At 46.9% G+C, this 60,948-nt stretch overlaps 1 protein-coding gene across 1 annotated transcript; it reads left to right on the forward strand.

The window, feature by feature from the left end:
• The first annotated feature begins 3,041 nt into the window (after window positions 1-3,041).
• Window positions 3,042-37,090, forward strand: CAPN14 (calpain 14). Its single transcript, XM_045189304.3, has 21 exons — window positions 3,042-3,130; window positions 9,832-10,099; window positions 11,364-11,433; window positions 12,249-12,367; window positions 12,504-12,640; window positions 13,026-13,200; window positions 13,786-13,851; window positions 15,806-15,891; window positions 18,553-18,627; window positions 19,716-19,879; window positions 20,858-21,027; window positions 23,428-23,633; window positions 24,623-24,659; window positions 25,146-25,199; window positions 26,521-26,578; window positions 30,071-30,135; window positions 31,472-31,540; window positions 32,167-32,245; window positions 32,844-32,960; window positions 33,304-33,359; window positions 35,686-37,090. Exons 2-21 carry the CDS (start codon window positions 9,875-9,877, stop codon window positions 35,710-35,712), a joined length of 2,055 nt encoding a protein of 684 aa, XP_045045239.2. The 5' UTR covers window positions 3,042-3,130; window positions 9,832-9,874; the 3' UTR covers window positions 35,713-37,090.
• Window positions 37,091-60,948: the final 23,858 nt, after the last annotated feature.

The raw sequence follows: 60,948 nt of genomic DNA on the forward strand, positions 1-60,948 counted from the left end.
CTTTAGATGGTTTTGCATGAGTCAGCTCCCAGGAACTGGAGCTGCTATCTCTACTGGAGTCATCCCCCTATCATGTCTTCCTCATTATTGTATCCCAGAGATCGGTCACGGTTTACTGACCATCAGGGCTTCTTTTCTTTCCTTTTTTTAAAAATCTGGCCTGTTTTGTTTGGTTTGGTTTCTCTCCCTTCCTTCCTTCCTTCCTTCCTTCCTTCCTTCCTTCCTTCCTTCCTTCCTTCCTCCTTCTCTCCCTCCCCCTCTCTCTCTCTCTTTCTCTTTCTTTCCTTCCTTCTTTCTTTTTTCATTGCAGCTTCTTTCCTAACAGCAATCTTGCCATCACCTCTTGGAAGGAAATACAGAAACCACGCTGCTCTTTTTGGCAGTCACATTTTCCTGTCACGAGCATCATAATGGCAAAGTTTCTGCCGAGAAAGATAGGCCAGATCACAAGTCAAAATGAAAACAAATGAACAAATCAACAAGCCAAAACAGACATCAGTAGAGGTAAAACTATAAGACACTCAGGAAAATAACGTCAGGAAGAAAGTAAGGGTCAGGAAGAGTGGTTAGAAATACAGGTTGTAGTCGCATATTGATTTGGAAAGTTTAATAATGCCAGGAACACAATTAAGAACAGAGGCAGAAAACAAGAGATGTACACTATGAGACTTTGAAAGAAAAAAAGTCTAGGTAACATTTTTATCAGTTAGGGAACCAGACCAAGAGCTAAAAAAGAAACAAAAAACCAAACCATACTGCAGACCGTTTCTTGTTTTCTCTCTTTGAGCAGTCTTTATTTGAGGGAGTAGTCCATGACCATAATTGTGTGGTTTCTGGGCATATACCGTTAATAAATGAAGCTCTATCCTTCAAGGTCTATATTTTGTAATTGATTCAATGACCCTTGACTATTAAATTGTTATTAATCTTTTTATATATTAGGTGATCAGATTTTTTCCCAATGATCAGGGAGAAAACATGTTAAGAAAAAAGGTGAGTAAGCCAGATTAATGGACATTTCATGAACCTGCTACAGAAATGCCAAAATGTACTCCTCCTCTAACTGACATGAGTGTGCCTGTCGTGTGTGAGTGTGTCCCAGGTGTTGCCCCAGCACGACTCCAGTGCTCTCCAAACCTGCAGCCATGGACCAGTATTGGACTGGACAAGGTCAGGCAGAGAAGACAATAACCAGAAAGGAGGGTGATGGAGGGAGGCCCTGCTTCTACTTCCACTTAACTTCCTCCCACCAAGATGTACTGACCAATTCCAGGGATACATCTACAACCCAATTTAAGTATTTTATGAGCCCTTGAAGTCTGTCTCAATAGTGTGCTCTTTACTTGTTTGGTTTTCTGTGATCAAGCAATTGCCTTGCATCTAATACCACAAAAGGCTCCTTACCTAGGACCCCCTTTCCTATGACCTGAGGTCAGCCTTACCTCTGCCAGCTTCCCAGGAATCCTGATGGAATTCTCTGTGTCCAATGGCTCTGTGGCCAGGTCACCATTGCTGTTTTGGACACTTTCTGATGCTGCCTGCCTGCCTGAAGCTTGATCTTGGTGTATTTCTGCATCTTTCACATATACCCCCCACCCCAGGCCACCATGCCCTGATGCCTGTCCTGCCTCCCCTTCTGCCTGCCCTCCAGTGCTTCCCAAGCCCATCTCAGACAGAACATACCTCGTCAGTCTGAGTTCACTTGGGTTATGTTTTAGAAATAAATGTCCCTCAAATTCTAATTAGCTCTCTGATAACTTAGGAAACCACCCTCCTGTGGAAGAAAAAAAAAAAGGTCTTAGAATTTACTTTGGAAACCTAGAGATGACTTTTATTATGAGCTAGACCACAAAACCTCTTTTTATTATCTTGGTTTGGGGATAAAATTTTAATGCTTGAAAGTTACATCATATGTGGAACCACGAATTTTTTCTTTCATTCTGCTGAACTTGGTATTATCTTTTCTTCCATTCCCAAGTAAAATCCCTTCTCTGTACCTTGCTGGACCCTAGTTTTGAAATCATATAGTCAACTGAACAAAAATGAAGTCGGGGGAAAAACAAAGAATAGTAGAACCTGTCAATTGATTTTATGAAGCTTTGGTGGGGCCGTAGCCACCAGGACGGCAATCCCTGTCCATAGAGCTGCCAGAAGTAGCCCTTGCTGGAGCTTGCTATCTCACGATTTTCTTCTTGTATTCTTGTATTTGCAAACCATGGAATCAATGCATGCAGTGTTTAGAGCCCACCCATCAGTATGTCAGTGGTTTTTCCCACTCACAGTGGTATTGGACACAGCAGTTTTAGTTGCTTTTTTTTATTGTGAGTCTAATTAAATAACACAAAGGACCTGTGTGAACGTGGAGGAACACTTGTGAGCAGTTGCTATTAAATATACTCGACACCTAATTTATTCCTCAACTAGACTTTTTCACTTATTATTTTACTGCCTGAAACTTCAATAATTGGGGATTCAGTTGGGTGAGTATTTTATTTTAAAAACTACAAATACCTATGCTAAGGTTAAGGATGTGCGAGCAAGTTACACAGCCGCACATTTTTGAGAACTCATCCATCCAATTGCTTTCCAGTGCCCCGAGGAATGAGAATAGTGACAGGAGGAAAAGAAAGGGCATATTTAGAGAGTGCACCCAGGTTTGGGGGAAAGGGCAGCCTTATGTAGGGTGCTGGGACCCTGAAAAAATAATTACCAGAAAGGAAGGCATTCAACAGGGAAGTGGGTCTGGAAGCCAGAAACAAACTTGACCTTTAAATGTTTGCTCAAGGCAGGTCCCAAACAGAGTCATAGAATGTCATAACAGAGAGCTAAAGATGACTAACTCTCTTTCTTGTCAAAGCATTACTGGAACAAGCTCTGTTTGGCTGTCATTCTAAGAAAATGATTAGATTCGGGTGATACCATTACAAAGCTCTGGGGCTCCCCTCCCTTCCAGAGAACACACAGTGGGGAGGAGCCAAAACTCTGGAGGCGGGAACTCAGACTCTTGGACAAGCCCCTGTGCATGGAAAGGACCGTATATATGTATAAGAGTGGCCCGGGCAGCAGGGTTTTGACTGCATCAGGACTAGACCCTGTCCGGTTGAGTAAAGAAGCAAGATCTCCTGTGCAGGTACATTTCTTTACCTCCAAGGGTGGGTCCAATTTAGTCCAGAGCCCCTAGAATCCTCTGCAGAGTCCGGGTTCAGAAGGTGAGAGAAACGTAGTCGCTGCTTCTGATTTGAACTTTGCAGGTCAGAGTTCTTGTGGAAAGGGCCCTGGAATCTGGAGGTGCGAATTTGGTTCTCAGCTTCGCTATTGCTTACCAGTGTGACTGAAGGAAGAGACTCAGCCCTTTGGCCTCAGTCTTCTCATTAAATAAGGGGGTGTTTTGGCCTAAGTGATCCTGGAGGTCTGTCAGCTCTGATTTCTATTAAATGGTAATTTGGGGGAGTTACTGATACTGCTAGGCATGGCCATTTCCCAGGGCTCAGACCCTTCCAGAGGTCTTCTAAAGGGTCTGGAGGGGTCTTCAGAAGACCTATTTTGGAAGGGGTCTAGAGGTGGCCTGGGGCCTTGTAGGACTCTAAATATTCCAAAAGAAAGGCTGTTCTCTGGGGGTTAATGGGCAACAAGGCCAGTTTGACTTTCTCTGTGCAATCAGGTGTGAAGATGTCAAGATGACAAATTGAGAACGAAATAGTCCTTCACGTGATAGTTATCATTGTGGGGCTGGGCCCTCGCTTAGGTGAGAAATCTAGAAATCACACAGGTTCGAGCAGTTTGCTGGCCGCTGGGCATCTGAGATCACTCACCGAGGCTCTGGATGACTCCAGAAGAAAGCAGTCAGCTCAGCTTATAATCAGTCCTCTCCTATGGAGAGAGAGGAGATATTGTTTGTTTAGGTGGGATTGAGCCTGGTTATGGCTTAAACATTTTTGTTTCAGAAATGTCAGATATAGTCAGATACAGGAGCTGAAACTGTGATCCCAGCTTGAGCCAGTGAGGTAGACCTAGATCTGGGGGTTTGGGGAGATCTCCCAGACTCAACAAGGTGAGAGAGTATCTTTGACTCTCTAGTTCACTCTCAAAAAGTCTGGAAAGGATTCTTGGATTGGTTGGGAACTGACCACTAAACAGAGTGAGCACCTTGCACTCCCTCTAGAGTGAGAGCCCAGCCATGGCGCTGGGACTCCTTGAGAGCAAGTTCTAGTTCATCATGCACCCCTACCATCTAGGGCAACACCTGGCCCACATGAAGCACTCAATAGAGCCTTGTTTAAATGAAATGGATCTACCACTTTTCAAATTCTCTTTTAAATCTATCTCATGACCATCAAAACAATCAATAGAAAAGAATAGAATTGATTTAACAGTTAGTGGTATCACTGGTTTGTGATAAATCTCTCCACACCAAGGATAACCAATGAGCTGATTTGTAACACATGATTGGTTTCGCCTTTCTCTGAAAATTACACAAAAAGAACCACAGACTTTCTGTGTCTAGACTTTTTCACTCAGTACTATGCAAATCCCATCCATACTGCAGCGTGTTGTTCTGGTTTGTTTATTCTCAATGCCGTATAGTATTCTATTGTGTGAATGTACTCCAATATTTAATCCATGTTCATGGGCTTGCCAGCAGTTCTCAGTTTGGTGCTATTTTGAATAATACTATTATAAATATTCTTGTACATGTCTTTTGGCTCATAAATTTAAGCATTTCTATTGGGTAATACCCAGGAATGGAATTGTTGTCATAGAAGATATATACACTTAGCTTTAGTATTTACTGATAAACAGTTTTGCTAAAAATCGTTTTTGATTGACTTACTTTTTCTAAAGTTTTGCTTGGGTTTGTAACTGCAAAGGTTGATATCCTGGAGTAACATAAATCACAATCTAAGATGCAAGGTCATCCATTCCTCAAGTCCCAGACTGAGCTTTGGGGGTGGGGGGTCAGTGAGAGGGTGCACTTGTTACCTGGCACCCTTCTCCCTAGTTCATACACTTGAACAAAAGCAAGTGCTAAGTCGTAACTAATTAAGGAGTGTTCTTTCACGGCAGCTTTGTTCAGTCTCCCTACCTGTCACACAAGCTCAGATATCCTTAGAACAATACCTTTTCTGAGGTGCAAACATCTGTGTGTCAGTGAGATACCTTGGCTGTGAGAAGATAAAGTGGGTCCAGGGCTCTGGGGTGGAGGGGGAACTTCAGCTGAGCTTTGATGGATGGATGCAATTCAAACCAGAGACAGAAAGAAACGTCTTGTGTTTGTGTGTGGGTAAAAGCTATGTTGGGGTAGAGCTGCAGGCTGTTGTACAGAAAGGGGCCGGAGCACTGAGATCCTGACCCTTTGGGTTCAAGGCCATGAACTGTGGGATCAGAGTAGGTGGATGTGACATGGCTGGTCAGACAGGAAATTCAGGACCAGGAAGAAGAAAAGCTACCTTAGTCTGACGGGTAATGCAGCTCAACAGCTGACCCTTTAAGATGCAAATACTCCTGAAAAATAAGAGGAACGAATTTACATCTGTTTTAAGACTCTTTCTTATTCAAACATATTTTGAAATGTTCAGAAAGGAGAAAAATCAAAAGGGTTGGTCCTTTAAATGTATGGAAGGTGATAGAGAATTAAGGGTAGGAAATGACCTAATACTAGGGTGCTGGTGTCTCCTGGGTGGGCGCTGTAAGAACGGAAGCAGGCTTGAAGGGAACAGAGTGACCCCACTGAGGTTCTGCTTGAGGAGCTGGTAAGAAAGAAAAGAAGAGGATGTGCCAAAGAGATGCCCAGGGCTTACCCTGGTCCTGCGGAACTGGCCAAGAGCCCGCAGGCACTGCTCAGAGGTCTTAGCTGTGCAGGGGAGCAGTGACCCGAGTGACTACCAAGTTCCCTCTAGCCTGATATTAGGCTTATCCTCAAGGAGTGACATCAGGGTCTGACTTCCATGCAGGCCCAGGGAATGTTCCTAAGCCCAGGAACAGCTGTCTCCACTACATGGCAACTCAAGGTGCACACTGCATTCTGGGAGTGGTAGGCTGTCTGCACTTCTACAGAGGTTTGTGGCTGTACCGTGTGTCACGGAGTCAGATGGAAGACAGGGCAGTTGAGAGTGGGTAGGGAGCTCCACCAGACAAGTTTTCGTATCTCCACATAGGTGTGCAGCCAGCCCAGAGGATCCCCCAGCATCACCAGCTAAGGCAGGACGTTTCCTGCCTCTTCTCTTCCCAGTCTGCTCCCACGGTGCACACTCCCTTTGGAGACTCCCTCCTTGAAGACTGACTTTGATTTTACTCTGTTCCTTAGGGTCCTTTAACCTGGGTCCCCAGAACCTCTTCCCTGAGAAAGGAGCTCCCAAACAAGTCTGGATCAGAAGGGAGGCTGTTAAGAAGGCCTCTGAACGCAAGCCTTAACCTAAATCAGCTCTCGGGGATAGAATCAGAACTGGAGAACAGCCAAATGGTTGACAGTTCACAAAAAGTTTTCACATCTGTGTCGCATTTCAGCTTTACGTCAGGAGGAGTGGGGGTGGGGGACAGGCTTTATCATTTTTCACGTGTCACAAATGAAGAAACACCCGTCTGCTCATTTGCTCAGTCAGCCAGTCAGCAAACATTTATTACGCGTCTGTCTGTTCTTGTTCTCAATAGCTCATAGTCGGGCCACATTCTTTATTGTTTCCTGAAAGGCAAACGGCTGCTCTAAACACGAAGATGAGTTCTCTGGGTCTTCCGTTAAAAACTAAATCTAAATGTAGACAAATATTTAAATAGTGAAAACTTTCAAGACCCTTTTAAACCATTCACTGGGCAAAGTCATTTCCTCTTTTGTGTACAGGGCATGGTCTGTACTTAAAGATTGGGTGTTCCTGTTTGTAATTCGCAGCCACAAAACCACACGACAGATGTCCAGGACTGTCTGCCGTCATCACATCTAAAAAATTAGAGACTTTGGCAGAGAGAAAGGGCAGGCCACATCTTTAAGACTTTCAGACATGAAAGTAACCTGTGAATGTAAAGTATCTGCAAAAACAAACAATCAGTAAGTCAATTAGAGATAAAATTCTGCTACATTAAGATAAAGTCTTAGTGATGATGCGATTAACCACATTGCTATTTGGAGCTTTCTCCTGTGGCTAGCAGCGTGCAATGACAACCTACCCGAGTAGACAGTGCTTTAAGCAAACTTGTCTGTACAAGGCAGGCAATAAATATTTAGGCTTATAGGCAATAACTTCTGTTGCAAGGGCCCGACTCTGCTGTTGTATGTTGCAAAAGCAGCCATACATGAACAGTAACTATGGCTGCATTTCAATATAATATTATTTACAAAATCCAGTAGTGAGGCAGATTGGGCCCAGAGACCATAGTTTGTCAATCCCCGCTTTAGAGTTTTGTCAAGTCACTTCACGTAGTTATCTCTTTTGAGTCCTAAGAGTAGACATAGTATATGTGATCTCCATTTTATGGGTAAAGAAACCAGCTTAGAGAGGGTAAGGGGTCTGCCCACAGCCACATGGGTAAGAGGGGCCAGCCTGGCCAACTCCCGGGTCTTCTGATTGTAAATGTAGTGCTCCATGACCACCACACACTGGCTATGACACAGAAGAAGTACAGGCCCTACCCAAGATGAATCGGGCAGGGCCCACAGTTGGTCTTGCTCTTTCAGTCTGACTGTCAAGAATGTGGAATTGATCACTTCTTCGATCTCATGCTTTTTATCATACAGACAGAGCTATTGTGCTAGGAGCCCAGGTTTCTATTCCAATTTTACCTCGGACAACTTGGTGGTTTGTGGCAAGATGCCAGAGTTCTCTGGAAATCAATCATCCCTTGGAGGATGCTCCAGGTTCACAGCACTTGTGAGTGAGGACGTGGTTCTTATGTTTTTGTTTCCTTTCCAGAGCCTCTGCTCTACCCTTATTAGGTGGACTAAGAGCCAGGCTTCCAGCACAGACCCAGTGTCTAGCATGGAGCCTGTGTCTAGCACACAGCAGGCGCTCAGTAAATATCCGACTGAACTGAACGTCAGGGCAGGGACTCAAGGCATGGAACAGGCTCAGCTGTCTTGCCTGGCGATGCTTCTCAATGTTCTCCAGCTAGTTGGCACTCAGAGCCCTCCTCTGGATCAGGAGTCCCAGGTAGACCCCTCATATCTCACCATCACAAAGCTCTTCCTAGCACCTAACACTGTAGACAAGGCAAGCAAAGCCAATATGGCAAAAAGTGAAGATTGAGGCTCTGTCCCACATTTGCTGAGTGCAAATGAATTCTGACACCAAGAACTTGACCAAGGAGTCTTTGCACCCTCTGGGGACCCAGGAGAGAACTCTCAGGCACCGGCAGCATGACTTTCTGCTGCATGCTCCAGGGTCTCATGCCCCAGGTAGCTTTCCCTATTCATTTACGTAGTCTTCTTGTATGGGCCTGCTCCAACATGGCTCACGTATAGCAGTTAAAATGAATTTCCAAATATGACCAAGAGCCATCCAGCCCTCTGCAGAGAGCTGTGGCAGTCTGGGAGCGAGCTAATTTCACCTCCCAGCTTGTAGCCTACAGAAGCCTTGCTGGAACTGACAACTGCCCACATCTGGGTCTAGACCCTCCTTAGGGTGACTTGGGAATGCTTATAAAAAGAAGATAATACTTGTGTGTGCAGCCTCATTCTGAAATGTGATCTTGCAATGGACATTTTGTCCTTTGAGTTCCACAAGGCACCAAGGCCTGTTGTGAGGTACGATGCAATGTTTTCAGGCTCAGGGAAGAACCCAATTGCAGCCCAGTGCTGGGTAAGGAGGGCGTGAGCCTGGGTTGGGTTCTGAAGCCAAGGGATCTGCTATCACGTGTCACGTCACAGGCAGCAAATGACTGCTGCTCAGGCTTGAAGGGACAAAAAAGTAAAATTTTGCTCTTATGAGGCATCGCATGGGTTTACAAATGTAAATGAGGTGGAAGTAACTTGTTGAGAAAGAAATAGGGGTAAGCTGGAAGAAGCTTTGACTGATAATCTATATCAGGAAGAAAAACTCGGGGGGAAAATGCAGACCTGAGTAAGAGCTTTTGAATCCCTGTGACCAGGTTGGGGGAGTGCTGGGTCTTCCCCCAGGAAGTGTGTTTGTACCTGTGACGACTGAGAGCTGCTGGAGTCAGATGTCCTCACGTCAGAGAAGTCAGGGTGTGAGACACAGCATTCCGCCAGCATTAACCCCATGGGGATAAGCACCCAGTATGATGGAGGAGTTTTTAGTACATGACTCAGTGCAGAGCTCACATGGGGTCGGAGGATAGGGGCATTCTACAAGCTGGTCACTAGCAGTGCTGACAAGCTAAGTACAAAACGAAGGGTAAGCGTTCGGAACGTTTTATAGCAATTGACCAATAGGTTTACTTCTGTTGAATGTGATTTTTTTTTTAAAGAGGGCTTGTATTTTGTATATTATTGTTTAATTTCATTTTTCTATTCATTAAATTTCTGTAACAAATTGGAAATAAAAGCATACAGGTCCTTCACTAGTGATAAGTAGTAGAGTATTCTCTGGGGTAAATGGTGATTCAACAGTCAGGATGAAGGAAACTCAGTGAGGGCCGGGCACCCAAGGAAGGCTTCCTGGAGGAGGGGCTCCAGTGGGACTTTGGGGGCTAGGCAAGACCTTGACAGACAGAGAGGAGCCTCGAATCACCCCTACAACGTATAGGAGTACGTCTTGGTACAGACATGTTTGCAGGCAGCTTCTAGTGCATATACATCTTGTTTCTTTTTCGCAGGCTAATTTCTCTTTCTCACATCCTCTCTGCATGAACAGGAAGGAAGTAAACTGTTGCCTTCTGTTTCAGGAGCAACAGAGATCATCCAGGAAGATTGTATCCATTTCTCGCTATGTCTCTGTGGCCACCTTGGCGAGGCCGAGGCAAGCTAGGGGAGAAGGACCCGATGGGGGGCCCTTCACAGCTCCCCAAGCAGGACTACGAGGCCCTGCAGGAAAGGTGCCTGAGGAACGGCTGCCTCTTTGAAGACAGTAGCTTCCCAGCTACCCTGAGCTCCATCGGCAGTGGGCCCCTGCTGCAGAAGCTGCCGCCCCGCCTGCAGTGGAGGAGGCCACCGGTAAGGGGCTGGGAAGGGGGCTTCTGAACCACACACACTAAGTGTGCCGACCCAGACCTTCCTTCCGAGGGCCCAGGGCTTTCGGATATCCGGTCTTACTCCCATTGGTCCCCGTGAGAAGGAAACTGGGTGAATCCCCACATCCCCATTTTCTGGGAAGAACCAGGGGTGATCCTGGGAGGGGTCTAAGATGTAGCTCCTCCCCCAGGCCTGAAATACGTGCAAAGCAGCTGCAGCCAAAAATATGTTACGGTACTGTTGAGCTTCATCGGAGACGGCAAGCCTCCTGAGTCACAGCCAATGCCATCTGCCAGAGGGACACATTTTAACATTTCACACCCTACTCCCCCAAATCAGGCGCACACAACTTGCAAATTAAGTAACTGTTAATCACTTTACACAAGCACTCTTCACTGTATACATGCATCAACAATTCCTTTCAAAGGCAACTTCAGTGTGTTCAAAAGCAATTCATCTCCCCCAGACTTGATGTACATGCAAGATTCTGGAACACGGTACAATCAACCCTTGCTGCAAATGCCCCCCTTTTGTGTTCCCTAATCAGCTGTCATCATCAAAGCCAGACGTGTTAAGTCCCTACTATGTGTAAGACGCACACATAGTGTGCCTCCTGACCTGGAGGGCGGTCGCGATTTTACTTCTTCCAGGAAACCTTGGGAACAGCTGACAGTTTTCACATACCTGACCTGGAGTGAAATGTGCCTGTGAGAAGACTGAGGCATTTGGTGCAGGCCATGGAGCAGAGGAGAGCCCCCTTCCCTGTTCCCACCCCCACATCCCAGCCCACATCTCAGCACAGAGAGCCAGAGGCCATTACACTGGGATTAGGGGCAGGAAGGAGGAGCAGGGGGAGAATAAGAATGGGAAGATCTCTGAGAAAACTGAGAATGCCCCCTTTATAAGAGGTATTTCTACTTTTAACGGAAACCCCCAAACAGTCACTTTTTGGTACAAGTGCCATTTCTCAGTATCTACACAGAATTCTCCAGGACTTATATGAGCTTTAAGGAGGAATGAGAAATGGAATGGACAGAATCTGCTTGCCAGATTTGCTGGGACAGCCCTGGATCTACTTCTACTTTTGCATCTGCATCTACTTCTACATCTACATATATACACACACACACACACATATCTATTCTATGTCTATGTCCCCATAAGTCCACGAGTATGGGACCCGATGGTAACTGCAGCTCCAGTAGCTTCTTCTTGGTCAGAAGGACAATTCTGTCTGTCCCTGCAGGAACTGCACAGCAACCCTCACTTCTATTCTGCCAACGCCCGAAGGCTGGATCTGTGCCAGGGATTGGTAGGTAAGTTTGCACAGCCCCAAGACACACACCTGGCAGCTGTGAGCCTGGCTCAGCCCAAGAAGACAGGGGTGGGAAAGAGAGGAACTGAGAGATTCCAATGGGGGAAATGGCCACCTGAATTCTAGCCTTGTCCTTTGCTGGAAACAGGATAACAACTGGTCCTGTCGGGATGCATGGGAATGTCAAACCTTGCCTAATGATAATCTTCATCACCAGTTGACAGGTCTAAGTCTCATCTTGGGAAAATGTGCTCACTCTACTCTAGCCCCTGTAATGAGTCCTCCTTGGCCCGCCTGCCATTAGATGCCCCAGAATAGGAACCAAGAAGGCCTCTTCTCAACCCAACTTTCTTTTTAGAGTAACAGAAACAAGCCTTGGTCATGAGGGAAGGCACATGTGCAGTAATATCCATTTTACAGACAGGGAAGTGGAGTCCAGAGGGTCAAGACTTTCCCAGAACATAAATCAGTTACAGAGACAGGAATTAGAAGAGTTTGGTTGTGTTTGGGTCCAAGTTCCTGAGGATGGAGCATTTGGGGAGCTAAAAGCTGGTGCAGGAATATGGCTCAATTCTTATTTTCAAGTGTGGATTCCAGCCAATCTACCCCCTTGTACCACACTACTCAATCACCCTTTTCCTCCCCAGCATATAATTCCCTTCTCCTAACCTAGGCTACAAGCCCAGAAAGGATAGCAATTGGTACCAGGCATTTCTTGCATGCAATAAATCCTCAGTGAATCCATGCAGACACCTGGAGAATGTGTGTGTGTGCATGTGCCGTACATCCATGCAGATACTGTGCTGTCTGTCTTAGGTGACTGCTGGTTCTTGGCTGCTTTGCAAGCTCTGACTTTGCACCAGGACATCCTGAGCCAGGTTGTTCCCCTGAATCAGAGTTTCACCAAGAATTATGCTGGCATCTTCCAGTTCTGGGTGAGTGTCCTCCTAGTGCCCAGTCTGGGTTGGGGGTATAAGAAAGAAGGTTCTTGGAAGGGTCATGTCTTTGCCTCCTTGGCTGGCCACGTTCCACCATAATCTTCACTCACCGGTGGGCACTCTTTCCTTCCAGTTCTGGCACTTTGGGAAGTGGGTTCCTGTGGTGATAGATGACCTACTGCCTGTGGATGAAGCTGGCCAGCTGGTCTTCGTCTCTTCCACCTGCAAGAACTTGTTTTGGGGAGCTCTTCTGGAAAAAGCTTATGCGAAGTAGGACAACCATGAGAAATCTTTTCCCTTCCCTTCCCCCTGGCCCACCCTGTCTCTGTCTCTCCATCAATGTTGAGGGACGGCAAGAGGAGGCAGGTAAAGTTTATGAAGTGAGACACTGAGGCATGACTCAGTGAATATACAGTGGAGATGTCCAGAGACTTTTGTGTAGGGGTCATCCCATCTAAAGAAGTTTTCAGGAATTCTGCCTTCCCTAATGGATACAGTTGTTGACAGGGATAAGAACTCTGAGCACTGGGTTGGAAAGAAGGGGTAGCAGACACACGCCCAGGGAATAATCAAGCAAGGCTCCTTTAGATCATCCCAGGCTGCAGTATAAATTCCCCTTCCCTTCTCTTCCTGTGTTTACTTACTCCCTGGGCAGGCTTTGTGGCTCCTATGAAGACTTGCAGCGTGGACAGGTGTCTGATGCCTTTTTGGACTTCACTGGTGGGGTGACAATCACCATCAACCTGGCAGAAGCCCCTGGAAACCTCTGGGACATCCTAACCCGAGCCACCTATGGCAAAACCCTTATTGGCTGCCAGACCCACTTAGGGGTGAGACTGGGTTATGCACTGTCTGGATGTCCTTCTTCTCTGCTGCCATTCTATTCATCTACCAGTCACTGTTGTCACCTCAGTGTGAGCCCCGAGACTCCCACAAACCCCTGCACCTGTGGTCCTATGTTCAATGAGAGCAGATTCAGAGCAGAGAAGAAGGGCATGTGCAGAGAAGGGAGCTGACACTTAAGTGTCCACCACATGCAAGGTGTTCTACAGCACAGTTAGTCCTTGCTGTCTAATTTTTATAGCAACCAAGAATGGGGACCTGGAATAGGGAGCCCTGAGTTCAGCTGAGCCTCCTGTAATGACCACTGTGTCACCTTACGCAACCATTTAGTGGCTCTGAATCTGGGTTTGTCCTCTGCAGAATGGTTAGAATCACTGCAGAGTGGCACCCTGACTTCAAGGCTCAGATGAGACTCTGGGTGCTGAAGAGCTATGAAAACTGTAAGGTAACACAGTGCAGTGTGGGTCTCTCCCACCCTGTCCTCATAACCCCTGCTTCAGTCAACCAGGTCCCCATGACTCCTGGATAAGCTGTACCCAGCAGGATTGACAGGTGCTCTCTTGTCTGTACAGAGCAAGAGGGTGCTGGAGAACGGGCTGGTGGACGGCCATGCCTACACTGTCATGAGAGTCTGGAAGGTGGGTGCAACCTCCTCCCTCTGTCTCCTTTCAGCCTCTGCTTCTCTCCTAGGGCTTTTTACCAAAGCCTCGGGTGTTCTTGGTGAATGTTACTATCTGTGTCTAGTCTGGGAGTAAATTCTCTGGGGGTCTTCCAGGGCCTGCCAAAGCTGGTGGGACTCCCCAAACCTCTGGACCTATTTTCTGGGGTGAGGTGGGGGTCCAGCCTTTGCCACCATCATTGCATCATCCCAACCTCTCTTTCCATGGGGAAGCCCCAGCCAATTGGCCATCTATCCCCGCTGTGCCTCACAGTCTTCCTTGAGATTCACTTCCCCCTGGGCTGCCCATGATAGCCTCTATAGCTGGCTCTTCCCTCCCAAATTGCTGCTTCTTCCTCACTTGTGCCTTTTCAAGTCTCCCAGTTTCCTTCCATTGCTATTTACCTTTTGAGCTCTACTAAACATTGAGAGAAAGAGGAATCAGACAGGGACCCCGCCTACAGAGAGCTCCCAGTCAAGTATGGAGAAAAAACATACCTGAAAATGATAAGGAAGAAAGTAGAAACTGAGAGGAGAAGGCATAGGTCAAAGGCTCGAGGGGTTCAGAGGTTGGAGAGAAGACATTCACCTGGTTGGGTTGGCAGGAAGTCCAAAAAGGCTTTCTAGAGGCAGTGATGTTGAGCTGGTGGCTGAAAGGTGGTGGATTTGTATGAGGAGAAAAGGGCGTGTCTAGCTAAGGGAACAGCATGTGCAGAGTGTGGAGAAAAGAAGTCAGTAGGGTCAATCTTAAAGAACCTCTGACCTTTAGAAAGCCTCCCTTTCCCAACGTCCTCCAATTCCCTTTAATTCTGTTTCAAAGTTTTTGAACTCAACTCATACCTGAATTCTTCCTCCTCCCAGATACCCATGAATCATTTTTGTGTGGGTAACAAGAACTTTACATTTATTTTCACACTTATTTAGAAAAATTTATATTTGTTAACGTTTGTATGTTTATATTTTGTTTTATATTTGTTTAACAACATTTGACAACATTTAACACTTACTATGTGCCAAATACTGTCCTAACTGCTTTACAAACATTAACTCAGTCCTTACAACACCCCGTGAGTAGGCGTACAAGTGTCCTAGGGCTGCCGTGACAACAGAAATTTGTTTTGTCACAGCTCTAAAGCCCAGAGTCTGAAATCAAGGTGTTATCAGTGCCCTGGCTGGTGTGACTCAGTTGGTTGGAACATCGTCCCATAAACTGAAAGGTTGTGGGTTCAATCTCCGGTCAGGTCACATACCAAGGTTTCAAGTTCACTCCCTGGTCAGGGTGCATATGGGAGGCAACTGATCGATGTTTCTCTCTCATATCAGTGTTTCTTTCCCTGTCTCTCTCCCTTCCTTTCCCTCTCTCTAAAATTAAAAAAAAAAGATGTTGTTAGGTTCTCACTCCCTCTGAAAGCTCTAGGGGAGAATTCTTCCTTGCCTTACAGGTAGCAGTAGCTTCCAGCAATTCTTTGCTCGGGAAGCATAGCTCCAATCTTTGCTCCCATCTTCACGTGCCCTTTTCCTCTGTGTCTTCTTCCCTTCTTTTCTCTTGCCATTGGATTTAGGACCCACCTGAATCCAGGATGATGTCATATCAAAGTTATTAATTACACCTGCAAAGGCCCTTTTTGCAAATCAGATCCCATCGATAGGTTCTGGGTAGACATATCTTCGGGGGGCCACCGTTCAATCCACTCTGGCAGACGTGACTGTTAGCTTCATTTTACATATCAGGAAATAGTCGTGGAGCGGTTAAGTAACTTGCCTTCCATATCACAGCTTGTAAGTAGGAGAGCCATTTTCTCCTCTGCCAGCTCTCAGGGCCTTTGATTTCCGTTTTAAAGTCTTATCTGCGGGCATGAATCTCACCCGGGTATCTGTAACACGTGCAGTTGGCACCCGGCCCAGCCACCTAAACTGCTTCTCATTCTGTGCAGGTAACCTGCAAACATGAGCCTGAATATCTAGTCAAGCTGCGGAACCCCTGGGGGAAGGTGGAATGGAGAGGAGACTGGAGTGACAGGTGAGCTTCTGACACTGGCTGGGAGGGGTGAGGAAGGGATAGGCGGAGCCTGCAAAGGAGGTTGCCATCTGCATACAGGTTCAGGGAGTTCTTCCCTTGGGCTCAGGCTGCATCAGGAACATTTTCAGGGTGTGAAGGTCGATCTCTCACATTTATAAAGTGGTTCATGATGTATAGATTGTTTTCTCATTCGTTATAGTAATTAAAGTCTAATGTTCATTAAGAGCTTGCCAGCTCTGTGCTAAGTCCTTTGGATTTTTATCTCATTTAAATCTCCAAATAGTGCAATTATAAGGTAGGTAGTTTTATGCGCATTTTATGGATGAAGGAACTGCTGTTTAGACTGGATGAATTACTTAAGGCGTCAGAGCAGGATCCCACCAGGGGCTTCCCTGTCTAGCCCAGTGTGCCTCCCCTGGCATGCGCCCTCTTGGGCTTGTTGGGTCAGAGGTAGACAGATCTGATTGGCCCCAAGTTCCAGTTTTATTTAGTGGCCTTAGGTTGTTTCTGCCCAAAGACAACCCTAATGGGATGTGGGCTTGACGGACTACAGACTGACTGGAGGGCACAGGCAGGGAGGGAGACCAGCGGCAAAGCCCTTCACCCTCTTGCATGAAGATTTAAAATACTGGACTCTGCACAACACTTTAAAGTATGGAAACATGTCCACGTATTCATTATCTCTTAGTCATTTTTATAGATGAAGAAGTGAAGGCTCAGAAAAATAAGTTGTATTCCACTCCACATAGGATGTGCCACGCTTTATCTGTTATACACGAATAAAAAGAATTGTCAGCAGAACTGGGTCTATGTAAAAAATGGCATCCAAAGATATATATCAATTTTATTTTTAATTTTTTAAAAGATTTTATTTACTTATTTTTAGAGAGAGGGGAAGGGAAGGAGAAAGAGAGGGAAAGAAACATCAATGTGTGGTTGCCCCTTGAGTGCTCCCCACTTGGGACCTGGCCTGAAACCCAGGCATGTGCCCTGACTGGGAATCAAACCAGTGACCCTTTGGTTTGCAGGCCCTCACTCAACCCACTGAGCTGCACCAGCCAGAGCAAGATATATATCAATTTTAAAGTGTTACCAAAATATAGCATCATGATGTTGGTTTTAGTTTGTTTCAAAGAAGAACAAGGATTTACATTAGAGATAAGGGATGAATTCAATTCATTTTATTTGTTGTGTGACCTTGGGCAAGGTTTTTCATTTTTCTGAGCCAGGATCTGGTGAGGATTAAATGAAATGATGGGCTTTTATTCCATAAAGTCTAATCTGCTGTTAATCTCATCCAGTATATATTTTCATTGTGGATATTGCATTTCCTACTTCTAGAGATTACATTTGGGAATATCTTCTACTTCTCTCTTCATTATGTCCACAATTATTTTTATAACCTTGAGAATATTGAATGGGTTAATAATAACTGTGTAAATGTCCTTATTTGCTAATTCCATCATCTCTCTCATTTCTAGGTCTGTTCTCCTAACTGTTTCTATTCCTGGTAATGGGTCACATTTTCTACTTTTTTATGTGCCTAGTAAATTTTTATTGGATGCTGGACATTATAAATTTAAGTTTCTGAGTGCTGAATTTTGTTGTATTCCTTTAAAGACAGTTGAGCTTTTTTTCTGGCAGGTAGTTAAATTAGGGATAATTTTTGACTTTTTGACATTTTGTTTTACAGCACTTTTAAGGCAGAGCTAGAGAAAACTTTATTTCAGGAATAATTTGACCCCACTATGAAGGTGTTGACCCTCTGGGGTCTTTAGTAGAGACCCCAGGGGGTCAACAAGGTCTTTTAACTCTGGCTGGCTGGAATTCAAATGATTCCCAGCCCTGTGTCAGCTCTAGAAATTCTTCTGTGTATAGTTCAGTCTTGTGGGGTTTTACTTTGTGTTTGCACCGATTTGATTTCAGTCAACGACTCAAGGGAACCCTGATGAAGTTCTCTGGAGCTCCTTCTTTGTGCAGCCTGCTGCTGTCAGACACTTTCCCTGGCCAGTTTAGCTGTCGTGGCCTCCCCGAACATGAGACTCTGTCTCTTACACTCAGCAAGACCCCGAGGTTCTTTCTGGGTTCCCCTTTTCTGCATCAGTGCCCAGGGAGGTAGTTTCGGTCAGGAGTCCTGGCAATGTTAGGCCTCGCCTCATTTGCTCCCCTCCTCTTGCGGTCTCGATCCTGTGCTGCCTGCTCTCTAATGTGTGCAAACAGTTGTTTCTTATATTTGGTCCCAGCTGTCGTTGCTTATAGTGCGGAAGTGATACAGGAAAGCCTTATCCTTCGTGGTCAGATATAATAGTCCAAAGTGATGGCCTTTGACAATAAGTAATTCCAACATAGGTTCAAATGCTAGCAATCTCTTTTAACCTCAGTTTCCTAATCTCTAAAATGGCAACAAAAATCCCTACCTTGAGAGGTTATTATCCTTGCCTGAAATAAAGCCCATCAAAAGCCTAGCCCAGGTTTTGGCTCATAATGAATGATGAATTCATGTTACATGTTGCTTTTGTAATATGGAAGGTGAGATTTGATTGTGCAAAGGCAGCATGAAAAGAATAAATGACAATGCTGTAGAGCATTTACTGGAGAATTTCTCACATGTCCTCCACAATCCTTTCATTCCCCATGAAAACATTTTTTTTCTGTTTTCAGCTCAAGTACATGGGACCTACTGAGCCCCAAGGAGAAGATTGTGCTGTGGAGAAAAGATAACGATGGAGAATTTTGGTATTTGACTCAAGGACATGGGACAAATGCCCTGGCTTATATTTGCTCGTCCATCCAGCAAATATTTATGGGGTGCCTCACATGTGCCAGGCATCTCTTTTGCAGCGATCAAGAAGATCCTTTAGGGGCTCACAGTCTGGCAGGGCAAACAGCCCCTGCAAAGGGACAGTCACAGTCTCCAACAAGAGCAGTGGCCACTGGCATGGGTCTCGGCAGGCGCTCAGAGTGGAGTGAGGGGTGGCCACCTCCTCCCGACATCCACTCTGCTCTTGTGTCGCTCAGTACACTCCATCCCGCGGTTGTGCCTTTCCTGGCCTAAAACGGAGCTGAGGAAAGGAGGGACTGCGAGGTCCTGCCGAGCTATAAACCACTTTACCTGTGTTCTCCACGGCAGAATAGTAGTACTCCTATTGACGCCAAAGCCCCTCACTCTTACTATGAAAGGTCACCCGGATGCCCAGAGCTGATGCAGCTTCTGGGTGTCTGACAGGAGGCCCGCTGGTTCCCTTTCCCTTTGCTTTGCACCCTTGCTATTAACCTCCGCCTGTTCCAGGGATTCCTCTTCTCCATTACCCATCCTTTCCAGACTGCTGCAGCCCTCTCTCTTTTGAAGTAGTCACCAAACTCAAGATCCCTGCAAATACTATTATTTCCACATTACAGAGAAGTAAACTGAGCACCAGACAGCTCCTATAGCATGCCTTGATTGCAAAGTTAGCAAGTACGAGTGAAGATTTTTATCAGTTAATGAATGAGAACTGATTATTGAACTCCTATAAATCAATTGATTGGTTATAAATGCCTCGATTTAGCTTTATCAGTGCGACCAGCAAACCAGGAGGCATATTCTGCAGTCACAGGAAGGGTTCGTTGGTAGCTCCACCAACCCGCGGTGGCCCCTCACACTGGTCCAGCAAGCCCCACTCTCATGTCCAAGGCCTGCTCACCTCTGCACACAGGCGTGCAGCATGGGGGCCTGGGTCTAGGGGAGGGCTGGGATGCCCACTGCTTTGTTCCAGCTTCCCCTTTGGCCCTGCTAACTAGACATCATCCCATTTATCTTTGTACTGTTCCCTCTTCCTCTCCAGGATGACGCTTAAGGACTTTAAAGCACATTTCAAGCTTCTGGTCATCTGTAAACTGACCCCAGGCCTGCTGAGTCACGAGGTGGGCCAGAAGTGGTCGTACACCATGCAGGAGGGGAGATGGGAGAAGGGGACCACAGCTGGTGGCCCTATGAAGTTGCACCAAGGTGAGTGACTGCATGCACAGGAGCCAGGACTCCGGGGTCTAAAGTGGCAGCTTTTTCAGGCAAGGGTGGGGATACGGGCAGAACCATTGTGGATCGTGTGCAGCTTGTGTCCTGCAGAGGGCATCAGGCTGAGGGGGGAGGATTCCTGCTGGCCAGGCTAACTGCTCTGGCTCTGGGCTGTGTCCACCGGGAAGATGGGGCACCTTTGGTCCTAATTTGCACAAAGGCATGGGAATCTCAGTCAAGCTGCCAGCCTGTCAGGACCACATCCTTCCAGAGGGCACCTTTTCCTAATTAGCACCAGGAGGTTACATCTTGTTCTGGTTTTAGTACAAGGTGATTGATAGGTTTAAGTAACCACCCCTTAATAGGCAGATGGAAATAGAGGTTGTATCATATGTATGAGGCCCTCCTCACCTAGGAAGTCCTCAATTACAGGAGACAAACATATCTAAATTCTCAAAATGGAAGATTTGGTGACGGTGTCCCTTTCTCCACAACAGAGGTAGTGAGAGATCCCTTTGGAAGGAAAGGTCTGTAGGGTATGACCTTAGCGGGCTGTGGTTGCCTGACCTCTGGCATCCCTGTCCTACCAGAGTGTTCCTCCAAAGCTGGAGCTGCCCTTGAGCTCAGGCTTGGTTCCCTTAAAATGCAGATCCCCTTGGGATCGTGGGCATGTTCTCCTCAGGTAGTTAATATAGTCACTTAGGCAGCCAATGTTTAGGGCCACAGAGTCTGTGCTGGGCAAAGGGGCTTTAGCAGCGAGAATACCTCTCAGTCTGTGTGTCTGTAGAAAACTTGGGTGGTACAGGTGAGATGGGAGGGTGGATAAGCTGAGATTGAAGAGGCCCTGACTCTGTCCTGATGAACCTCTTGGGGGAGTCCCAGGGCAGGTGCCCTGGGTCTGTGCACCATTCCACGGTTTGGGGAGCAACAGGCTGGGGGAGCCGAGGACATCTCTCATTTTGCTGTTTTCAGCCCGACACACATTTTGGAAGAACCCACAGTTCCTGCTGTCCATCTGGAGGCCAAAGGAGAGCAGGACGTTGCCGATGCCCTGCAGCGTGCTGGTGTCCCTGATCCAGAAGCCCAGGCACAGGCACCGTAACCGGAAGCCTCCCCTTGCCATCGGCTTCTACCTCTTCAGGGTAGGGGGACACTCTGGGATGCATGGCCACATATGGGGTCTCCAGCTCTTGTCCTTTCTTCCTGTTTCCTATCCTCGGTCTGCCCACAGATCTGGGTACAAATTCTGGCTCTGTCCCTTAGGGATATGTGATCTAGAACAAGTCATCTCCTTGAATGGAAACATCAGCTTCTTCCTCTGTAAAATGGGGACAATGAGGTTTATGTGAAGAGCAGAAGGAAAGGTCACATGGCAGTGCTTTTCACTGCGCCCGGCACACAGTTTACAATCAATGCTAGCTTCCTTTTTCTCTCCAAAAAAGCCAAGGTTGGCTTCCTTCACCCTTTCCCAGAATTCCTGATGATGGATTAAAATGTCACTGACTGGAACAGAAGGGCTTGTGCGGGGCAGGGGGATCTCTGGGTAGAGTCCTCTTGTTTATCAGCCTCCATTAGAGTTTGTGCTGGTGAAAAAGTGTATTCACCAACTAATGAGGTCTCTCTCTCTCTCTCTTTCTCTCTTTTTCTGTTTTTCAGGTGAGCCAGGTGAGTTCCACACTTGGCCAGCTGGCCCTGGTTTGGGGCGATGTCACGTGTGGCCAAGCCACTGTGAGGTTCAGTTTGCAGCACTTTACAAGGAGCCCTGAGAATGTCTGACAATAATGTCATTGCCTATGTGTGTGGAAGTAAAGTGCTTCTGCTGTTTTTTTTTTTTTTTTTTTTTTTTTTTTTTTTTTTATAATCCAAAGGCCCCAAGAAATCCTTGTGCCTCTATAGGGAGGTCTCTGAGCCTGGTATAGAACCAATAAATCTTAGGATTTATTAAATCCCTACATAAATACCTAGGGCTAATATCAAAGACTGTCACAGCGTAGGAAGGCTGATAAATCACAACCTTGCCCGAGTTGTGAAACCCATAATAAAATAGAGCTATAACGTATGAGACTGGAAGAGACCACACAGCCCACTGCCTTGGGGACAAGGGACAAAGGATTGGAAAACAGGACAGACACACAGCCAGAGGATGACAAGTCTGTGTTTCAGGTGCAGTGACAGCCTGGAGGGATCAGTTAAGAAGGCAGGAGGCACCCCAACCTCTGCAGGGTGGAAGCTATTATTTTGTCTCCCAAAGAAAACAGGAGTAAAAAACTTAATTTTCTCAGATTGGACTAAACAATATAAAAGGACTTTTATGAAGAGACCATTTTGCATTGGGTATCTTGTGTTGGTGTTGGTTTTTTCCTCCTGTGGGAACATTGAGTAATCCCAAAGTTGCCTATTAATCTAAAAAGAAAAAGTCATTTATATCGGGACTATTTCTAAACAGAACAAAACTACAATCCAGTTAAAAATTTAAATGACAAGAAGGAAGTAATAAATATATGAGGGATAAGTAGACAGTTGCTTCTACCAGGAAAACTAAATCTAGGACAGCTAGTGTGACTGGTTATAAAACTTAGTTCTGAGATTCCTAGCAGCCAAGACAAAAACAGCAACCAGATGATTCCCTAGTTCTCATTGACTGATTAAAAAATAAAGCATATGTCACCAGGAGATAAATTATATTTCCCTAGCCCTGAGTGGAATCTGTGACATATGCCTTTGTGTGGATGGGTAGTATCTTAGTTAACAGCTATATATATACTGAAAAAGAATTCTCCATATGGACCTCCTCTTCCTCCACAGCCCTGAGTGAAGGCAAAGGAAAGAGGGAGCAAGAGAAAAAAAATAGAGAAAGATGGAAAAGTAAAGGAGGGAGGGAGAGAAAGAAAGAGAGAGAGAATATGATGTAAGATGAAATAAAACACACGCCCAGGCTACGTAAGAACCAGAGCCCTGATTCAGGTCTCCTGAGCTCTTGTCCTGTCCTCTTTCCCCCTTACGAGGCTGTTTTCCCTGAGATGACATGGAGTGCCCAGTTAATCTGTGTGTAGCTGTTATGATGTTGGTGGAGACATGGTTGCTCTGTATCTATGACCATAACCATGTCATGCTCAACATTGAAAGTGCAGAGTCAGGAAATGTGAAGAACGTGGGCACTGGAGCTCGGCTGCCCTGAATTCCAGCCCTGGACAGGACACTGAGCAGCTGGGTGACTTTGGGCTGATGGCCTAACTTGGAGATGTAGGTACAGTGACATTCCTCGCATCACTTTGTATATGATGTTGTTTTCAATGTAACGGCAAATCGGTTTGATTGAGTGTTTGTTCAGCCCACATCAGGTTCCAGCGAAGGTGTCCACTCCTGACATGCTCTGTTTTAAACTTCTGGCTCCCCACTCCTTTGTCCCATCCTCCACTGGGGCAGGGTGATTTGGCAAATAAGAGGCTACCGTACTCCTGGTGCCTGGCCAAGGGCCCCAGGCCTGGCCAAAAGCCCGGGGTAATGACCTCAACTGGTGCCCTTCTGTCTGCCACCTACAGTTCTTTGATGACCAGAGGAAACTGCCCCGTGAGTTCTTCTTGAAAACTCACCCCCTGAGCCTTCCCAAGGCATTTCTCCCAGAAAAAGAAGTGAGTCGGGAGCTGTGGCTGGAGCCAGGGACGTACCTCATCGTGCCCTGCACATCAGAGGCTGGCCAGGAGTCGGAGTTTATCCTCAGAGTCTTCTCCAGGAAGCACTTCTTCCAGTAAGGGCAGAGCCTCTCCTGGAGGTCGGGGTCCCCTCAGGCCAGGGACAATAAGGGGTATGAGGTGGGAAAGGCAGTGGTCGGGGTCCCTGTGGCCAGTCCAGACAGAGATCGGGAGAACAGGAGAGCAGGGCAGCTCTCTGCATGGAGAACATCCTTCCTTCTTTCTCCTGCTCTCCTTGTACTGACCAATGAACTCTCTGCTGGATATTACAGAAAACAATAGAACAGGCACAGGCATGGCCCTTGCTCTCCAGAAGCTCAAGGTCTGGGCAGGACACGGACGTGTGAGCAGAAGCATTTTTGTGAGATTGCGTCCAGCAGAAGCATTTATATGCACAGGGTGTTAGAGGAGCATCAAAAAGGAACATCAGCTAATCTTCCATGCTCCTGGGGAGAGCAGGGGTGGCTTCTGGGAGGTGGTGATTCCTAAGGGACACTCAGGGATGGTTCAGATGAGGGGAGACGGTCTGTCATTGACCAGCAGGCTCAGACAGTGCTGGCGTGTGCAGGTGAATCAATACATATACATCCCAGCTACACTTATTATTTGGTCTATGATTGTTTTGACATGACAGCCCTTCAATACTTAAAATCCTGTTTTTTTTTTTCTTTGTTTTGGCCATCAATAGTTTGACTTGATCTCAAGCATCACTGCCCTGTCAGACTGCTGCATCATAAAATATGAGGAGGAATAGTTAGATGTGGGCGGGGGGAAGCAAATGGCATGCTGGGCAGAGGGCTTGGCATGAGCAAAGGCATGATATGAGAAACAGCATTGGGTGTGTGGAGTTACAAGCAGTGTGCCATGCTGTGTGGTTGAACTTGTGCTTTGAGGAGTGGGAGGTGAGGTGTGAGAGCTGGACAGGCCCACATGCTGTGTCTGCGAAGGAACTTGGGAGAGTTCCTGGGGAGGCGCCGGGGTAACATTGGCCAAAGGTTCCCAAGATGGTCCCCAAGAAGGAATTCTGTCTTCTGTTTTCCCTCAGTGAAATTGGCAGCAATCCCAAAGCTGTCTTCTTCAAGGTAAGTAGTCAGGTGGAATTCCACATGGCTGGGACTGTTTACAAAGCCAGGATGGTGGGTTTCTCCCCCATGTCCGGGGTTCAGGGAGAAGGTCCTGGATCCTGCAGACCCTGCTCCATAGCACACACACCACAATATCCATGGTGCCCTCAGTTTACCCACATTCTGCTGCTTTTGCACCAGGAGAACTGTCCCGGTCGGGTCCTTGTCACCGAGGGCCCCGAGCCCCGGGTGCATGAGTTATACCTTTGCCCTCCTCTGCTTCTCTCGACCTGGTGTTTCTTGTGCCCCTTTCATGGTTTGCTACTTCCCCAAGGCAGCGAGAAGTGGAGACATGAGGGCTGTGTGAACACTGTGCTTGAAAATTTAAGACAGTGCTCAAGGTCAGACTTCTGGATTTTAGAAGCCTGGGAGCCATGAGGCATGAGTGTGTGTGGGAGTTCACATCTCCAGGTGAACAAGTCTTTCTCTGTGTCTGTTCTATAGGAAATAGTAGACCAGGCGGAAGGGCATGAGAAATTCTTCAAATATTTTGAAAGGGTAAGTGGACGAGGGGTGGTAGCCAGAGGTGGGCAGGGCAGGGGAGAAGTGGGGCATGTAATTCCACAGACTATGTGTTTGCATCTGCCTGACCCTGTGTACAAATTGTGATTTGAGATGACCTATCCTCCAAACTGCCACCACGTTCTGTTCAAGTCGTCAAGGTTTTAGACAAATGATTGGAGCTGCCGTCTCCAGAAGGCTCCTGTAAAATGCACATCTGTTCTCGACAGCTATATGGATTAGTTGTGGGAGAAAACGGAGCATAGCAGAGTCAGAAGTCAGTATTGGGAGTCGGGGTGGGCACGGCAATGACAAACCCAGGCAGAAAGACCTCTCAGGTGGCTGCCTGGAGAGGGGGTGGGGCGGAGGGCCCAGGGCTGCACACCTGGTCCCCTTGACATCTTTCCTTGGGATGATCCAGATCGGGAGGCCAGTGGGGTGGGTGTAGGGCTCTGGGGTCCACTCTAACCTGCAGGATACTAAATCTGTTTGGAAATAGGACAAGAAATACACTGGAAATTTAGGGTCTGACACCTGAGTGATTTCATGAAAAGTGGAAGAGTGCATGTTCCTCGTGGTAGTAACACTCTGGATTTCATTCACAGCTCGCCTATCCTCCCATTTTCTCTCATATTCACCCCCGGTGCTCTGTTTAATGTAGCCGGAAAGGCTATGTCAGAACCGTATGTGTATTGTTCATCAATGGTTTCCTCCACATCAGGGATCTACAAGCATTTTCTGCTGCCATCCTTTTATCTAATGAAATCTCATAGAGAATCCCAATATACTCGAAACAGATGAAAATTGTATATTATGAATATGTATCTATTTTTAAGTTCAAATTTGTGATCTTTGTTATTTTAATATATTTTAAAGTTAAATCTTAATGTAAAGAATTGCTTTGGATGAATCTAAAATTAAAATCTAGAACCTTGGCTGAGGATAATTTATTAGGACTAAAATCTAAACCAAATTGTTTGCTCAACCTCTGAAGCATCTCTGTAGAACCCAGTTTGGAAGCCTCTGCTTCCTTTTAGTCTATATCTTAAGAGTCTTGCCTTGCTGAGTTGCTCTGGACTTGGCACCCAGTTAAAAACTACGGTAAAAGTTCTTAGGAAATTGCAGATTTAATTACAGGACTAGTCATATTCCTAATGTGAAAGCTAACGGCATCACTCATTGTGCCCAGAAATGGCACCTGTGTCATGCCAAACAGATGCTGGAGAGGGTGGCCCAGCCCCCTTTAGCGGTGGCCCCTGAGTGTCTAATGGGCCTCCCATAGTGATGATGTTCTCCTGTCCCTCTGCTCTCGCTCCAGAATCCAGAAATAAATGCAGCTGAACTGCAGAAGATCCTGAACCACCTGCCCTGGTCAGGTGAGTCTTTTGGAGCTGTCCATCCTATAGAACTCAGAGTACACAACCGTTCTCATCTCGGGGTCTCTTTCTCTTTCTCCTGGTGGGACACCACATGACCATACTGTATGCTGGTCTCCTGGACAGCTGTGTCTGTGTCTTACACCAGGGTGGGCCATGTGGTCTGACAAGGCAGTAAAGGAATTTTGCAGCTTGGAAAATAGTTGTTGTTTTGTTTTGTTTTGTTTGAATGTGTAGCATCTGCATGCTGACCACATGTGCAGATGGCACATGCCAGGAGGAACCATTGTCATAGACAGCAGAATTGAAATTCAGAATGCCACTACAAGCTGTGCCCAAACCAAAAATATGAAACAGAGTCAGGATGATAATTCAAAACTACCACTTTGTTGTTTTAAAAACTTGGCTGTGCAAGTTCCTAATAGAAGAGACCTCATTTTTGTGGCCCCTGATGTGAAACCTATCTGGTTAATGTAGGTGACCTTGAGCTTCACATGAACCAGTAGTTTTAAATTGCTGCTATTAAATAAGCTAATCCAGATTCTGGCTGTATTTAATGGAAGCACTTAGATTTGTAGGTTTTTAAAATACATTTTATTGATTATGCTGTTACAGTAGTCCCATCTTTTTCTCCTCTTTATTCCCTTCTGCCCTACACCCCCCCCCTCCCCACCCCCATAGTTCATGTCCATGAGTTGTACATATAAGTTCTTGGGCTTCTCCATTTCCTATACTATCCTTAACCTACCCCTGTCTATTTTGTACCTACTATTTATTCTTATTATTCCCTGTACATTTTCCTCCATTCTCCCCCTGCCGCCTACCCACTGATAACTCTCCACGAGATCTCCATTTCTGTGATTCTGTTCCTGTTGTACTTGTTTGTTTAGTGTGGGTTTTTTTGTTGTTTTTTGGGTTTAGTCATTGATAGTTGTGAGTTTGTTGTCATTTTACTGTTCATATTTTTGATCATCTTATTTTTCTTAGATAAGTCCCTTTAACATTTCATATAATAAGGGCTTGGTGATGATGAACTCCTTTAACTTGACCTTATCTGGGAAGCACTTTATCTTCCCTTCCATTCTAAATGAAAGCTTTGCTGGAGAGAGTAATCTTGGATGTAGGTTCTTGCCGTTCATGACTTGGAATACTTTTTTCCAGCCCCTTCTTGCCTGCAAGGTTTCTTTTCAGAAATCAGATGATAGTCTGATGGGAACTCCTTTGTAGGTAACTGTCTCCTTTTCTCTTGCTGCTTTTAAGATTCTCTCCTTATCTTTAATGTTGGGTAATGTAATTATGATGTGTCTTGGTGTGTGCTTCCTTGGGTCCAACTTATTTGGGACTCTCTGAGTTTCTTGGACTTTCTGGAAGAATATTTCCTTTGCCATTTTAGGGAAGTTCTTTTTCATTATTTTTTCAAATAAGTTTTTGATTTCTTGGTCTTCCTCCTCTCCTTTGGCACCATTATGGTTTGGATGTTGGAATATTTAAAGTTGTCCTGGGGGTTCCTAAGCCTCTCCTCATTTTTTTTGAATTCTTGTTTCTTCATTCTGTTCTGGTTGAATATTTATTTCTTTTTCTGGTCCAAACTGTTGATTTGAGTCCTGGTTTCCTTCCCTTCACTCTTGGTTCCCTGTATATTTTTCTTTCTTTCACTTTGCACAGCCTTCGCTTTTTCCTCTATTTTGTGACCATACTCAACCATTTCTGTGAGCATCCTGATTACCAGTGTTTTGAACTTGACATCTGAAAGGTTGGCTGTCTCTTCATTGCTTAGTTCTATTTTTGGAGTTTTGATCTGTTCTTTCATTTGGGCCATCTTTCTTTGCCTCAGCACACCTGTTACATTGTACAGGGTGGAGCATTAGGTATTTGCCAGTGTGGGGCAACCCACGTTGCTGTGTTGTGGTGCTGTATGTGGGGGAGGGTCCCAGAGGGAACAATGTCACTTGCTCAGCTCTCGCCTAGGTTTCAGTCACTTGCCCTGCTACCCACAAGCAAGCTGGGCCCTTCTGGTGCTGATTCCTGGGTGGGTGGGTTTGTATACATTCTAGGACAACTGTGGGTCTCTCCAGTGAACTCTGCTGTGAGGGTGGGAGTTACTCCCACTGCCACAACCCCAAGGTTTTTACAGCCAGAGATTTTGAGGCTTTCTTTTCCCATGCTGTAACCCTGGGTTGCACAGTCTGTTTCACTTGCCAGTTGTTCCTCCAGGTTTATCCACACGCAAATGTGGGACCGCCTGGTCCACCAGCCACTGCCTCGCCTGGCTGGTCCTCCAGCCACCACCTTCCCATGCGTCCTCTCTGCCCCAGCTGCCTGTCTCTCCCCTCCTACCAGTCTGGATGAACATTTCTTCTTTAACTCCTTGATTGTCAGACTTCCATGCAGATCAATTTGCTGGCAGTTCCAGGAATTTTTTGTTTTTAAATTTGTTGTTGTCCTTCTTTTGGTTGTGTAAGGAGGCAAAGTGTATCTATCTACACCTCCATTTTGGCCAGAAGTCTAGATTTGTGTTTTTGAAATTGTGTTCTAAGAAACATTGGAAGCCAAGAAGTTTTAGTAAGTATCCCACGAAATAGAAGGAATTAGGTCAAATGCGCTTGCTTGACAAATTCTGTGTCAAACAAAATTTCAGTGTTGGCCCCTCCATACCTCTTATATATTAAGGCACCTGATGATTGGAGAAAGCATCTATAGATACAAAGTATTTCAAATTTGTTTGAACTCAGAGCCCTTTCTCTGCAGAAAATCTCCCTTGGAACATAATTTGGAAAATGCAGAGTGAAAATTTTGCAAGTGATAGAACCATTATACTCTGCTTAACCAAGTTGCCTCTGAAGGAGTGTGTTCCAGGCTTGGTGTCATATTTTAGCAAGATTCTGGCAAAGTGTGGATCTAGAAGAGGGCAATGAAAGTTTAGAAACCATATCGTCTGGGGAACGGTTGGAGAAATGTTGACAGGAGACAAAAACTGGTTTATGCTTTGCTAGAGGCAGAATGAGGAATGGTGAGTGGATCTTACAGGAGCTTGCTTTGTAATTAACATAGGAAGTTTCTCCTGAATGGAGCTAGCCATCCAGGTGAACACCTCTCATTGGCCGACCATCGTCAAGACATCTGAGGAAAGCACCTCCTAATTTAGGTGGGAGCTTGGTCAAGTTGGCCTCTCAGAACTCTCTCATAGAGTCCATAACTCTCAGATCCTGGCCCTTGCTGGGTACCTAGGGCCATGTTCTTCTGACTCACTCTACAGGCAACTCCAGGTTACAGTTGGGGTTCTCCACAGGGGATTACTGTGCAACTTGGGGGCAGAGATCACCAGCAAGCCTTCCCTCTCTCTCCATGGCTCTTTGTCTCTTCCCTTCACACATAAATGATAGTTATCGGAACCTGTGGCTGGCATAGGCAACACTGTCTGGTCCCATCAAGAAAAGAGCCACGCTGTGCTGTCCTGGGCCAGCCTCCTGAACTCTTTCTATTCTTCTACAGGTCTGGGGAGCACACATCCCCTCTTCAGCCTCAATGCCTGCCAGGGGATCCTGGCTCTACTGGACGTATCTTTTCTTGTCTGTGGGAGGATACACACTGCTGGTGGAGAGCTTCACTCTGAAGCCAGGCTAGGCTGCCTGTGTTTGAATCCCAACCCCAGTGCTGACTAGTTGGGCCTCTTGGCACTAGCCTCGTAGTGCCTCCAGGTCCTCATCTGCAGCACGGAGATGGCATGGGAGCCTCATCAGTAAGATCAGTGTGAGAAAGCAAGTGGGGTAAGCTATGTAAAGTGCTCAGGACAGAGCTGTCCTAGGAAAAGTGGTCAGTATTAACTGTTACTAACCATAGTCTGATAGTGAGGATGAGGCAGCTGCAGGCTGGTGGTTAGTAACAATTCTCCAGATTTACAAGAAACTTTAACAAGAGCTTCAGGGTCCTAAGTTTTCTGGTTGGTGACCCGGCAGTGGCTGCCCCCACTTACGGGTCAGGAACTCGAAGCTCAGGAAGTTCAACAACTTGCTGCAAACTCAGCTTTCCTCGTTCTCAGCCCTGAGATTTATTAATTTTTTAAAGCCAAACTTCTGCCTAAGTGGACACTTTAATCAAAGTTTGGTTGTCCGTACTACAGATAGGCACATAGGATGATGGTGTGTTGGGGGTGGGGGTGGAGTAGCAAATATAAACCACAGTGTTTGCAGAAATTTTGCAGAGGGCACAGACAGCATGGGATGGTGACAGGCACTGGAACAGGTCCCAGTCTTGTCACCGACTGTATAAACTTGGACATGATCAGACTCACCGAGCCCTCATTTCATCATCCATGACAGGGACAAGGTAACAGCAGTCTCACCTACCAGGTGAAAATGAAGTAACATGATAAAGCAAGGAACTCAGGGCCAGACCCCCTGTGAGGGTGGCATGTTGACCCCGTCTCTCTAGTGCAAGGGTACTGGGACACGATCCACAAGGCCAACCGTTAAGCTTTTAACTTTTCATAAAATGACTGAATATAAGAAGCATCCTTAGCCACCTGACTCCTTCCATAAGTTGGCTTTGACAATAATGGAAAACAGTTACCAGTTTTTTAAAAAAATTTAAATCAAATCAAATTGGCCATATCAAAATATCCTGCTTCACTAAATGGTAGCTGTTGTCATTGCCACCATTCACCATCGTCAGCACTTCTTCCTGGGCTGCTGTGTTGTATAGCTCATTCTGTCCTTTCCCAGCAAGGGCAGGGAGCCCTGGGCTGGACTCGCCTGCAAGGGGAGGCCACTAGAGATACCCGGCATTGAATGAGGCTGTCTACCAATTGCATAGTGCTGTGTGGAGGGCGCATTGCTGCCTCCAGAGGCATATATGAAACTCACCTGGAGGCTTTGACCTTAACCCGGCTATCAGCTTAATGCATCAGGTACTGTGAGCATCCAGGAATTCAGGGACCTGTGGAAGCAGCTGATTCGCTATCAGGTAAGAACAAGTCTTGCAGGATGCAGCAGAAATGGCAATTCTGCAACGTAGGTAAGGTACTTACTTTTCTCCCTTTCAGCCCTTTAAACCCAACCACTCGCCCAGTCTTCTCTGCTCTTCCTCCAGTGAGACCCCTTTATTTCTCACAAACTCGGAGAGCCTGTTGCACTAGTGTCCCAAGTCTCTAAAGCTCATGTCTGACTACATCACTCTCTCCCAAAAAGCTCTGTGAGACTCCCCACGGCCTTCAGAGGAAGTCCACACTCTTTAGCATGGCATTAAAGTCCTTCCTAAATTAGCTCCTCCCTACTTTTCCAATCATAACTCACAACTCTCCCCCTTGTCTCCTGAGTTGTAAAGTTGGAAGCCCATCAAAGGTTGGGTAATGTGCTTAGACTAAGCACATTTACATATACCTAGACCATCTATCCCCCGAGACCTAAAGACTGCTCCCTTTCTCAGAAGCCTTCAGAAGAAATGGGTGAGGTGGTGGGATCCTGGCATGTACCCTCTGTCCAGGCAGCAGGCCCTGCTGATGGAGCCTCCACTCTCCAGCAGTCCTCTACAGCATGGACACTGGGGACAGAGAGGATCTCAGGGGGTCCTTAACATGTCGTTCTTCGTAGGTGGTTTTCCACAAGCATGACAGTAACAGGTCAGGATGCCTGAACTGGGCACAGCTGCGGGCCGCCATGAAGAATGCAGGTGGGCATGGGGGAGCTGGTGCTGTAGGCACAAACAGGTGGGGAGGTGCATTGCCCGACATTCTGGAGTAATTCTAATGCACGAAATTACTCCCCGTTCAGAGATCCAAACATATAGCTCTACGAATAACAGGTACATTTATTATTATCACTTTAATCATTGCCAACAATTATTGAGGGTTGGCACATCCACATTCTCATTTAATCTTCAACAATGCCCTGTTCTAATCCCCACTTTATGGAGGAAGAAATTGAAGCTCAGGGAAGCTAGGAAACGCCTGACGTTTAAGTTCAGGACCACCAGGCTCCAAAGCAGATGCTCTTAACCTCTAACAGACTGCTTCCTGTCCTGAAGGCCAGTAAGCCACTTGACAAAAATATCCTCATGCTGATTGCCCAAGGGAGCAGGAGAAGGGAGTGGAGATAAAATGAGTGGACTAAATAATTAAACAATTCACAATGAAGCCCATAAAACAAGATCCCCATGCTTTCAGGACTCAGGTCCCAGAAGAGGAGGGACAATGTAAAGGGTCTCAAATGGAAGGGGAGCTGGGGATCGGGTCCCCAGCACCCACAGCAGGAGTCTGTGTTCAATGCAGGAATCGTGCTCAGCGATGATGTCTGCTACCTGATGCTCATCCGCTATGGTGGCCCCAAGCTCCAGATGGACTTTGTCAGCTTTGTACACTTGATGCTGCGTGTGGAGAAGATGGAGAGTGAGCTGGCGGGAAGGAGGGGGGGCCAGGGCTTCCTCTGACTGCTCATGGATTGCCCACCTGTCCCCAGTTCAAGCACGAGGGAGGACAGCTGCTAGTGCAGAAACAACAGGCCAGGGAGCTATGGGGAGTGCTGGCTACATGCCTGGGAAACTGGCTGCATCCACCCCAACTAATTTGCACCCTGCCCTTTCCAGAGGCAAAGGGGGGAGGCAGCTCACTTATGATTTGTGGCCACATGTGCTTCCACCATTGGGTTCCCAGGTGAGGAGACATACGGGAGGAACCCATTCATAATATTTTCAGAATGCTTTAGCTGTTGTTTCTTTCTGCGTTTTCACAGGTATCTTCCAAAACTTAACCCAAGATGGCAAAGGGATATACCTCCAGAAGCCAGAGGTAAGACTTTCTCCAGAGGTTGGATCATGCCATGTAAGGTAGCAGGGGCCACTGCAGGTCCAGGCTCCCATGAAGGAGGAGGGTTTGGTGGTGGGGAGGGGGGCTTCATTCTCCTGAGTTCAGGATGTGGCACTGAATTCACTTCCAATATTCATTCACGTAGTCATCAAATATTTAGTGAGCACCCACTCTGTGCTAGGCACATATGAGGGGAACAGGGGACTGACTCAGTGCACCCAATGCCTATGACCACAATAATGCTATGTGACAAATCCACACAACTTCAGTGGTGACGACAGTGCTTATTTAGCTCCCCAGTCACATGCTGGGAGTCAGCGGGTCTCAGCTGGCTGGCTAGTGGTTGTGGGAGAGCCGGGGGCTTTTCTGGCACCTTCACTGAGGAAGCTCTGGCCAGGCTTGCCTTTCTCAGAACAATGGCAGGAGCAAAGGGGAGTGAGCTGAAGCACGCAAGGGCTCCACGTCTGGGGACTATGTGCTTTGCAACTCATTTTGTTGTCCAAAGCAAGTCATGTGGCCAAGCCCACTTCCAACATATGGGGAACTAGCCTTCTCCTCTGTCATGGGACGAACTTCAAAGCCATTTGCAGAAGGTGGATACAGAGGGGGTGAAGACCTGGGCCAACAATGAACTTGAACACAGACAGTGATGGGAGAGCTAGACTAGGTAGCATGTTCCACAGTTTTCTAAAGGAGGTGACATAGAAGTTGAAACCTCGAAGGTAAGAAGGAGCCAGGAAGGCAGAGCAGAGAGTAGGAAAGGCCCAGGCCAGAGGGAACAGCAAGTTCAATCCTGGCTGGAGTATAGAGAATGAAGAAACTGGCTCAGAATGAGTCTGGAAAGATCAGGACATACAGGCCAGAAATAAACCTTATTTCAAGGGCTGGCTTCGCCTTTCCCATGTGGAAAGGGATTCTAACCTAGTGTCTGTGCCCTTATCTTGAATCTCACACAGTGCTTTGCTCAAAGTAGGTGTTGACAAATGTTTGTTGAGTGAATGAGGTGATAGGCTGAGGAGAAGACAAATCTGACACCACCTGTCTCCCCTGGTCATCCAAACCTCACAGGTGTACTGAGCTCTGTGCCAGAGGTGGAGCTAGGTGGTGTTTGCTGCAAAGACATTGGAATCTGGACTCTGTTCTTTCTTTCTGAAACGCATCCTCTGTTTGGGCTGCTTAGAGAGGACCTACTGAAAGCTGGGGCTGCTTCTTTGACCCCAAATGTCCATTTTATGGAATATCTTCCCAAGATAGAGGGACCCTCAGCATGTGCCTCCCCTCAGTCGCTCCTGTGTTCAAGTGTGAAGGTGGGATTCAGCTGGAGGAACAATGGTTAGACTCTTCTGAGCCCATCACCACCTAAGATCCCCAAGGTTATGTCCTGATCCCAGGCAATCCTTCCACAGCACAGGCTCGGAGCTGAGAGAGCAGGGCAACATGAGTGCAGCTGAGACAGGACAGCCCACAGCCTGAGCAGGCTGGCAGTGCAGGGTGCTGCAATGGAGGAAGGTTGGACTGAGGCCTGGTAGAACCCACTGTACTCTAGTCACTAGCAAATCATGTTAAATCTCAGGGCGTGGGCTGGGCTAGGCGCTCCCTAAAATCCCCTCCAGCTCTGACCATTTCTGGTTTCACGAGGAGCAGATTCCCAGGACCATCCAAGGAGTTCTACAAGGACTGGCAGCCAACTTGTTGGAATTTCACTCTGGGGTTTTTTTTTTTTTGACACCATTGGTAACTTACTTCACCATTATCATCTTCATCGTCACCATCATCAGCATTATCATTGGGATGTAATTGGCCTGGGAAGTAGTTTCTCCAGAAATGCCCTCTGTGTGAATTCAAGGGACTATTCATCACACCCACATAAAGCTGTCAGACAAATGGGTCTATAACTGTAAACATGTAGAATATGCTCTAATGGGTTTCTGCTACCTGGCCGGTCCATACACCTGCACACACAGCTGTCGCGAGCATGCCAAATTGAATTCGTGGGGAAAAAGGAACTGAGAATTGAATACAGAATCAGCCTGTGTCTTGGCTATCATCATTCATTCTCAGGCACCACAAGAAGTCAAGGTTGATTATATTTCAGGTTGATTTATAAACGTATTACCAGATGGTGTGGTCCCTCTGGCTAAACCATTCATTAATATCCTGTCTCCATGGCTTCAGCAGGAGTGAGGGGGAGGGAGCCCCAAGTCCTATGTCAGGCTGTGGGACCTGGCGACTGAGAAATGAAGCACCTTTAACTGAATGTCAGGGGCTGGGCTAAACTGGCCATAATTTGCTTCCCCATTCTATGCAGTGGCTGCTGATGACTATGTACTCCTGAGAAGGCTGGAGCGCCATCTACTTTCACTGAGGACTGCCACATGGCCCATGGCAATCATGGGCTGGGACAACTGATGTTCAACTCACTTACTGTTCCTCTGGACCATGGGTCCAGTTGAGAAGACTCCTCTTCCATAGATCTCCCCTTTGGTTGACTATTGTGCAGAAAGGGGAGGGAGGGAGCAAGGACTGCCTTGGACTTGTAAAGACCAGCTCTTGTTCCCTATGGCTACGACCTTGTCCCAAGCAGAGATGTCACCTGATGTGGCCTAAGCAATATGACTCCAGAGTTGTGTCTTAGCCCCTGTACCACACTGCCTCCAGGGCCGTCCAATTTAAGTGACCTTAGACATGCCAGTGTCATCACATTTGGGGGAACACTCTAGGTTTCCAGATCTGAAGAGGAAATGCTATGTTCTTCAACAAAGTGTGCCAACCTCTGTAAATTGGTGGGGGCACAGGCTGAGTTTCGAGTGTTTGGGTAGGGGGTGGGGATATGCTGAGCTTTCAAGAACACAGAAAATAACAGAATAGGTGGGGTTCAGATGGGATGGGCTGGCTCTGGCATCTGAGGTCCCTGGGTGGTCTACAATATCTCCAGGTGATTGGACTTGGGGTGGGGGAGGACCAGTGGATTTAAAACACCTGAGTTCTCAAAGGACTTCCTGTATGTGACAAGCATCAGTCTGTTTACTTGATTTACAGACTCTCAGATTCATGTCAAATCTGTCCAAAACCCCCCATGGACCTACGTCAAAGAAGAACAGCACAGCCACGCTACCTCACAGAGTTCATCAGTGTATGGCCTGTGTACCTGCGTTTCTGAACCACAGTGACCCCTCACTTTCATAGCAGCCCCACCCCTCCAGGGCCCGGTGGAAAACCAGAACAAAGGCCATTTCCAAAGCCCTGCATTTCACTCAGAGATTAGCATCTTACTGCCACCTGTTGAAATTCAATCTTCCTAATTTACAAACTGTTCTAACAAACGTGGCTCCCTGGTTTCCCAGTCCTTAGCAGACTAAAAGAGAAGGCTGAATGATGGGATAAAAGTGTGCCCACTGGCAGAACTCAAAGAAATTTGGAAGCCCAATAGATGGCCACTGATGGAGAAGGAGGGAGAACTTTCAAAGTGTGGCTTAAGGAGGTAGAAAAGTACTTCATTTAGAGAAATCTTTATTTCTTCCAAATGATAAAATGTAAAGTGGTTTGCCATAAAGTGCCAGATACATGAGGTATTACTGATTTTATAAATGAAAATCATGTATTTATAGTCTTTAAAAGATTGTTATGTCCATTTATTTATCAGTATCTCTGTTTTCAGATCCTGCCATTGTAAATAGTTGTTTTAATTAAATATTAATACTTTGGTTCATGAAGGCAATTATGGATTTTTTGGGGGGGAGGGGATGTTGGGAAGGTTGTACCATTAACCCATTCACGATACTTAGACTACAGTGTGATGGCTTTGCTTGGTGCACATGGGCTCTATACCCAAATTAAGGCTGACTTCTTGGTGGTCCTATGCCGCTCACATGTTACCCTCACCCCCGAGGCTATGGACCACTGCGGCAACTCAGGGACGCCTTGTGCCCTGCAGGCCTGCGTCCCACGATTCCCTCCAGCACTCCCCACAGTGAGTAGTGCAGATCAGGGGCAAAGCCATCTCCCCACCCAAACGCATCTTCCCCATCTTTTGTCCCTGCAGGGCATGGGGAGGAAGGGGGCAGGAGAGACTAGGAAAGGGTTGGATGAAGTCGTGCTGAAGGCTGAGTGGTGGACATCAGCAACTCCATGGCCGAGACAAGCGAGACGTGTACATACCAGAAGTCCAGTGAAGGAGGAGTGAGGAATCGGTCCTCAGGTGAGGTCCTCAACACAGGTGAGGTCAGGGTGTCCGGGGGGTTGGGTTGACCACCGTCCAGGCAAGCAGACAGAGCATACCAGGGTGAGCCCTATCCCAGGCTTTCAAAACCTCAGGGGGAAAAAAAAATGACTCTAACTGGTAAAAGAAAAGGACAGTACCAGAGGGGCTAAAATACCTGCCTTTTCTTCAGTCCTGTTTTAATTTTTTTTTTATTCTTTCATGTTTTATATAAAATCCCAGTCACCTAAGATAACCTTCCAGATTCTAGGTGGGGCCTGGGCAGGGCAGTCAGCAGCTGACTGTGAACGGCACGGCTTTCCTGCAGCTGTCGTGCTGGGCTAGAGAAATGATTTTAGCCTCCAGGACTTTCCATCCGACGTTTCCCCAATGCAGTAGATGTATTTATATGCATAATGGAAAAAGGAGGAAAGGAGTTTCATGAGTTATGGGTAGGCAGACACAGGCTGGCTCTGCCTGGCTTTGAGGAGGAGCAACCCATGTGTCCAGCTCTGGGAGCTCAGGGAAGACGGCCCTCTGGGGTCACTGGCCCAGTCCTGAAGTACCACCTCTTGGCCAGTGTCCCGAGGACAGAGCGCATATAATATCCAGCAGGAACGAAAGCCAGGAGAGGCTGGGAAGAAGCATTCTAGCTGTGTGACCTTGGACCTCACCTTACTCGTTTGTAAACTGGAGCCCCATCCATCCACACTTCGGGTCACTGTGAAAATTCCGTGCATGCTGTGCGCACTCGCTACATAAAGCTCCCCTTTCTTCCCTTAGGCATCATGGGATTAATAACAACTCATATTATTTTTGTTTTTATTTTTTAAAGAACATGGTCACTCACAGTGAGCATTCCTCTGGAACACACAAAGGTTTCATACTCCATTTTTACTTTCCTCTTCTTCCTCCACATCTCTCCTAAAAGTGTGACCTCAGAAGGGCTGTCCCAGCCTCCAATGTCAGGGGCCCAGCTCCAGGGACCTCGGAGACACGGGCCATCTTGTTATTAATGCTCCTCTTAAGTCAGACAAGGGATCCTGTTCTGTGCTCACCTCGAACCTCAGAAGCAGCAGTACATTTAGTCATCAGAGCCCCAGGTTGTTAATGAGGGGTTTGGTGTCAGGAAAACAGTGAGAGCAACACTCCTCTCACAGGGTGAGTATCGTGTGATAACGTAGGCTTTGATCTGTCAGCGCACTTTAGGTGAGTTCCACCCGATTCCTCCGGGGGAGGAAGGGCACCTTCCTCTCCGCATCTGCAGCATGTGCTGAGGCTATACCACCAGTAGATGGCGCTCTGTCACCACAGAAGGACACCTTCAAGGCCAGCTTTAGCCCCCAGCCTGGTAAACCTGGTAAACCAGGTTTCCTGAATTAGCCGAGGTGTCCTGACTCAGCTCAAAGGCCAGCTTTAGGCCCACACAGACTCGCTTGCCTTGCCTCTTTTTTCCTGCTTGGTCTGTAATCGGTGCATGCATGGTTCTTTATTTTATGCACTGTGCTTCTGGAAAAGCGTAGACTATGTTTAGAAGCCTTGTTTTAAATGCATCTCCTTGAGGGGTACATCTGCACCCAGCTCACTCACTCTTGTACCCCGGAGCCTAGTTTAGTCCCTGCTCACGTCTGGGATTTATTGACTGAATGAATTTTTTTAAAGTAATTCACATGAATCGTGTCATTTGAAAAGTCAGTATCTATTTGACTTGCTAAGTAAGTGAAAGTGTTACAGAGACATATGAGTTTCCTTCAGAACTAAAATCGTCTGATGTTGCGTAAGGCAGAGCTTCACTATGAAGCCGACTGCCGTGCCCTGGCCGAGGGGTGGGTCAAACCACCACTGAAAAGCTCCTCCGAGTCTATCTGAAGACAGGTTTCAGGCCTTTTTGTTTGTTTGTTTGTTTGTTTTTTGTTATTCAATTACAGTTGTATGCCTTTTCTCCTCATCCCTCCACCCCACCCCAGGTGAACCCACCTCCCTCCCCCACCTTCACCCTCCCCCTTGGTTTTCAGGTCTTGACGCCCCAGGGACTTGGGCGTCCTTTTCTCTAACACATTCAGAGTTCCTCCTCCCAGAAGTTTGAACCGGTGGGCCAAGCTCCACAGCCTTTTGCTTTCAGGTTGTGATCAGTGGGAGGAGGCTTGCCTGGGGCCAAACCCAGACCGAGGGTGGGGGGTCTGGTTAAGTCCTCGTCTCCCTCCTAAGCCTCAGCGGGCTCAGCATCTGCTGCTTGGCCAAGACAAGGAGGCCGGCTGCCAAGCAGTCCCAGAAGGCAGCAGGGGTGGTGGAAGTGTCAGGCCTCACCTTGTCAGGGAGTCTGGGTTATTTTTAGTTCTCCTGAAAGCTGTTCATAGGGACTTAGGTCAGCTCCCGAACTTCTCTCTCTTTTAATAGGACTTATTGGGGTGACTCAATTCTACTATTTAAGAGGGTTATGTGTGCAGTTGGAGGAGACTGTAGAACCTCTATATCTGCCTCTGACTGGAGACCAGCGAGCTGAGAACACAGGGTGGCCTTAAGGGAGGATGCCTGTGTAAGTCCATTTCCGAGTCTTAAGTCACCATTGGCAAGTCTCCAATGTGCGTGCCTGTGGGTCCCGAGGACATGGTGTGGGTCAGGTGTGATCACACACTCGTTTGTGGCTCAGCACTGAGCCAGGCTCTGCTGTGGCTTGCTGTTACCTTTGAGAGCCATGCTGACCCGCAGGAGGGGCCATTCTGCAACAGCCTGGGGCTTTATCAGGGCAGAAGCCAGGTGGTTTCTGAACCACAGCAAACCAGAGGCCAGAAGGCTCTGTTGCTTGGAACTGAAGTTTCAATTCTGCTTGGAAAACATCTATTTGAGGGCTTTTGCACAAAGGATTCATTTCCCAGATTCATTTAAATTTTGGCTGAATAAAATGATCAAAATGATCGTTGCCTTTGTTTTGACTTTCTATTGGCCTCACATCAAGTCTCCCCCAAGAGAGAACTTCACCACGCTTGGCGCTCCGCTCGCTCAGCAGCAGACCAATCTGCTCACCAGCAGAAACGTGAGAGGCAGTCTCAGCCTCGGGCCATACACGTGCTCAGGCAGAGCCCTGGGACCAAGCTGTGGGCCCTCAGGCTGCCCTTTCCACTCTTTCACCCCAGTAGCTACTGCACACACTCAGAGACGTGGCCGGTTCAGGACCTGCAGCAAGGCTGACCTGTGAGATGCTGCCTCACTCCCATCTGTGTGGCCGGGAGTTTCCTGCATGCAGCTCTGAGGGTTGACACAGAACTTTCTTTTCCTGCCCTTTGGCTTCCTTAGGAAGGGAGGAGTCAGAGATGGTTAGAGTGCCCTTGGTGGTGGCGGCGATGGGGTAGGAGGTGGGGTTGGGAGGTGTTCAGGCTTAGAGGACCCCATTCTCAGGGCGCAGAGGTTTCTCCCCTGAAACCACCGTGCTCTGCATGAGTGGATGAGCTTCTGCAGGGAGGTCCCTGTGGGCGCCATCCAGTGGTGAACATGCAGGTATTGCCTAGAAATGGTCCTACGAGATGGTCGTTCAGGCCAGCTCAGTGCCTTGTGTCCTTGCTCTGCACGGTGTGTGTGCCAACACCCAGGCTTCCCGAGTGCAAGTTCTTCAGGTCAGGCTGTGCCAGACGGGGAGGTGAGGGCTGAATTCCACCCGTTCTGCTGTGAGCATTGGGGGTCCTACAGGGAGTGAAATTGATCCAGGGGTGGGCTGGTGGGGTGGGAAACACGCTTGCCCAGAGGCCAGATGACTTGAGCTTACATCCCCTCTGCCACCAACTGGGTGTGTGGCATTAGGAAAGTCACTTAACCTCTCCGAACATCAGTGTCCTTGTCTTCTGCTTTGGGACATAACCCCTGCCTTACAGCATGGTGGCAACGATTCGATAGGGTTGTGACTGTGAAGGAGCTTTGCAAATTGTAAAGTGGGGTTCACATTTGGGGGTCACTGTCCCAGCAACACACCTGATGTCATGTGCACTTGCTGGACTATTCGAGACCATGTGATTCTGCTCAGAAAGGAGGAGAAACAAACCAGTAAGGAGGATGGATCAAACTGAGTAGAAGCAAACGGCTTGAAAGAGGCGAGACATGGAGAAAGTGAACCAGGTGCGCTGACACTCGCAGGGAGAGGAGCTGAGTGGCCCTGAGTGTTCTGATTCACACTAAATACACATGAGCACGGGAAGCATCACATGGTTACATCAAACACACCCGAGTCCCAAGAGGCTCTCAGTCTTCAAAGCCTCCCATTGGGGATGCCCAAATGGCCTCATTAACCCCTAGAAATGCAGATAAACAGCCAGGGCCTTCAGCTGGCTCATTAGTAAGCTGCAGCTGTTGTCTCTCTGATAAGCACCTGTGAGGATGGGTCCTAGAACCTTCTGATTTCTGGGCTCCTTGCTGAAGCCTTCCCTCAGGTGCTTGTGACCACAGCAGTATCAGGAAGGGCTGAAGTGGCAGAGCGTGGGGACACGAGCATTGCACACTCAGGATTTAGTCGTGTTTAGCCCCCACACACAATATGCTAAGTGTGTTTGCTACCCCATGTCCATGATCAGCTATGTGTTCTGAGCCTCTTGCTTTGGGCTATGAGCTCTTCTGTTTGGGGGCTGGAATAATTCTCTGGTAGTAGACATGGAAGCTATCGCCGCAGCAAGGTAATTTTCCCCATTACCTGCCCTGGGGCCAGGGCGGGGGCTGGAGCTTCAAACCATGGAGCTTAGCTACTGAGAGAGGGGTGAAGGGGGCCCTGTGGCTCCTCTGGCGTGGTCCCTCAGGCCCCCCACCCCCAGCCCTCAGCAGGTAGACCAGCTGCCTGCAGCACCCTGGGCACCGGGTTGTCCGTGCTGCTCACCCCCAGGAGGTAGAGGGCAGAGTGAGCTGAGCATGGTCAGTTATTCCTAAACCAGATAAGTCTCTCATCCTTCGTAAAAAAGGGAAGAAAGCCAGCATGAAAATATGACCCTCAGATGCTTACAGCCCTCACTTTCCACAACTGGGATGTCCTTCTATCCGCCCCCCTCCCCATTCGTGTCCTTAGTCTAGCCAGCCGAGGACAGTCTCCTTGGACCCAGTTCCCAGGATTTCTAGTCATTTCTTAGATATGCTCAGCACCCCTCCTAATACCTTTGCAAGTAATCAGATGGGTTTTTTTTTAGACGAATGAAACATGTTGGAAATCCCTTTATTAAGAGGCAGTGGGAGGCTAGAGCAGCAGGCTAGTATTCTGGCCCCACCTCCAAGGGGCTGAACCCTGATGGGACCGTCCCTGTTCAAGGCTGAGCTGGTCAGAAATCTCCAGAAGTGACCAGTCCTGGGAAACTGGGTCCCCACCAGTTACATCATGGGCTTATAATGTGTCCTGGGAATCCAGCCTATCAGTTGTCATTGCAGGGTGCCCCTTTGGAGTGACCAATGCTTACGTCCGCCCTCCGAGAAGGGCCACCTCTGGGCTCCTGGAAGAGCAAACAGATCATTAGGTGGCTGAACAGACTTACAGCCCAGGGAGTGAGACGAGCCTGGGCCGCTGCAGCACAGGCCTTTCTAGTGATTAAATATTTGTGCTGCCAGATGCGCCCTCCTTTGTCCCCCTGGACGGCCCTCCCGACAGTGGTGGGCTCTGCTTCCTGACTGTGCCGTGATCAGCTGTCAGTTCCTTTCATCTCCATCTGCCTGCACTTGTATGACATCACCTTCTTCGTGTGAACACATGGAGCTTTCACGGCAGGCCACGCTGTCCAAGTTCACAGATGGGTTTCTGTTGATTGCATTTTTGAGTGGCTGCTTCCCTGAGTGTGCAGGGAGGGCCCTTGTTCACCAGGGGGCGCTCGCTCCCGCAGTCACTCCCACAGCCCAATTTCCTCTGGGAGCATTTCCCATTTAGATAGTTAATCCCCATCAGGAGTTCGGTTTCCCATAGGACCTGATTATAGGGACTCCCTGTGATTTGCCCTTCCCTTAAAGCGTCACATGTGTTGGTTTATTTAGCTAATAGCTGCTGCCTTTAATGTTGTTAGGAGCTCATGGGAGCTTATGTAAATATCTTTTGAGCCAAAACAATAGGAAGTGTGTAGGGGCCTTCTGCAGAGGCAAACTTCGAGTTTAAGAGTTGGGGATTTTGAAACTGAATCCTTTCCTCCCCTTACAAAGAATTTTTTTTTAAAGCAAGCAAACATTTGTTTGTTGTTAACAGGAGTTTAAAAGAGAATTTTTCCATGAGAAACAGAAGCCTTTATCTCCGAGGGTGACTTCCCCCCTCGACACCCACAGTTCTGAATTTCATTTGGGGATTCTGTTTGTCCCCAGTGGCTTGGGCTCTTCATTGTTCAGCAGACCTCCCACTTCTAAGAGAGCCCATTTCTAAAGAAATTGATCTTTAAAGGAGGTAGTTTGCCTCAAAACTGAGGTTCTTAACTCAATTGTTTACTTGATTTAAAAGAGTTGACTCTGGGGGCTTGCGTAATGTGACAGGGTACCGGGTACCTCCTCGGTGCATCTGCCCGGTGGGACTCGAAATCAGAATTAGCTGAGGTGGTTATAGACACACAGCTTCCCCATCCCGTAGATCGCCGTCTTCATTTTAACACGCGGCATGTTCATGGCGTGTCATGTGCTTCAGGTTTACAGGTGGTTTTGGGTTGGTTGCATTTTGGAGTGGCTGCTTCTCTGCAGGTGCAGGGAGGCACCTCAATTCTGCACTGAAATCTGAAATTCTGGGTCCAAGTCATGAAAGTTCCCAGATTTCACAAAAGCCCACACGTTCACAAAAGAATCAACAAAATGATTTTGATGTATGCAAAGATCATTATTTCAGTACCTGCCAACTTCTCTTGGTCACGTTTCATTTGTTCCGTCTCTCCCCAAGACGGTCCCTGTCAAAGGTTTCTAGGACAAGTGAGACTCATACAAGATAGCCAGCAGATGGGCACTGGCAACCCTGACCTTGGGGTGCAGTGGAGTATGCCAGAGGGGTTATACATTTCTGCATCCTCCCCCCCGCCCCCCTATGCTGCTCTCCCAGACCCCCACTTTCTCCAGAGCTCCCCAACCTCACGTGGATCTGAAGAGCTGCATCTGACCTGCTGGCAATATGGGTACCTTGTTGAGAAGAGAGTGAGCTTTGGTTTCCTGTCGCTGATGTACACACATTAACTTTCGGGTCTTCGTCTGCTCTGGTAGATAAATCACAAACATTCCTGTGAATAATTGCGACTGTTATGTAAATTGGTTTCCGTCTGCTGGTCTGCTGAGAATGATGTTTCATAATTACAACAGTTATTTACTTATGGGCAAATAACTTCCTTATCACCTTCTTCCTTTGAGAGATGCCTCCAACTGCCGCAGGAGCCCGCGTGTCTAGAAGGACTGAGGTCTGAGCTTGCATGTTCTGAGACAGAGGGTCCAAACACCTTTGGCGTGTTTGGGGATTGGGCACCCTCTTGGCTTCTCTGCACTCAGATGTCTAGGACCCACTCCTTAAGGGCTTTACAGCTAGGAAACAAGTCATATGGAACAAATGGAAGAGAAGTAAGCCCTGTAATGTATGATTCTGCTTAGGATCAATGGAGTAAGTGTCCAGCAAGGAAGAGATTGATGTGGCCTGAAGAATTCTGAGATAGCTTCCTGCAGAGGAGTTGTCCTGGGCTTGGGATGATGGGGAGGATTCCTGGAGAGACCTCAGATGGGAAGGCATTCCTGGTGCAGAGCCGAGGCTGGAGAAGAGAGCTAATGTCACACGGCCTGTCCCGGTGCAGGGCGGTGGGCCTCCCAGCCGGGAAGTAACTGACATGGGTTAATTGAGCTGGGAGTCTCTTGCTGCTGTCATGTCAGATTCACTTAGTTAGTTGCCTGCTGACAACAGTGAGGGAGGTGGGAGCATCTCCAGATAGGAAAGCTGAGGCAGGGAGAAGTTAAAGTAGATTGCCTTTCGTTACAGAACAGAAAAGACAGGTCTGGAAAAGGAGGCAGGGCTGGAAGACCATGGAAGCTCTAGAATTCCAGGGACTGGCACTGGGACACGACTCTCCTGCAGGATTCATCCGTGGAGAAGTGTAAATGACGTGGGGACGATGAGTCAGAGCAGAGCTGGGGTATGGGGACAGCCGTCAAGCTTTCTCCTCTGGATCTTTGCTCTTCCCTCCCCAAAATGGCTTTTTCACCTTGATTTTGTAAATCAAACCCCATAAGAATATTATCCGTATTTGTAGTTTTTACTTTTCACAGACAAGGAAAAGGAGGCCAAGAAAAAGCATGTCACCGGGTATTTGATCTTTTTTACTAGGTAGCCACAGAATGCCAACTCTCTTGGGATGGGGCCTTGTCACCCCTCGTTATAACTCACAATACTATCGATATCCATCCCACGTTTTCAGTACTTGTCGGAGCACCTGGTAGAACATAGTCCTGTCTTCAAACAGCTTCCACTCCGACATGAAAGTATTCATAGTGTTTGTTTGGCAGGGACATAGGACAGCTTTGGGTCACATGCTGAAGAGCCTCCTTATTTACCTGGCTGCCCTCTTGGAGGGAAAGGGTGAGGAATCTGAGAGACCGACTAACCCAAAGAGTGTGAGCTATTCAAAGAGCCTGCTAACAGATAAAACTCAAATTTGAACTTGTGAACTAGATACAGCATTTCCCCTTCACTACCTAGGAGATGAAGGGCATGACTGAGAAGGGAAGGGGAGGCTTGAGCGAAGGATCAGATCAGCTATGGAAAACTGAGTACAGGAGGTATAATATCAATAACTTTGTGGCCTAAGGACAGATGCTTGAATAATAGGTCTGCACCCAAAGGAAGGGCTTTTTTTAATGATTTATAACTGCCATAGAGCTTGAAAATCTTCCAGGTCTCATAGTTCTTAATTATGCTCTCATGCATATGCATCAATTACCCACATGCTCCTTACCTAGCTTGTTATGGCAAAGATATAAAAAAATATATTTGGAACCGTTTCCTCTGCACGCATCTCCCTCTGCAAATATCCTATGAAATACTTCACCTCCACCGAAATAATCTGCTCCAGTTGAGACCTGCTTGCCAATCTTCCCCTGCGTGACAGAATTAAACCTGACTGTCATCTGCTGTGGTCTCAGTGTCTGCTCATTCTACCTGGCAATTCTCTCATTAACTCCCCATGGCTTAATTGCAGGCCTGGTTGTCTGGGTTTGTGTCTGCTTTGCTGGGGATGGTCTGCAATCCAGGAAGGTCCAGGAGGTCATGCTAGAATGGCAGTGAAGGGGAAGACAGGGTGTTGATGTTTTGGCTTGCTGTGTCTCCCTGTTAGAAGTGGCTCTGCAGGGTCTGTACTTTGGGCCCAAGAACTTTCCACTGAGTCTTAGCGCTGGAGACGCGGTTTAATCTGCAAATCAAGACTCGGCTGAGTGATAGCATGTGAATTCCCCAGGGGGCCCCTGGGCGATTCTCGGTCCCAACTGGCTTAGTTGACTAATCTACAAATTAATTTTCCTCTTCCCTGGTCCCTCTTCTTCCTCTATTCCTTCTCTCTCTGACCACCATCCGCCACCTCCCTCCTACAGATGCCCATAGGAATACACCTGCTTGTTTCTGTTAGGAAAATGGCAGAACTGCACGGGCCTTTTCATCAGATGGACCGACGTCATTCTGCTGGTGAGCTAACAGGTGGTGGTCTGCCTCAACCTTTGACTGTCAGGCTGAACTTACAAATTTCACTTTGTGAAAGAGGTGATGTCACCTTTGGAGCCTCCACTGTATAACATGTATGTTGTATCGTTAGGTAAATCCCTTAGCCTGTCTGCATCTCAGTCTCTTTACCTATGAAATGGAGATAATGATGTAAATGTGGTACTGTCCTGGAGAGGACTGAATGAATTAATGTGTACAATGCTCGTCGCATATGGAATACCAGAATACCGTCACTCAAAAAATACTTCTTCCCTCCTCTGCCTCCTCACTTCGTTTTTACGCCAGAGATGCATACATTCCCCCCCCCCCCCCATCCCCCTGCCGGTGTGCTTGCTTTAAAGAGAGATTCTGGGGTCTTAGTATGGAGAGTCAGATTCGGTTAGTTGTGGGGAAAGCCTGGGAATCTGCATTTTGAGCAAGCTGCCCAGGTGACACGGATGCAGGTGGTCCTCGGCTCTGCTTGTAGAGACTGCCCCTTGGGCTGTGAAGATGGTGAGCTAGGGGTAAACATGTTGAGGGCAGTGCCTGTGTGGTGTCCACTGTGTATGATCACGATGCCCATCACAGAGGACACAGCCAGTGCACATGGCCAACACTAAATGAACACCTCTGTGCACCTTCAGCATTACCTGATTGATTACCTGATTAACTAATCAGGTTGTACAGGGCAATTAGAAGGCTGTGTATAAACTACACTAGTGCAGAAACCCATCTCCTGGACCTCGAGACATATTCCCAGCGGTTGTCCGGAGTCCCCGTTCTCCCCCACTCCAGCATGTCCAAACCTAACTGTCTTTCAGTAAGTCCCAGTTCAGAGCCATGTTGTCTGTGATGCCTCCCCCAGTGAAAGCTAACACTGCCCTTCTCTTCAAACAGTTTCTCTGCGTCATTTAACATAGGTGAACTCCATGGTGTTTTGGGTATGTGCATTCGCTCTCGCAGCAGATTGCCTCCTCTTGGGGGTTTTCCCTCACTCTTTCTCAAGCCCACGCCCTTCTCCCTCCCCTGACCTGTTGGCCCAGTCCCAGCCCCAGCATCTTGCTTTTATTCGCTCCAGAGCTGCAGCTTTGGTCTGTCCACCCACTCTGGCCCTCACCAAATCACCCTCATTGTTGAAGCCAGAGGAGACTTTCAAACACAGGAGGCTGATCACATCATCCCCCTGCAACTCTGTTTCACCAGCCCTGCCACTTAGAATCCTCTCACGGTCTACTTCTCTGTGCTCATGGGATAAGGCTCCCAAATTAGAGCATGACCTCAAAAGCTCCGTGGGGTCTGGCCACTCTCCACCCCTCCGGTCTCCCCTTGTATTATTGTCCCCTCAGGCCCATCTTCTTGCAGTTTCTGAAATGCAAGACGATGCCTCTGCCTTTAGCTTAGGTAACTGTTTTTGGGACTGAGTACAAATCTCACGTCCTCAAGAAAGCCTTCAGCTGAGCCCCCAGTCTAAATAAAATTCCTCTGTTATATGATATTCTCATGTCACTGTGTTCCTTTTCCTCATTGTCCCCATCTTACTTATAATTATATACCAGGTATTTTATTGTTTGTCTCCATGAGAGTAGGGACTTACTTACTCTTGTTTACCTGTGTCTCCTTAGCCTTGGAAGGTAAGACATAACACACACCAGGTGCTCAGTATATATTTGGTGAATCAAAGGAGTAAATGCGTGAATGAGGAATATGCAGATTTTACTTCCAGTGGGGGCTGTTTTGAACCTGCCCAGAAAGTGTCTGGTTTCACTAAGTCCTGGGACTCAGAATTAAGCTGTAGGCCTCTGAAAAATAAGCCTGAATTGAAAAATTTGTGAAAACTGGTTTATGGCTTAACTTGGCCTCAAGGACTATGCTGATTGATTATGTTATGACTGTATCAAATGCTCCAAGGAAGCAGGTTGTGCTGACTAAGTGACTTACAGAGCAGACTTTGGTTAGACAGATGGCTGTAGAGTACTATGTCAGTGTGAGTTTTGGAGACCAATGTTTTCCAGTGAGCAAGAAGGTGACCGCTGTGATTGGGTAAGTGGAGAGTGGGTGCATGAGGGGGGATGGAAGCTGTGGGCTCTCTAGATTGAGATCATATGCCATCATACCCCCTCCACCCCAAACTGAATCTAGAATATCATGCAAGAGTAGATACGGCTGAGGGTAGGTGAGGGGAAAGTAGAGGTCATGGCCAGGAAAAGGACAAGAACAAGAAGACATGTGGAATGAAGGGCAGCAGTGCACAGGAACTGTGGGAAATAAAAAAGGCTCAGGAAATTTTGATCATGGGAGCTGCAGTCACATAGCTTGAGGCTCCTGCCTCCACCCGACGCTCTCCTCTCAGGCAATTGCTCCCAGCTCAGGCTGTCCACAGCAGCCATATCTGTAGCCTGCAACCTGCTCTTAGCCCCTTGAGCTCTCATACAATTGTTAGGTCTAGGGCAGTTCTCTGAGCAGAGCTGAGCCAGTCAGACCCTTCTCTTGAAATCTGGAAGTGGAATAGAGAGGGACTGGGTCATTTGTCAGAACCTGAGCCCAGAGTATCTATCGAGATGGGGTCAGGGTCCCTCCAACACAAGCCAAAGCTGACACTAAAGGAGCAGAAACCGTGGGCGAGGAAGCAGGTGTGCGGAGGGGAGAAGGCAGCACAAGTTGGAGGGAGGCAGAGATGCAAGACTTTTTGTGTCAGAATCACAGAGAGTTAACTGCTGTGTCCCTACACCTATCAATTATTGGACTGGCCAGAAAGTCCACTTAGTTTTTTTCTGTGAAATAAAAGACATGTTCTTCATTTTTGCCAATAACTTTATTGGTTTGGATATTTTGAATATGTGTATTTTCTTCCATCTTCAATATTAAAATGGCTACACCAAAATTCACCAATTTTGACAATTTTTAAAAAATGCACGCTGATATGACAACTGACATAATACAATCTAACAAAATTGTTTCAAATGAAGTTAAAGGAAACTAAGCGCTATGGAAAAAACCAGACTTTTTGGCCTACCCAGTACTTAGATCTTTTCAAGAGCTCAGCTGGGACAGGTGACTGTGAGCTCTGTATTTTCTCGACAAACTCCTTTTTAAGGGCTAGCTTAAGTGGGTCTTTCTCCACTCTTTATTTTCAAAAGAAACATGGGAAGCCATCAGTGAGCGAGTATATCATGGAGCAAACTGTTTCTGTCTGAATTTGAGATGTACCCGGGAGGATCCAACTTCCCTAGAGAATGGAGCCACAAACACAGCCTCAGCAGAAATAAGCTGGGAAGATCATGCCTGACTGCAACTAAGCTGGAAGCTAGCTCTGTGTTTATGTGTACAGTCAGCGTTCCCTGGGACTCACACCTGAGGGAGGCAGATTTTCTTCACTGCTCATCTGACCTATCTAGAGTTGGTCCTGCTATGATGGAGCCCCCGAGACTGCGGTCCAAAGTGAAGAGTCTTCTGTGTTGCCTTGGGAGATGATAGTGGAAAGGACAGGTGGAGAAAGCATCTGTCTAGCTTTTCCCTCTTCCCCTTCAGTAGTAGCCTGCCCTAGCAGAAGGCTCATGGCCCCCTCCCTGCTCTTCTAGATTATTTCTAAGGTGTTAGCACCATGCTGATGCTCTTTTAAATCACACTGGCTGCTGCTCCCCTTGGATGGTGTCCCTGCCACCAGCTCTAAATGCCTTCCGATGTTCAAGTCAGCAGACTAAGCACCTCCTCATTGCTAGGTGTTGTCAGCTAGTCAGCAAGTGTGTACTGAGCATCCCCTGGGTGCCTCTCTCTGCACCAGGTGCACGGTGAACTTGGCTTGCATGTGTGAAGAAAACAGTTAATTGACTGCCGTATGTGCTGTTGTGTCGGAGGGGTTCTGATGCTTTGGTGAGCATTGCTAGGGCAACTGTACCAAGGGCCTGTTAATTAATACTGCAGTGAGTGCACCCAACTCAAGCTACAGAGCAGAGAAAACTGGTTGGGAGGGTTTTCTTGTTTGAGAAGGAAAAGTAGAAGAAAAAACACAATACGAATGTCATAGCACAGAGCAGTAGGTCCCATTTTAAAGACAATTGGAAAAAAACACTGAGAAAACTGGTGTGTGTGTGGGGGGGGTGGTGGAAGTTGTGTATGAAAATAGTTCAGCTCATAACCAAGTGGATAACCAGGAAAAATTAATGGAAGGTTTTCTCAGGAAGGAAGAAAACCACAGCATGAAGTTCTGTCAAGGGAAAAGCTCAGTTACTGGGTTAGGTTCAGGTTCCATGTGAAGGCTTGCTCTGCTTAGGGCTTGTGAGAAGTTCCACTTGGAAGGGCTTTCACAGAAAGTTAGGGATTTATAAGGAAAGACACACACTCGTGTTTTGTGTAACTTTTGGTTTTGTGTTTATGTATGCAATAACAAAAAACTTAGTGATTTTAAGTTCCCCATGGGAAGGGAGGGAGAAAGAGAGGGAGAGAAACATCGATTGGTTGCCTTCCTTACATTCCCCAACTAGAAACCGAACCTGCAACCCAGACACGTGCCCTGACTGGGAATCGAACCAGTGACCTTCTGTTTTTTGGGACCATGCCCAACCAACTGAGCCACACCAGCTGGGGCCCCTAACTGTTTTTTGATTTCACATATAGACATACGAGATTAAACAAAACAAAGACTGTGCACTAGTGGTTTTTGACTTAGGTATATAAATTCTTTCTTCCCACAGTCCTGGTTACCTTTCTGTACTTTGGGCCCCATTCCATAGTCAAAGGTCCTTGGACGTAAGATGGACCCCAAAGAAATTAATGGGTAGGTTGGACTGAGTCAATCAGATTTTTTCTCTCTTCAAAAATGTCACTAAAAAACTAAATTAGTCAATAATTAAGAGCTTGAATTGAGGTGGGGGGTGTCACAGAGATCTGGTTCTGGGCAGCCATTTTCTTCCATGACCTCCCAGAAGGACCTAGAAGCAGAGAACAAGACTGGAGAGAGAAGGAGAATTCATTCACTCCTCACTCATTCAGAGCTACTCATTGAGCACCTTCTATGCATCATGCCCTCTTCTGGGCCCAGTTGATGCCACAGTGATTAAAACAAAGTCCCTCTCCTCATAGAGACAAAGGAGAGACAGAAAATAAATATATACGATATGCTCAGGCAATAATAAGTGCTAAGAAGGAAATGCAAGGCACTAAGGCCATACAGATTGAGAGGCTGCCATTGTAGGTAAGGAGGGCAGGAGAGGGAAACAAGGGTATAAGCCATGCAGCTATCTGGGGGAAAGAATGAGGCAGGTCATTGAGAGGTGGCCCTAGAGAAATGAAGAAAGGGATTTTTTTTGTTGTTGAGGGGGGGGTGGATCTGGCTGTCTTTACCATCCTCGGGGTCTGCGAGATGCCTGCTACACATCCAATGAATTACCCCTTTTTGCTTAAGTCAGTTTTAGTGGTTTTCCTTTTCTTGTAGTTAACAGATATCAAAGTCATCTACAAATCCAAAAGGTGGGTCTAATGCTGTTATAAACTACCTAGAATGTCAAGGCTGGGTAGGCAGAGCATGTGGCTCTTTACCACCCCCTAATGACAATATCCTTAAAGTGCAGGGGCCTTAACAAAGGCGCCAAACACAACCAGTGTGAGCAAAACAAACTGTCAAGAGATAATAATTTTGCAACTCTTTTACTCCAGTTTTCGCAAATTTTTTAAATGGTAGAAATTATTCTCTTGAAAGCATTAAAAAGTATTTATTCATATCAAGATTATCCTATTTTATTTGGGGGATATGGGGAGATGTAGAGGTATGAGTCGTGATCTCTTGGAATTGTGGACCAGAGGTGGTCCCCATACTAGATTCAGTTCACACAGATCACTCTTGATAGCTCTGAGTGATTCTGCATGTAAACCTGGGGCATGGGTACCCCTGGCCCTCTGATCTCACTGTAGCTAAAGAATGAGCCAAAACAGTGGGATCTCTCTAGAAAATGTGTGGATCCCTGAGGCACACAAACACTCAAACATCAAAAAGGAGTGTAAGTAACACAGTACTTTGACTGCTGCTCAGCACATGTGTCTGAGGCAAATAGTATTTATTGCGTACTCTGTTGCCAGACACCTGACATATATTTTCTCCTTCTATCCTTGAAGAATTCACCTTATTCTAGAGATGAGGAAAACTGACCTGCAGAGACATTAAAGGCCTTGCTGGATCAGTCAAAATCTGGGTTCTGTGCTACAGAAGATGACTTTGGCTGATAAAACCAAAACAGAATATTAAAGGGATTTGGGAAGCTCATAGCAAACCAGGGCTAAGCTTCTGGAGGTATTCCGAACCTCGCACTGCAGAATTGGTCTCTTACAGAGAGCTGGATGCCCGTATTTGCAAAACTGCCATTTCTGTGCAGGTACTCAGCTGGGCTTCTCCTGCTACTGATGCCAGCACCATGCCGCTTTTGTACCAGGAATTCAGTCTTTTAGTTGTCACTACTTCCACTGCTCTCTGCCCTCTCTTGCCCCATCAGCTCCCACGTAAAATCTGGCTCCAAGATCTGATTGGGGAAAGCATAAATCTGGGCTCAAGCTCCAAGGGAGGCTAGAGACTAGCATTTTTAACTCCTTTGGGAGAGGTGTTTAGTCCCTCATTAAGGGAGAAATTCCTCAAAGAAAGAAAGTGGTTCAGATGCAGCCAAACAAAAGTCACATGCCCACCAAAGTTGCCAACGTGGTGTACATATCCATTAAGGGTGCAGCTGATGCTCTATTTCCAGGGCCCATCACTTCACATTCCCTATTGTAGGGCTGCTAATCAAGTGGGAGGAGATGGTCACTTTAAAATATTCGTCAACCAAGCACAGTGTTGAGTATTTTCAGTACACTTATTATGTATGCTAAGTATTCAGTACACTTAGCATTCAGTACACTGAGTGGTGAGGTACAAAGGTGCCAAAGATGCAGTCCTTGCCCTCAAGGTGGGATCCTTAACCGTCATCACATGGTCATGAGCAGCAATAATGGATGACAAATATATTGATTACCTTCTGTATCCGATGCTTTGAATCCATTGTCTGTAAATTTTGACAAGTTTTCTACAAGAACATATTCTTAATGCCATTTTTTTTTTCAGATGATGGCACTGAGGCTCAGAAAGACTACACAACACATAAGTTACGCAAATAAGAAGCCGCATATTCTAGAGGTCTGTCTGACCAAGTCCCACCTGGGGACACTGGGAGACAGAAGGTTGCAGTAGCTTCACAGAAGTCTGCAGCTGATGGGAGAGCTGGGATTCGAACACAGGCCTCTGACTCCAGCACCCAGGAGACTAACCACTAAACTAAACTGACTCCATGTCAGCTATGCTCACTTCACGCCGTGTGTTCGCTGGTCTGCCCCTTTTTGCCTATATTGCTCTGAATGCCCTTTATTCAGTCCTAAGGTTTTTAAACTTGACCTTTTCAGTTTCATCTTTCTGAGGGATAATGACCACTGACGATGCAGCTTATCCCGGGATGGGGTGGGTGTGTGTCACTAAAACCAGACCACCCAGAGACCCTCTGAAGGCAGGCTAGAGAGAATCAGGGCATTGCCAGCTGATCTTGAAGGGCACCTCTTGGTCCAATTCTCCAGAAGGAGGGCGTGTTCCTAGGGTCTGTGACTCCTTCCAGACAGAAAGCACTAGATTTTGACTCCCCTACGTGAGACCGCTGAGCTGTGTGATCTCAGGCTGGTCACCCTGACCACCGGTGAGTTCCTTTCCTGAAGGAGAAGGACAGGCTGCTGGTGGTCATTAACTTTCTAGTGAGGAAAAAGGACTTTGGAAGGAGAAACATGTTCCGGTAGGGGATATAGTGAGTGACATCATGAGGACATGCCCCCCAACTGGACAGATGTGGCAGAGCCGGAGTGAAGAAGAGAGGATACTCTGAAAGAGGTCACATGAGGTTGAGAGAGACAGAGACAGAAAGAATTAGAGAAATTGGTTCTTTGCTCCACATCTTTCCGGCCCACTTTTCTTCACTGGTCCAAGTTCCACTACGGTTATCTAGCCTTCGTTTTCATATTGCCCCTTGAGCTGCACATGGTCTGTAGAGAAGTGCTTAAATGTGATTATTGTCATTGTGTTAGCATTATTGGGCCATTTCCATTCAGCTCCTGTAAATGGGAGTTGATACCACTTCCCCACCCCCAGCTCCTCCCCACACACACCGGTGAGAATCTCAGAGCTGTTTGCTGCACCCTGGAGACTGCTTTATCTTCGAGAGTCCAAAAAGAAAAACCGATCAAGCCGTCAAGGATTTTTAATTATTTATTTTTAATTATACAAGCAATACATGGAGATGTTCAGGTTGTAAAAAATTCACACAATACAGTACCTATAAAATTAAAGTGTTCCCCAAGCAAAGAATTTTAACTAGCTCTAGTGCTGGTGTGTCAGACCGCAGCTCTGCTGTGGACGAGTTCAGGGAATGTGGGTGAGCCTGGCGGGGGGCAGGGGGAGGGTTAAGGAAGCACAAAACCATTGTGACACTGGGAAGAATGGGGAGCTGCGATGAACTGTAAAACGGAATGGGGGTCTCAAGCTGAACTTCTCGTGAGCCCTCATCCCATCTGACTTCCTGAAAGAGCTTCTCAGAGTTGGCTCACACCATCCTGAGTTTAAGGGGCCTGGACACCTTTGGCCATAGCAAGTGGGTAGGTGTTTGTCAAATTAATTTCTTTCTCCGCAACATTCCATTAGTATTTCCCTATGATTCAATAATCCCCTGTATCAGTTTGTACAGAACTACATGGAGATGGATAAAGGGTTTTGGAGGAGGAATCAGAAATGCATAGAATCAAAGAAAGATTGAAGTGGAAAAGACCTTAGAGACCATCAATTTAGTCCTTCACTTTTCAGATGAAGACATCGAAGACCTTGGTCCTCGAGGAGCTTGGTCCAATGTCCCGAGTCATATAGAGAGCTGGATGCAGTGAGAACCGGCACTCCCACCTGCAGACTCCCAGCCCAGTGCTCATCCAGTACACCAGAGCTGGAATCCAAGCTGCCTCTGTGATCTAGCTGCAGGACCTGGGCAGGTCACAATAATTCTTTGCCCCAGTTGCCTCGTCACTCCTGTGTACCGCAGAGTGGCAGTGCTAACAGCATCAGATGACATAATGACTAAGTGCCATGCAAATGGCCAAGTAATTTTCAAGTACAAAAGTAAGCTGCATTTCAGTATTAGGAAGACAAGCATTCTTAATTAGTCAGTCATCTACAGTAGCATTTCTCAAAGCATGATCATTACCTAACTGAACAAACATTTTTGGGAATCTGGCCAGAAAGCTCTGCCTTTTTGTTTTCATTTGTCTTTTTTAAGTCCCCTAGAAACTTGATTATGGGCTGAGTGTTGTCTGATTTTAGGAGCTTATTTTTAACTGAGTTAGGTGTGATAATGGTGTTGTGGTTGTGTCCAGAAGGTCATTGATTTGGGGGAATGTGTGCTAGGGGGAGTATTTCTGGGCAATTTAAGTTTATTATTTAGGTGTGATGTGTCATGATTTCTATAACTCATGTATTAATGGTTCAGCGATTGTAGATGTATACACGTATGTGCCCACACACACATGGCAAAATGTTAACAAGCTTTGGATTTCGGTGGAAGGTATATTACATGTGTGGCTATTGAGCAGACTCTCATTCTACCTTTCTGTATGCTTGAACTTTTTATAATAAAATTATTAGGAACACAATTTCTCCACGTGATTCTGATTCTTTCTAATAGTTTGAGAACCAGTCACCTAGAGCCGTGAGCCGCTGACCAATGACAATGCGTGAGTGGAAAAAGTTTTTAATCCCCTCTTTGATGTCTTGTTAAGAACTGGAGCCAGTTTTCCTTAGCAATGCTGGTGAGGTTCTGTTTCTCCTTGCTCCGTTTTGCCTGAGTCGTCTATAAGACCCAAGTTTCTAAATAATGGACCACCTTCCTCCTTTCTAGACAGGCCTAGAAGTGACAATGACTCAATGTGATTAGACCAATGGTTCCCAAACTTGGGTGCCTGGAAACATGAGCCATGGAATTTCAGCAGGCTCAGGGTGAGACACAATCATCTAACTTAACAGCAATCAGAGGTATGTCTAATGTACATCTAGGTTTGAGACCTGTTGTTTTCAACCAGCATGATCACAAAGCCAAGGTCATGGGTTTGATTCCGAACCTACGAGCTATTGACCTTTGCAGGACGTTCTCTTCTTCAGTGACATCCTGCACTGCTTACCCTGCTCTACCATTTTGAAACTGGGGTCTGAGTGGGAAAAAATGAAAAAATAAAAAAAAAGAAGCAGGAGAAAGAAGGTATGTGGACCAGAGAAATTTACCATTGTGAATACATATATGATTTTTCCCCTCATATGAGAACCTGCTACGATACTTTCAGTTGCAGAGGTGGCTGCATTTTACTGACGGGTGAAAGGAGGCCTTTATTCATTGCTCTCTGATTACAAATGTATCAACTACCTCAGAAATTTTGGATGAAGAGGTAAAAATGTTTTGTCAGCATCAGTGAATTATGATCAAAATGAATGATGCTTTTAATGAAAAACGCTTGATGAACACTTCCCCAGCAAGCCTGAAAGGAGAAATTGAAGCTCAGGGAACGGAACAATTAACCACTCCCCCCTCACCCGACCGTTTTTATTACCAACACTTTGGAGCTTCTTACGCCTGTTGTAAGGCAGGGGTGTCCAGACTTTTGGCGTCTCTGCACCACGCCGGAAGAAGAAGAGTTGTCTTGGGCCATACATTTAACACATTGCGACATGTAATCACACACACAACAATCTCATAATGTTTTAAGTAAATTTACGATTTTGTGTCGGGCCTCCTTCACAGCCATCCTGGGCTGCTTGCAGGCCACAGGTTGGACACCCCTGTAAGGGAAAGAGAGGACCAGCCCTTGGATGGAGCCCTGGTTTCAGCAGCAGGAAGCAGGCACGCCATGAAGCGGCTTCCCTTGTTCTTATGTAATACGTCTTTGCAGCTTAAACCTTTAATTAACCAGAGATGTCATCAGGAAAAGTTTGCCAAGGGAGAGGATGCCTGGTTTAATTAAAAAGATCTTTAATAGTTATTAAGGAAATCAATTTGGAATTCAGGCCTGAGAGCAGTGAGAGGGGAAGATATCACGGGGAGGAACTTGGCCATCTCTCCCGGGAATGGAGGTTAACCCTTGGCTCTGCATTGCTGCAAAACCTCCAGGATAGTGGCGCAGAGGGTGGAGAGCGTGCTTTATCTCGACTCATCACTTTTGAATCTACATTCCGGTTCCCAGAGGCAAGCCTGTCTTACATATGAGAAGCCTACCCTTCTGGAATGCTGTTATCAGGGCAATTGAAGGCAACGGGAAACCTTTATAAATTGGAAATCACCTACCACATAAGTATAAGCTATTTTTTCCCCCAAAGAGATGCATTACTTCTCCCTGAGGATCTGAGCTTGGACTGTACATCAGACTTCTTTCCATTAGTGCTGCAACCCGCCTTCTTCGGATCCAGCCAGAAACAGGGATTTGGCTCTTTGAAGCACAAGAGAAATATTATTTTCACTTGTCTCATGAAAATAATGACACAAAAGGTGAAGTAGCCAGAGGATGGGCAAAATAAATAGTCTTCATGGGGGAAAACTGCAAAAGGGAAGGGGTTTCTATTTTAAAAAGCAGCTTTCTGCCGCAGGCGATAGTTTCCTATTCCCCTCTGGTGCAGCCCAGTTGAGTGCAGATGCTAAAAGCTAGCGCCTTTCAAGTCATCTATGTTTAATTAATATGTTTACAGCACTTAGAGAGGGAAACCGAAGACAGGAGCAGAGTGTGGCTACACAAAGGACTTTCCCGTTGCAATGTAGCTATTTCTCAGGTGGACTGAAGCAGCTCTCCCTGAGACCCAGATCATTACTCAATGGAAACTCAAAAGAGAGGAGGGACCAGGTCTTTTGACACCGGAGTCTGCATCCTAATCGCCAGCTCACACTTTCTTGAAGAGCTGGAAATAGGCCTTATATCTATTTGTACTCTTCACAGCAAATTGCCCAGAATCTGTGCTCACAATGTATTTGTTGATTGCTTTGCTGATTACTTGGAAACTTCTGGGCATAATAGTCCCCCAAAATGTCTCAGCTTCCTGTTTTACTGGGTCCATTAAACCTAGTAGGGAATGTCACTTGGCGAGTTGGGATATCTGGGGGGATGAATTATAACTCGAGCTTCAGCAAAGGACCTGTTGTCCTGCTGTAGGTAGATCATGCAGCTTCTCTGGGCTCCACTTTCCTCAGTTACAAAATAAGGAGCATTGAACTAGTTGGTCTCCAAGTCTCCTTCTGGCCTAATGTAGTCTGATCCACCGTTTCTCCTTTGTCTTGGCTGGGGATATCGGTTCTAAGTTAGAAGAATGACAGCACACAGGGGGTCTCAGTGCTTATTAAAACATTTGTGGCAGAAGCATGGGTTGTAAACCGGCAAGCAGCAGGCTGGATCCAGACTGCAGACGTGTTTGGTTGAGCCCACCTGATCTGAGGGGTGGGCGGTAGGAACTGAATTAGTTAACAACGGTTCAAATGCAGGAGGTCTCATAGTTATCTGGATTTGCGCTTCTGTTGAGAAGTAGGGCAACTCTGGTACCACTTCATCTACCCTGGCAGTGGTCAGTTGGAACTCCCTCCTTGTGAGTCCTACATGGACCCCACCATTCCCGACTGTGTCCTCGACATGAAGGCTGCGTTTCAGTTCCTTGGTTATCATTGGCCTTACACTGTGGCTTCCCCGACCCCATCTCATTTCACTCAGCTGTGTGACTTTCATGGCCTGAGTAGGTATGTGGGTGAGAGGAAGAGATGGTTGGAGGGATGATGTCAGGAACTGCCTGCCCTCTGGAGAGACCTCTGTGCAGGGGACGCGACTGCTTCCTGGGATGCTCGAGCTGCTAGGTGGGTAACGTGCCTTCAGTTGGGTAGATGGGATCAGATAGCCGTTGACCGATGTGTGCAACATAATTATTTCCTACTTAAAGCTGGCTCAAATTGTCCACATGGTCTCTTCGTTGAATGAATGTCTTAAATATCACTGACTCAGATCAGTGCCCCACACAAACACACAGGCCGGCCCAAACTCAGCACACGCTCAGAAGAACTTTAATAGCAAAGACCCACATTTCTAGTCACCATTGGAGTGGCCATGAAACTTGTTGCCTAAAGTAGAACTTTAATTTTAAAAAATTTTAAACTAGAATTTTTAATTTTTTTAAAATTAAAGGGGACATTATTAATATTGATGCCAGGAAAACAGGAATAAACCAGCAAGCAAACCGGGGCGTGTGGTCGCCCTGCTCAATAGACGACATCCACGAGTGACTTGATTATAAAATCTGCTGCTGGCCACTGGGGGTTGTTCTGGGAACCAGATTTGTCCCACTTCTATCCCTGGCACATGTTTGGCTGGCTCCTCTCACTGTTGAAGTTCTTACCACATTAGAGAGGACCCAGGACAGTTTGGTTCCTTCTGGAATTGAGCTCTCCTGCCCCCTCTACCTCTCACCTATGCCTCTAAGCTTAAGCCTACCTTGAAGGACTGCCTTTGGCTCTCAGAGATGATGCAGGTGGCTGTCAGAGTCGGCTGTCTGAAATTTGGGACCTGGGAAGTAAATGACATCTGCCTTTGGATCCCTCCATTTCTTCTTCTGCTGTGCTCCCCTCTTTCAGAGACCCTTCTAGGTAATTAATTCAGGATAAAGAAGTTTC

The sequence above is a fragment of the Desmodus rotundus genome, chromosome 5 (genome assembly GCF_022682495.2).
Source record: "Desmodus rotundus isolate HL8 chromosome 5, HLdesRot8A.1, whole genome shotgun sequence".
Classification (NCBI taxonomy): Eukaryota; Metazoa; Chordata; class Mammalia; order Chiroptera; family Phyllostomidae; genus Desmodus; species Desmodus rotundus.

Bases quoted from the DNA above. Each gene is read 5' to 3' on its own strand.
- CAPN14 (XM_045189304.3), top strand. From the start codon at position 9,875: ATGTCTCTGTGGCCACCTTGGCGAGGCCGAGGCAAGCTAGGGGAGAAG. The intron at 24,660-25,145 runs GTAAGTAGTCAG...TCTGTTCTATAG, and splicing joins CCAAAGCTGTCTTCTTCAAG to GAAATAGTAGACCAGGCGGA. The intron at 26,579-30,070 runs GTGAGTCTTTTG...ATTCTTCTACAG, and splicing joins GAACCACCTGCCCTGGTCAG to GTCTGGGGAGCACACATCCC.